The 68,635-nt window shown below is 42.8% G+C and overlaps 8 protein-coding genes across 13 annotated transcripts; 5 read left to right on the top strand and 3 right to left on the bottom strand.

Annotated features, from left to right (window-relative positions):
- The first annotated feature begins 30,814 nt into the window (after positions 1 to 30,814).
- Positions 30,815 to 34,602, top strand: LOC112346522. 2 transcript variants are annotated; one of them, XM_024675655.1, is made up of 7 exons: positions 30,815 to 32,311; positions 32,395 to 32,563; positions 32,627 to 32,717; positions 32,772 to 33,053; positions 33,101 to 33,199; positions 33,254 to 33,548; positions 33,597 to 34,602. In XM_024675655.1, exons 1-7 carry the CDS (start codon positions 30,841 to 30,843, stop codon positions 34,517 to 34,519), a joined length of 3,330 nt encoding a protein of 1,109 aa, XP_024531423.1. In that variant the 5' UTR covers positions 30,815 to 30,840; the 3' UTR covers positions 34,520 to 34,602. The 2 variants fall into 2 exon arrangements, with proteins under 2 accessions (XP_024531423.1, XP_024531422.1); XM_024675654.1 differs by having other exon boundaries at positions 33,254 to 34,602.
- Positions 34,603 to 35,036: 434 nt separating this feature from the next.
- Positions 35,037 to 35,667, bottom strand: LOC9632984 (50S ribosomal protein L31). Its single transcript, XM_002970666.2, has 2 exons — positions 35,553 to 35,667; positions 35,037 to 35,496 (listed from the first exon to the last, which is right to left on the bottom strand). Exons 1-2 carry the CDS (start codon positions 35,604 to 35,606, stop codon positions 35,173 to 35,175), a joined length of 378 nt encoding a protein of 125 aa, XP_002970712.2. The 5' UTR covers positions 35,607 to 35,667; the 3' UTR covers positions 35,037 to 35,172.
- A 16,221-nt stretch (positions 35,668 to 51,888) lies between these two features.
- On the bottom strand, positions 51,889 to 53,862 carry LOC9632982 (magnesium transporter MRS2-I). 3 transcript variants are annotated; one of them, XM_024675625.1, is made up of 11 exons: positions 53,559 to 53,861; positions 53,471 to 53,500; positions 53,227 to 53,404; positions 53,056 to 53,177; positions 52,878 to 52,952; positions 52,601 to 52,822; positions 52,487 to 52,531; positions 52,382 to 52,426; positions 52,297 to 52,326; positions 52,119 to 52,238; positions 51,889 to 52,042 (listed from the first exon to the last, which is right to left on the bottom strand). In XM_024675625.1, exons 1-11 carry the CDS (start codon positions 53,784 to 53,786, stop codon positions 51,956 to 51,958), a joined length of 1,182 nt encoding a protein of 393 aa, XP_024531393.1. In that variant the 5' UTR covers positions 53,787 to 53,861; the 3' UTR covers positions 51,889 to 51,955. The 3 variants fall into 3 exon arrangements, with proteins under 3 accessions (XP_024531393.1, XP_024531391.1, XP_024531392.1); XM_024675623.1 differs by having other exon boundaries at positions 51,889 to 52,238; XM_024675624.1 differs by lacking the exon at positions 52,297 to 52,326 and having other exon boundaries at positions 51,889 to 52,238; positions 53,559 to 53,862.
- A 144-nt stretch (positions 53,863 to 54,006) lies between these two features.
- LOC9633503 (phosphatidylinositol 4-kinase gamma 6) lies at positions 54,007 to 56,708 on the bottom strand. The gene is made up of 2 exons (XM_024675622.1): positions 56,361 to 56,708; positions 54,007 to 56,278 (listed from the first exon to the last, which is right to left on the bottom strand). The coding sequence occupies exon 2, from the start codon at positions 56,252 to 56,254 to the stop codon at positions 54,239 to 54,241; it is 2,016 nt and encodes a 671-aa protein (XP_024531390.1). The 5' UTR covers positions 56,255 to 56,278; positions 56,361 to 56,708; the 3' UTR covers positions 54,007 to 54,238.
- A 301-nt stretch (positions 56,709 to 57,009) lies between these two features.
- Positions 57,010 to 58,270, top strand: LOC112346527. 2 transcript variants are annotated; one of them, XM_024675679.1, is made up of 5 exons: positions 57,010 to 57,268; positions 57,374 to 57,474; positions 57,546 to 57,659; positions 57,791 to 57,890; positions 58,049 to 58,270. In XM_024675679.1, exons 1-5 carry the CDS (start codon positions 57,246 to 57,248, stop codon positions 58,098 to 58,100), a joined length of 390 nt encoding a protein of 129 aa, XP_024531447.1. In that variant the 5' UTR covers positions 57,010 to 57,245; the 3' UTR covers positions 58,101 to 58,270. The 2 variants fall into 2 exon arrangements, 1 of the variants encoding a protein (XP_024531447.1); XR_002992464.1 differs by having other exon boundaries at positions 57,010 to 57,474; positions 57,566 to 57,659.
- Positions 58,271 to 58,520: 250 nt separating this feature from the next.
- LOC9633502 (poly(A)-specific ribonuclease PARN) lies at positions 58,521 to 61,390 on the top strand. Its single transcript, XM_002970823.2, has 8 exons — positions 58,521 to 58,869; positions 58,936 to 59,057; positions 59,111 to 59,397; positions 59,451 to 59,564; positions 59,618 to 59,744; positions 59,807 to 60,056; positions 60,108 to 60,859; positions 60,920 to 61,390. The coding sequence occupies exons 1-7, from the start codon at positions 58,526 to 58,528 to the stop codon at positions 60,808 to 60,810; spliced, it is 1,947 nt and encodes a 648-aa protein (XP_002970869.1). The 5' UTR covers positions 58,521 to 58,525; the 3' UTR covers positions 60,811 to 60,859; positions 60,920 to 61,390.
- Positions 61,391 to 61,780: 390 nt separating this feature from the next.
- Positions 61,781 to 64,598, top strand: LOC9633501. 2 transcript variants are annotated; one of them, XM_024675713.1, is made up of 4 exons: positions 61,781 to 61,872; positions 61,992 to 63,488; positions 63,804 to 64,289; positions 64,419 to 64,598. In XM_024675713.1, the coding sequence occupies exons 2-4, from the start codon at positions 62,619 to 62,621 to the stop codon at positions 64,488 to 64,490; spliced, it is 1,428 nt and encodes a 475-aa protein (XP_024531481.1). In that variant the 5' UTR covers positions 61,781 to 61,872; positions 61,992 to 62,618; the 3' UTR covers positions 64,491 to 64,598. The 2 variants fall into 2 exon arrangements, with proteins under 2 accessions (XP_024531481.1, XP_024531482.1); XM_024675714.1 differs by having other exon boundaries at positions 61,814 to 61,876.
- On the top strand, positions 64,583 to 66,869 carry LOC9633500 (proline-rich protein 36). Its single transcript, XM_024675712.1, has 8 exons — positions 64,583 to 64,714; positions 64,792 to 64,821; positions 64,870 to 64,908; positions 64,963 to 65,058; positions 65,130 to 66,008; positions 66,064 to 66,215; positions 66,272 to 66,671; positions 66,739 to 66,869. The coding sequence occupies exons 1-8, from the start codon at positions 64,622 to 64,624 to the stop codon at positions 66,853 to 66,855; spliced, it is 1,806 nt and encodes a 601-aa protein (XP_024531480.1). The 5' UTR covers positions 64,583 to 64,621; the 3' UTR covers positions 66,856 to 66,869.
- Positions 66,870 to 68,635: the final 1,766 nt, after the last annotated feature.

Raw genomic sequence — 68,635 nt, 5'->3', positions numbered from 1 at the left:
CCATCGACTTTCGTTCAAAGCCCTCTCTTTGAACACTCGGGAACTACTTCCCTAACCTTGATAGCCTTGCCTCATGGCAAGCTTCAAGACCACGCTTCTGCTGCGCCACTCTGATTTCGCGCGTTCCATGAACCATTTACACTTGGTCTTTCTAGGTACTACGCTACCTAGAATCGTCTTTGGGAACCTTGAAGGAACTCTGTCCCTCAGCTTGCTAAGGCCTCCCCTTTCGCAAGCTTTATAGTTGCCATATAGTCTAACATGGACAATTCCATATTTTAGACTCTCCATGGCATCACGGTTGTTAGCAACAACATCCTCGAGCACCCTCTTGATTCTCCACTCCCAACTTTCATAACCACTGTTGGATATGCCCTTTGATTTCTATGGTTCAGTTCCATCCCAATACTACTTGCTTTTGGCTTCACACCTTTCCTTCGGTCATTCTCCTCCAGACCAGGAGGATAGCTTTGCACTTTCTATCATGCCTTAGCAAGTATTCTTAGGGATGAACCTACCCAATAGCCCAGGGAGTGGTTCCTCAATCTGGGTATGCTCAGCTTATAATCCCATACACTGGGATTACATTGTTGCTTATGGGCCTTTACATGCCCATCACTAGCCTTGCCAAAATTCCATTTTTGGCTTTGTCCAACTCGGGTAGACAGTCCTCTCTTGTCTCCGCAACCTTGGACATTTGGATAGCACCTTCTATCCATCATTCGCTAGGGACTTAGTCCCTTGGGCTTTATCCATTGCCCTCGCGACATCAAACACCACCTTCTAGTGTTCTAGAGTGTTCAGGTGTCCCAATGATGGCTTTCTTGACAATGAGTATTTCCTTTTATGACATTGACTTACTATATCGCAACATAAGCAACTTATCTCCTGTAAGGGTATATTCGACTTCCCTATACTAGAAGTCTTGGGTAGCTACCTTCTACCCGTTTAACCAGTTATTTTGCACCTCTTGCTTAGTTGCCTCATAGTTGTCAAGTCCTACAACTCATTGCTTGGTGCTTGCACACCTCCATCATTATCTGGTTCACCGCACTCCAACTGCATGCTCTGCCGCTTAGGCTATGCCATTCCCATTTCCATTGGGATTCCTTTGGCAAGGGGTTCTCATGAACCCACCAACATAGCCTCAAGGTATCTGATTCACACCTTGGCACATTTGGTGTCTCCACACCATCAGCTCCACAAGCCTAAGTCTTTGCCAAGACCAACACCGCTCTTTCTCATGCCAACCATCCGTTAGCACTACACCATAGAGGTCACACACAACTTTGTGTCAAAGTTGTTTTCTTCTGGGAACACCTTTCCTATAACTTTAGCATGGCACATTTTGCCATCGATGAGATACTCTCTGTTCTCATCCTTGGATCCTATGATCCCCCCCCCCATCCTTTGTGGGGTACAACGCACCTCAGTCCAAATGCTTCTATCAGTCCTTTTAGGACCATCCCTTGACTCTACTTGAGTCGTCTAGCAGTTTTGGACTTGGTTAATCCATCGACCCGTAAGGTCGTACTTGTGAGGCACTAGCTCACTGGAATACACTTCTTGCATTCCGGTCCTACTCAAAAGGACTATTTTCACAAGTGTTACTCTGACACTTGATTTTGTTCTCTGGGGGCAACCTTTGCCCCTTAGGACTACTTGTCCATGTGATGAGAATACCAACTCATCCACTTAATACACCCCCAACTCCTTGGGTTGTTCCAGCATTTATTAAAGGTAGCCCCGGCTACCATTTCAAGGACTTGAGTCCTCTTCCGTATTTGACCTTCCACGGTCATTACCTTTGGTCTCACATTCATAAGCACCAACCTCAACTATATGAGGATAATCTTGTGACTCCTTTATTGTTTTGGAGTCTCTATCTTTCCCGTGATCCCAACTTTAGTTGTTTACCACAACAACCTAAGCCAATTTGCTGAGACAAATGCTCATCCGGATCACATCCTCAACTCAATGAGGAAAACCTTGCACTGTTCCCAAGATCCCAAAGTCGTTCCATTATTGGCCCTTTTCTATTCACCACCTCGTCTACAAGTTCACACATGAACTGTAATGGAGAGCCATGTCTTCCCGACTTGCTACTCCTCAAGGATAGGCCCACTCCTCGGACCTTCCGATGCCAACACTAGTGGTGATATACTTGAGCACCAATAAAAGTCGGACTAAGGAACAGCTCCGATACCAAATTGTAAGCGACTAAATTTTCCATTTTACTTTAGTCACTTAACCACATGTCTGACCACTTGGAGGAGTCTCATTGACAACTTCCATAAGTCCAACTCAGGACTTGGGGCTTGCTAGCCCCGAGAATGTCATCCATGCCACTCAACCTTAGCACTTGGTCCAAGTTCTCCATGTGTCCGATCCCATGATCGACACCCCAAGGTATCACCGACGTACCGGCCCGTTACACTAAGGCCATGCCCATTTACCTTGGTCACACTGGTGGTCCAACACCACTTGCATCACCGTCTTGGCCCTCCAAGACTAGGCAAACCATCCGTGAGTGGTCATCTCAGATCCACTCCTTAGCATCCTTAGGATGCCCACCGACAAGGGGAATAACCTTCCCCAATATCCCTCTGTTAGTCCCCACTAAGTCCCTTTCTGCCCCTGGCCGTGTTTGCCAACACTGCCACTGGATCGAGACCCACAGGCCCGACCACTACATCCCACGGTCCTCTGGGACTTCCTCACCACACGACTGTGTCCTTGGTCACTACCCCAGAGGACTGCTCCTCTTCCTTTCCACAGTCTGGGCTTTTGGGACAACATTTCGGAACACCGTGGCCTTACGCGAGCCACCTGGGTACTCTCCTCGCCTTCTGCCCTTGGGTGCTCTAGCCATGGGCTTAGAGCGGGTTCCGTTGAGCCACACCAGGTATCCAAGTAGGTAGTGCCACCCACACTTGGACTGGGAGCATCGGCCAGTCGATCTCCTGGGGGAACTAGAGCCGGCTCTTGAACACTTCACCAAGCTACCCCGCTTGTCGGTCTGTGTTCACTCTAGTCTTGGACTTCCCAGTGGGCAGCTCATCACCCAACACTGGGTCTGGCCTTCCTGGGCCAAACTGGCCTTTCCTGGCCAAACTGGCTCCACTGCAGTCCTCCCCCTACTATACTTTTGGAGCTCACCAAACCCCCCAGGGTCTGGGAGACGAACGCTTTGGGCTTTCACCCTCTCAGGCTCCGGACTCGGACTCGGACTCGGACTCGGACTCGGACTCGGACTCGGATTCGGACTCGGACCCGGGCTCGGGCCCGGTCTCGGCCTCGGCCTCGGTCTCGGTCTCGGTCCCGATCTCAGTCTCGGTCTCGGTCCCGGTCCCGGTCTCGGTCTCGACTTCGAACTCCATCTCGGACTCCATCTCGGACTCCATCTCGGACTCCATCTCGGAATCCATCTCGGGTCCATCTCGGGTCCATCTCGGACTCCATCTCGGACTCCATCTCGGGTCCATCTCGGACTCCATCTCGGACTCCATTTCGGGTCCATCTCGGGTCCACCTCGGACTCCATCTCGAACTCCATCTCGGACTCCATCTCGGGTCCATCTCGGACTCCACTTCGGACTCCAACTCGGGTCCATCTCGGGTCCACCTCGGACTCCATCTCGGACTCCATCTCGGACTCCATCTCGGGTCCATCTCGGACTCCACTTCGGACTCCAACTCGGGTCCATCTCGGGTCCACCTCGGACTCCACTTTGGACTCCATCTCGGACTCCATCTCGGGTCCATCTCGGACTGCACTTCGGACTCCAACTCGAGTCCATCTCGGACACTCCCACGTGTCATGTGTTGGTCCTTTTGGGTCCCTTTTTGGAGCCTCGCCTTTTGCTCGCTTTGTGCTCGTTCCTCGAGCACTTCGTTGGGAGTTCCACTCCCGCTCTTGACTTTTCAAGTCGGAGCTTTTGGTCCAAACGTGTTACGCTCGTTTGGCTCTCGCTTCGTCCACTACTCTGTGGCACCCTTCCAGCTCCACTTTGGGGCCTGGGGATTTTGTGTCTCACAGCAGTGACATTCGAGGACGAGCCACGCTCATGGGAGAAAAGGACACCGTTCAGATCAAAAACGATACAGTACCTTCGCCGTGACTCTGAAATGAAATGCATCAGCATAAAAAATGTTACAAGTCAATTTTACCATCTACAATATTAGCGAATGGTGCTCCCGATGGTCGTTGAGAGGGTTTTAGTCGAGGAAACGTGAAGGGCGGAAATACTCTCCTCTGCAATGTGGGGTCAATCGCATCCAATGGCGTGTGGGCACATGCCATTTCAGCTGTAGACTCTGGTACAACTGGCTCAACAGTGGCATGGGGTGGTTCCGATGGCGTGTGATCACACGCCATTTCAGCTGGTGCCTCCGTTGTCAAAGTGGACATGACCGAACAGGCAGCAGGGGCGGTGTAGGGAGGTTCCAACGGCGCGTAGTCAGACGATTGGGCACATGTTGAGTCCGTTGGAAATGAGGATACGACCGGCTCGGCCGCTGGGGCGGCCTCATGTGGGTCCAATGGCGCCTGGTCACCATCAGTTGGATACGTGGACAAGATTGACTCAGTGGTATGGGCAGCATCAAGTGGAGTGTGGTCAGCTTGCTTGGCGTTGATATGGATAGTAGCCTCCACCAGCTCTGATGACTCTTGCAAGCAAGTAGAGTCCACTGGCGGATCCATATGCATGTCCAAATATCTCCCTTCGATTGAGATGGTATCCTCCCGTGCTACTAAAAACAAACTCATTAGCACATTGAATCGACTATACTGTATTTACCATCAACTGCTATTGAGGAACTAGGACCGATATCACTTGGGTGCACTGCTGATTCTGAAGGATTGGACATACGTTTCGACCCTTGCTTGGCACTATCCTTCCTCGACACTAAAGGCTAGAGTTTGTAAATTCAACTGAATAATCTCTACTTACCATTTGCTCTGCGACCTACATGGACAATGTTAGAAATGGTAAAAGGTTAGGAATGGATGTACTATTATTTACTTGATGGTTTGTCTTGTATGACCTTCCTCCGCTGCTCTTTGGCCACCTCAGGCTGGCCATCGTCGTCATCATCGTCGTTGTCGTTATTGTGATCGTCACCATTGTGAGGACCATCCAAGTCCTCTTCGTCCTCCTCTTCTTTGTCCTCCTCTTCTTTGTCCTCCTCTTCGTCCTTCTGCTCTTCCTGCTCATTATCTTTCTCTGGCTCCTCATCCCCCTCCTGCATTTCTTCCATAGGCTGCTCAAGCTGGATGGCTTGTTCTTCCAAGACCATCTTGGGAAAATCATCTGGCCGAGTCTCCATCTCAAAATACAAGACATCCATAGCTTGTTTTAGTGCGTGACCTAGGACCGTATCCTCACCCGACTGTCTTAACATGGTTTCTGCACGTTCTTGCACCCTTCGAAGACGACGAGATGAGAAAAATGTGGCCCTGACTTGAAAAGCATCCCTCATCCATTATACCTCTCCATTTAGATTGGGGAAGGGGAGTCTGCCATAGGAATCTGAGTCAGGAGGTGGTGATTGCCTGCTTTCACTCAGCCCTTGATCTGCAATGAATGGCATGAGCACACACGCCATAACCACGAGGCATTACCTATCATCTTTTCGTTGCCCTTCTTCCTTTTCGAATCAAACGCCTCTGATCCCGACAACTGTCCAACGTGCTTTCGCTTTTTATTACTACTGTCAGTTTGAGCTTGGCTGGTGCTTGCCTGTTTTGCCTTTGAAGAAGTGTCTCCTGCAAGGAATGGCATGAGACCACACGCCATTGCAAATATAATTTGTACCTCCTTTTTTCCTATTGCTTGTCTGTTTGTCCTTCTTCGACGGGCCACCAGTGCGCTTTTCAGTCCTCGTGTCTGAATATTCACAACGATCTATAATCAAAATGGCGTGAGGCCTCACGTGACCTTACCTTGTGCAGGTTGTGAGCTCGGCCCAACATGGGTATCTTCAATAGTAGCTGTTAACGCCGTTTCAGCATCTGGGGGTGGCCACGCTCCTGCATACAGAGCTTGTGAGATAACATTTAAACTTAAAGTGCGTACTCACCAGGTTTGTAGAGAAGATACTGTTTTTCTTTGGCAACTGTAATTATATGCTCCATTGAAGTCACCTCTTCAATGGAGTTTGTCACCGCAACACACGGGACACCCTTGAGTAGTGCGGCTCGAAAGAATAGTCTGCCGCAGTTGTACTCGACAACGCATTTGCCCTTGGAGTCGAAAGCAGGTGACCCACCCGCTATTGCGTTGAAGACCCAGCTGAGCATTTCCCATGCTGCACCTGGAGCTTTCTTTGGATTCGAAAGCTCCATAGCCGTCTTCAGTTCCTCAGGCACGGGTAAATTGACCTCCCTCAGATCAATTCGATCGGCCTTGTCGAACGAAGCTGGGAAGTCACTCCAGTCCCACTCTGCTGCAGGACCAATAACAAGGGCGAGTGTGAAGATGCGGACATTCGTCGGTATCTTCTTCTTAGCCATTATCCCATGGATCTCCCGCATCTCCTTGCCTTTCAACCGAGCCTTCACCTCGTTCAAGGCCTTCTAGAACTTGTGATAGGATTCGGAGTCGTAGATCATATAGTGGACTGAAGATTCCACCTCCGCAAGTCCCACCATTAAGTCAATGATGGAGCTGACTTCGTCTGCATGAGTGATCTCCTCGTTTGTGAAGTCCATCACACAAAAGATGTTCTTGACCTGCTCATCTCCGCGGGAAATGATGCTCCTCCACCTTTGATCCTCATCCGAATTCACGTATACCCGGTAAGGTTCTCGATAGGCCTCTGCTGCAGGGTCGAGCTGTTTCTGAAGCCGGCGGTCGACATCCCTCTTAATGAAATTTGGATACTGATCCAACTTCTCAGCTTTACTTTACATGGCATCCCGCAGCAGATCGATGAACTTGGGGGCCCCCTTCACGTACTCGTCGATGTCTTCATTTGACAAATCCAGCGCTTCCATCATCTCTTGCGTGGTGTCGATGCTCACCCTCTCCACGGCCACTTGCTCAAAGATCCAATCCTTCAATAGCGCACGAGCTCTCAGAGTCGTGCACAAGTCCTCGTATGTCACAATATGGCCGGGAGTCATTTTGGTCTTGTTGAAGACTACCTCACCACGTAGAAGAGCATTAGCCACTGTCAGAAAGTTATCGTCGTCTAGAGACCGCGAGAAACGCAAGGCGTTGAGCTTCAAATCATTGGGCTTCCGGCCGTCCTCCACACCTATTGAGTTTAGTAACTCCCCGTCATGGTACCTCCTCAGCACATCTACCCATTTGTCAAAAACAACTTTTGTCGCGAGTAGAATGTTATGGATGCTGAGTGTGTCATTGACCCCCAGTGTTTTCGAGAGAAGACTCGAGAATTCCTACAATGGAAATGGCATGAGGCCACATGCTATGCCACATGCAACGAGGCTTACCTGCCAGGCACTAGTTGCTAGTGCACGTCCTTGTCCTGGTTTTTGTGGCTTCTTCAGTTGAACCCAGAGCTTCCGTGTTCGTGCCAATGTCTCGTGCAAACCCGATTTGTAGCATGTTTCTTGCTTGACATTCTGCACGTGGGAGATGTATATGATAGATCGGAGGGGCGAGTTGCCTTTTATCAGGCGGACAACTCTTGTCTTGAAGACTTTCTTCACCTCCTCGCCCACCATAATATCCACAACTATCTCTTGCATCGCCAAGCTAGAATGCTGCCCGGAGACGGCATAGAACCGGATGTTCTGATCGTCCAACACCTTCCTATTGATCAAGTCTGGAAACCTTGTCTCGCCCTTCATTGTTCGGTAGTAGGGGATCACGTCTGCGATGTCGGGTGTTACTGGACTTGCCAGCATCTTCTGCTTCAGTTTCTCCACCCACTCATCAGATACTAGCCTGTGGTTGTATTTGCTTTGGATGTCGATACGGCTCACGTCGATTGTATATACTTTGTTGGAATAGTAACAAGTACTATTATCTGCGACGATTTTTGCTGCCTCTTCTTGCTCTTTCTGCTCTTTGCGGCTCTTCTTTTTGGTGGGTGTAGTGTTCGAACCTGAGGCAATGGCATCACCGAGTAGCTTCTTTTTTGGAGCAGGAGAGTCGGACGTCGGCTTGAGCTTGACCACCCTTTTCTGCTTCGGGGTAGTTTCCAGATCGACCCCCTTCCCCTTCGCTTCGCAAACTGGAGGCACTCTCAACGACTCAATGTTGGAATATAGTTTTTGAACATCGCCGTAGGTGAGGTCCGTGGATTCCATGTGATCTTCATAGACCCGCAGCGTCTTTGAAATTGTGGGCCTCCTGGACAACCTCTCCCTAGCTCCCTCTAATAATTCCTCATAGCCGCTGCCCCCTTCCGAGAAGCCACTAGGATGTGCAAGGTGGATCTTGAAGGCAAACGCTGTCTCTACCACAAGTGCCAGTCCATATTCTTGCATGGAACTGCATGGAGTGTCTGTCACTTGGATGAGGATCCCCATGCATTCTTTTCTCCCACCATCTGTGTTGTACAGCCTCAGATCCTCGCCTTCCATCCCGAAAGTCCAACTGGTGAGCTCCTCCCCCTTCTCTGCATCCACATTGACAGTGGCTGGAAGAAGAACGCAATTCCTCGCCTGTTCAAAAATGCACAACAATTAGAGCTGACAGATGAAAAGCTAGCAGCTGGAAATAACGTGAGGCCACACGCCATTCACCACTGCATCAGATGTCTTGAGGCTGCATCCTAAGATGGCATGAGGTTACACGCCATCTGTAACCAGACTGCACTTGAGAGCCCAATCGGTGCATGCCAATGTTGCTACTGAATGGCATGTGGCCTCATGCCATTTTCTACTTGGCCTAAAAGACTTACCATTTGAAGCCGAATGGAGGCGTGACAATCGAGGCCGGACTTGCTGGCGAATGTGCACTGTGTGTGCAGCGGATCTTAGCAGCAAGGCTACTCTGCCACTTACAGTTGGACAGTGGCGCTGAAATCTCCCGGGACGCCAAGTGGGCTGCGTGTGGGTGGCGGAGTGGGCAGCGGAGTTGGCGGCGAAGTTACAAACTGGGTGTGTCTTGAAGTGGACGCCGATGCACACGAGCGCGATGCGAGCGCGAGTGTGATGCAAGCGCGAGTGGATGCCGATGCACACGAGAAACCTGTAGAGAAGGTAGATGAGCGCGAATGTGAGCGTGATCGTGAGTGGGAGCGCAATGCGAGCGCGAGTACGAAGCAAAATGCAAAACCTAACCTCACACGTGCGAAATGTCACAATGGTTGGTAATCCCGCCATGTCATCATTCCTCGGACTTGGGCGCCACCACTAATTTCTGGATCGCCGCGCGCATGCATGCACGTGAAATCCAAAAGAAATCCTCAACGTCATCATTCCTTGGATTGCATGCACGCGAAATCCAAAAGAAAGATCATGATTGGGATATCATTTAATACCCTCGCTATATTTATACCATTCATGATTGGATATTCCAAAGCATCTTGTATTTCCAAAAATGCCAGATGTTCAGCTAAATAAAGAATGGTATACAAATCCCAAAAAATGCACCAAAAAATGCTCGGTGTCATCTAGTGTTATCTCTTGAATAGCGTGGGGCCGCATGCCATTTTCAGGGGCACATAGGAGTATATTCCTAGAATATTCTAACACGCACGAGAGTTTTTTGAGTTTTTTGGAGATCCAACCGTTAGATCGCAACTAGATTTTACAGAATGGTATACAATGTCTTTCTTGATGACTCTGCAAAGAAGCATCTTGATTGGAAACCACATGAGACCACACGAGCCTTACAATGTTTCAGGGGCATTTGCCATAGATCCGACCGTTATTTTGCTCCAAGATTTTACAGTTTGGTGTGCATTGACCTTTCCATCGACACTGCAAAGGGACATCACAATCAGATGCGGGATCACAAGAAACTAACTTCACTAACTCTGGTTTCACCAAGATCTACATAAGGAGTTTTGAAATGAAAGGACCCTCTCTATTGAAATGTGTTTATGGTCCTAGGGGCATTGTGACATATCAAAGGATTTTTCATCAAGTTCTATATTTGCATGTTTATCAAGCTACTGAATTGCTAAACCCTAAACCCTAAACCCTAAATATGTGGTAAAAGAAAGATGCCCTTTCTGGGCAAATGCTGTAAGAGGCAGATGCCGAGCAGATGTATCTCAGACTAGCGAAGGGGACAAACGAAAGCTAGTTATAAATATGACGGGATGCAAATAGATTACTAGGCTGGTCCTGCGAAAATCAAAAACCATAATTGAAAACATTGAAAATGCAAAAAGAAAGGTTTATAATATTTTTGAATTTTAAGCAACCAAAGGAATGTAAGTAGGGCATGTTTTTGTAAGTTTAAAAATGCCTCAACCACTTAAATTCCCAAGTAAATAAAGCTGTTTCTATTTTTGGTACAGGTAAACTTTATAGCGTGTGGGCTCATGCAATTTTGAACCCAAAAATGCACCAAAAAATGCTCGACTAGCATTATTCTTTGAATGGCGTGTGGCCTTATATTACCATAAATGGACGTACACACACAGCATAATTATTCCTTTACATGGCGAATAATCTTGGCGCGGATCGCTCACACGGCATGGCAAAGTTCGAATCACTGACATGGCACAGCTGGATCGAGGCAAGGACATGATGTGACAAAGTTCAACCTCCGACAGCAAAGTCTAGAAGCTACTCAGTTTGAAATTTGTCAAAGGAATCATAAGATCTGGTTTGTCAGAGGATTTGATGTGAAGTTCAAGCGTGTGTTATTTTTGAATTCTCGAACTCATTCCTAGGTCTATCATTTTTGTGCGCCATGTTCTTGGTTCCGCTGAGCGCAGTGAGCGCTGCTTGTGTAAGCGGCGTTGTGAGCTGTGGTTTATGCATCTACAAGCGGTTGCGGCATTGCGAGCGCCATTGCGAGCGGCAGTTTATGCGAGTGGCAGTTTGTGCGAGCGGCGCTACGAGCAGTTGCAGTGTTGCGAGCGGCGCTACAAGTAGTTGTGGTGTTGCGAGCGGCACTGTCTTTGGTGTGGCTACCGCTTATTCAGCACTTGTGCTTCCTGGTATGTTCACCATGGAATGGCTTAGGACCACATTTAGAAATGGCATGAGGCCACATGCCATCTTGGGCTCTTGCAATTTCATGGCTAGCGTATTGTCATGTATGTTTTTACTTGCCTGCAACTGTGTGTATATCAAGATGGCATGAGGCCTCATGCCAATTTTGTGAATGCGAAATTTCACGTGGGTGTCAATAGCATATTTGAATAATGGCATGTGGCCTCATGCTATTGAGGTTGTTTGGTATGTTATGATTTAGGCCATTCTCCAATCATTTTTTGTATGGTCTTAACTTCTTTTCTGCACTTTCAGAATGGCCTTCAGGGTTGGGGAAAAGGTTTACATTTTGAATGGTGGGAAGAGAGTTGCAAAAGGGACCCTTGTGTCTATGGATCGGAACTTTGTTATACACTGTCAAAGGCTTGGGGAAGGCAATGCTACTGTATTAGTAGAGACTGTCTTCGATGGGAATGTGGTCGCTATTGAACGAGGAGAGATGGTCGTCGGGGTAAATGTTGTTGCCTTGAAAAATCTTCAGAAGAAAGCAGATGTTGGGGACAGCGCAAGTGTGACACATGTTCCCTTTGTGGATCTTAAGAACCGTGCTACATGGATTCAGGCAAAGGTGTTTCTAAACAACCCCGAAGGGGAGGTGGTAGCTGAGGGCTTAGCCACAGTTGTCGATCCAAGAGATGCGGTTGCTAATCAAGAATTGGGCTTGGATGATATTGGAGTTGCGATTTTAGAGGTTGTTGACACAGAAGAAAACAATCTAACTATTGGAAGCATTGTGTGGTGGAAAATGAGGCACTTAGTGTTTGAGAATGTGAAGGATTCACAATCAAACACCACTACAACTGATGACAGAACATCTCTTCATGGGAAAAGAAAGTACACCTTCCTAAAGCGCAGCCAAAAGGATCTGAGCAACGAACCGAAAAGGCAGAAAATGGCGATGGAGGTTCGAATGGTCTCGACAGTTGCTTGTTGCAAGAGGAGGTGCTGTCAACATGCTGATTGGGATGCTATTGAAGAGGAGAGAGCAAGATACAAGACATTGTCCTGGAAGGCAGCTCGCAATTTTGTGTATGAGGCATTACGGTCATCTGTTGATGCTTCAGAACATCAGGTGGGGGGCATGGTCTTCCAGAGGGGTTTGGTCTGCATGAAGGCATGGAGAATCATTTATGGAGTCCCTCGAAGCACATTCTACAGAATCAAAACTGAGTTCGAGGAACAAAGGGTTCAACAGGCAGTCCATGGGAACGACGGTACGCACAAAACCAGAGGTCATGTTGTATATGGAGAGGCAATCTTCAAGAGGTTTGTCAAGACATGTAGCGAGCAGCAACCACATAAAACCCGCCTCTTGGAAGATGGAACACGAGACACCCAACGAGTTCTCCCTTCCATGTATACCAAGGGGGCCATATTGGAAGATGTGAATCGGGAACTCCAGAGTAATGGCTACAGGAAGCTGAGCCAATCTAGATTTAGTAGATTGTGGAGCAACAGGTTCAGGGATGTGAGTATAGGAAAGTACTCCAGCTTTTCAAAGTGTGACGAGTGCACTGCTATCAAAATGGCTTTGTCGAAGAATTCTTGCAGTGCTCAAGAGCGAGAGACGTTGGTTAGAAGGCGTCTCGACCACAACATCGAGCAGAGAAGCTGCAGGACTGCATATTATCATAACAGGATTCTCTCCATGGAGAGACCTGACTCTTACCTCTGCATCATCCACGACAAAATGGACCAGAAAAAGACGTGCTTACCTCGACTCAATCCTGCCCCCAAGGCAATCTCTTCATCCATGCAGCTGCCTGTGTCTCTGTTTGGCATAATCGCTCATGGGCATGGTGCCCAGAACTATGGGAACTTCTTTGTACCTCTATGGGGTGGCGGGGGTGCAAACATGATGATTGCGTCCCTAGCAAAACACTTAAGGTCTCTGCAAAGTGCACAGACTGAGCTGAACGGCCAACCCTTGCATAAGGCCCTTGTCGATCGAACCCCATACAGGGTTCAGCTGAAGGAGGAGCAAAGGCTTGCAGTATCGCGTGGGGCCCCATGCCATCCTAGTGAATATGTTGGCCGTCAGATTGTAGGGTTATCACGTGAGGCCTCATGCCATTCCGACGAGGTTGGTCGCCCGGTGAATGCACAGCCTCATCCAAACAAAGCAGAATCTCAAGGAAGTTCTTGCGGCCGATGTGGCCTTCCACCCCATCTTCTGCTCCAAATAGACAATGCTGGCAGTGAGAACAAAAACATGTACGTCTTCGCGTACTTGGCGATGCTTGTTGTCAAAGGCATATTTGAAACGGTTACACTTGGCTTTCTCATGGTTGGGCACACTCATGAAGACGTCGATGCCATGTTCAGTCACCTGGCAGAGTCCCTCTGGCGATCCAATGTCCTCACCCTCCCACAACTCTACGATGAATTCCAAAATTGCATCAAAGGCACTGTTGAAGCTGCACTTGTGACAGAGGTTCCAGACTTTAAGGGGTTTGTAAAAGGCTACATTAGGGATGGATCCGAAACACTGATTGGCCACTCCAAGCCTCTTCAGTTTCATTTCAGCATGCGTGATGGTGCTCTAGTGATGAGGTACAAGATGAGAGAATGGGACACAGTGTGGCTGCCAATGGACGGCATTGAACTCTTCAAGAGAGATCCCATAACTGGGGAACCTATGATTCCTCAGGGTTCCCCACGGCCGATGCACCCGGATGGACTCAAAGACCAAGAAAGTATAGTGGCTGGGATTAGACAGCATATTGCCTTCTGGAAGAGGGGGTTGGTGTTTGGTGGAGAATCCTATTTTAAGAGGTGTAAGCCTTTGCTCGAATACTGGGAGAAGATTATATCTGCTATCCAAAATGGGCCGGTTGTATATGAAGAATTGGAAGAGTCCTTTTGGCCAGAACCCAGAGCACCAGATAGTAGCGGAACAATGTCCTCTGAAAATGCAGTGATAGATAACGATGTTGAGGATCACTATTGTGGGCCGAGGAACAACAAGCCGGATTCAGCATTCAATCCAGTACAGGTCTGCAAAGGAATGGTCGTGCTTGTTAGACCCAGTAATAAAAAACAAATGATATGGGTGGGGCGCTACATCACTGATGCAGAGGAGGACACGGAAACTAACTCCTTCAATGTAGTTGTGGAGTGGTTCAAGCCAAGTTCCGGATATACGAAGGATTGCCTAGAAAAGAGATGGGTGCTGAATCCAAGGGATCCCAGCATGAGCATATCGGTGGATAATGTTGTGCATGGTTGGATGCGGAAGCAGAGTGCCACCATCACCTTGCCAGACCATGCAAAAGATGTAGCAAGAGCATTTATAACTCGGGTTCAAGGTGAGATTCATTAATATTCCTTTACTAAGTTTCTAATGTATTTTATTTCAAGGTGAACAATCCGAATCTGAATCAGAGGAGGCGTGATGGCATGTGGCCTTACGCCATTCCTAGGTGAGATGATACAAATAACAAGTATAAATTCTTAGTTGTTCTAGCAAATCTTACTTAAAGTTCAAGGTGAACAAGCTGAATATGAATTCATCGGATTGTTATAACAAATTGCGATTTGATGGCATGAGGCGATACGCCATTTGAGAGTGGTAGCCATTCCTATATGAGGTGAGTGAAATATTTATTAGAAATACCTCATTCAATTGTGCACTTCTAAGTCTTGGTCCACTCAGTACTATTTGCATGTTTCTATTTTAATTCTTTCTCTAAAATGTTATTTAGCATGTGGCTTCATGCCATTGCTCTCCACAATCATGCATTGAATTTTTCTATCCTTGCATAATACTTCTCCATATATATAGCATGTGCGCACATGTGATATGGTTCATTAGGCCTGATATAGTGTGTGAGGTAAAACAAAGATGATGTGACATATGCATTTACCAATCACACGTGCATAAATCTAATAATATGGCATGTGGCCCATATTAATGGCACATAAACCCATATTGTGGGCTTACGTGCTTTATGTACCATCATTCCCTTGCAGCGTGTGTGTTGGTTTCCTTTTATAACACAACGAACTCCATATTTTAGGGTGAAGAGCGTTCTCATGGCAAGCACAAAATCTGTAAGTGAGGCAGAAAAGGAGACGGAGAAGGAGATAGGTGAAGATGTAAAATATATAAGTCTTCCAAACTCCCCATACTATACTCCAGGTGATCATTTTTCTGAACAAACGGCAACATTAACAACTATCGAGAACGCCCTAGTAACGTCAGAGACAACAATCCAAAGCAAAACAACTGACCCGGAGAAGGATGATAGTACCGCTGAGAGTACCAAAAAGGAGGTGTCCACTAGCGCTTAGGCTTATAATGGCGTGTGCCCTCATGCCATTTACTTGATCACCAAATGCCTTTTTCCCTTTGCACTAGTATATCTTAATACCGGTCTGAGAAATAGAATGGCATGTGCCCTCAGGCCTTTTACTAAATCACCTTTGAAAGAAATGCAAGCCTCTATGTCGTAAAAAAAAGGTACTAGAGAAATTCCTTAATAATATGAATGTTATTTAGTTTCATGAAAATACACTAAGGGTCAAATGAGTTAAATGACTTCTCCAGACTAGCAATGCCTCTTGCTACACCTTCACAATTAGATTCATTAGAAAAAGATAACATTGAATAATATCTAAATGTTCTCACCATTAAGTTATATGTCTGGCTAATAGGAATGACGTTCATCTTGGAAAGCTCACCACACGCTCAATGAACAAACAAATAGTGTGTGCGCGCATGCCATCCCTCTTCTTTAGCTTCAGATTCGGCTTGTTCACCTTGACAATGAGATTTATTATACAACCAGATGGACTCAGTCTGGACACAAAGTCACCGCGCTAGTCACCATGCCCCAGATATGTCTAGCCCCTGGACAAAAAACATATAATTTCACGTCATTTTCAAATACTTGAAAATTTGTACCTAGTCCCATTTTACTGAATAAATCCCACTTTAACGAAATAGAGCTTTTTTGGAATCTCTATCTTTTTTGTGATTCTAACTATAGTTGTTTACCATAATTATATTAGCCAGTTTGCTAAGTCAAATGCTCATTTGGATCACATCCTTAACTCTATGAGAAAAACCTTATATTGTTCCCAAGATCCCAAAGTCATTCCCTAATTGGTCTCTTTTCTATCCACCACATTGTCAACATGTTCACTTATGAACTAAGGTGAAGAGTCATGCCATTTTGTCATGCTACTCCTTGAGGATAAGCCCACTTTTGGGACGTTTCAATGCCAAAACAAGTGGTGATATATTTTACTACTAATAAAAGTTGAACTAAGGAACAACTTCGATACCAAATTGTAAGAAACTAAATTTTCCATTCTACTTTAATCACTTAACCACACATTCAACCACTTGGAGGAGTTTTACTCACAACCTCCATAAGTTCTATTCTAGATTTGGGGACTTGCTAGCCCCGAGAATAACATCCATGCCACTCAACCATTGCACTTGGTCTAAATGCTCCATGTGTTTGATCCTATGACCGACACTCAAATGTACCACCGACATATCATCCTATTACGTTTAGGCCATACCCAATCACCTTTGTCACATTAGTGATCCAATACCACTTACATCACAATCCCATCTCTCAAAGACTAGGCCATCTGTCTATGAGTGATCATCCCATATCCACTCCTTAGCATCTTCAGGATGCCTATAGACATAGGGAATAACCTTCCCCAATATCCCTTTTTCGATCCCTACCACATCCCTTTTTGTCCACGGTCGTGTTCGCCAATATTGCTATTGGGTCAAGGCCCATAGGCCTGACCACTATGCCTCATTAGCCTCTAGGACTCCCTTGTCATATGACTACATCTTTGGTCACCACACAAGAGGACTGCTCCTTTTCCTTTCCTTAGTCTGGGACTCTGGAACAACATTTTGAAACACCACGGCCCTGCACGAGTCTCGTGGGTACTCTCCCCACCATCTGCCTTTGGGTGCCCTAGCCAAGTGGTAAGAGCGAGGTTCTGATGAGTCACACTAGATATCCGAGTAGGTAGTGCCACCCACACTTGGATTAGGAGCATCGACAATTTGATCTCCCGGGGGAGTTAGAGCTGGCTCTTAAACACTTCACCAAGCTGCCCTGCTTGTCTGTCTGTATTCACTCTAGCTTTGGTTTCCAGTAGTTATATCATCACCCAACACGTGGGTATAACCTTCTTGGTGGGCACCACACTAGCATTTCCTAGCGAAATTAGTTCCATTGGAGTACCCCCACACTCTCCCTACTATACTTTTGGAACCCCCTGCAAGCCCCTCCTCCCCCGAGGGAAGATCGCTTTGGGCTTTCACCCAACAACCTGTATTAGTATTCAGACTCGGATTTGGACTTGAACTCAAACTCAAACTCAAACTTGAACTCGCACTCAAACTCGAACTCAGACTTAGTCTTGGTCTCGGTCTTAGACTCAGACTCGGTCTTTGTCTCAGTCTCAGTTTTACTCTCGGTCTCGGTCTTGGTTCCATCTCATACTCCATCTTGGGTCCATCTCAGACTTCATATCGGGTCCATCTTGGGTCCATTTTAGACTCCATCGTAGACTCCATCTCAGGTCCATCTCAAACTTCATCTTGGGTCCATCTCGGGCTTCATCTCAGGTCTATCTTGGACTCCATCTTAGGTCCATCTTAGACTCTATCTTGGACTCTATCTCGGGTCCATTTTGGACTCTAACTCAGACTCTATCTTGGGTCCATCTTGAACTCCATCTCGGACTCCATCTCGGGTCCATTTTAACACTTCTATGTGTCATGTGTTAGTCCTCTTATATCCTTTTCCTAGAGACTCACTTATTGCTCACTTCAAGCTCACTCCTCGTGCCCTTTGTTTAGGAGTTTCACTCCCGCTCTCAACATTTTAAGTTGGAGCTTTTAGTCCAAACGTATTACGCTCGTTTGGCTTTCACTTTAGCCACTACCACATAACACCCTTTCGGCTCCACTTTGGGTTTTAGGGATTTGTGTCTCACACTTTTCTTTTTGTTCTTTTGGTTTCTTAAATTTCATAACTTTCAAATTCTCCATTTCCTTGTGAGAATTAGAATTGTTTTGGATTCACAGTCTTAATTTTGAGCTAGGAATGCTTGTAAGATAACTTAGCACAATGATTGGTAATTTTACTTTTTAGTGTAGCTTGTTTTTTTGTAGTGTCCTTGTGTGCTCATGCTACTCACTTACCTTTTGCTGTGATACACTAATCATGTTCATGTACTCTTTGATTCAAGATTGTGGTAGATTTTGTTTGCTATGATAATGCTTAAGTGAGCATTTGTAAGTCAAGTTGTCATCAAGGTTTCTTGTCAAGATGCTCTTGGAAAGTGCATTGTGATTGCTTACCTTTTCATTTCATTTATTTATGACTTGGCATGGGCATCTAGATCTTGTGAGCTCATGAGCTGTTACTATTCACTACTAGTATGAAGTTGAGGAGTTAGAGTGGATAGTTCTCTACCATTTTAAAAGAGTCTTATGGGTGGATTAGTTGGTTTCATAGCATCTGTTAATAAATTTGGCCAATAATAGCCAGCTACATTACCTGTTTTGCTGCAAGCATGCTTGAGAAGTGTTCAAAGCAGCTGTGGCATACAGGAAGGATCTCAGCAACCTTAGTATCATTGACACATCAAAAATCACCATCAAAATATTGCTGGAAAAGAATCCCACCCAAGATGACATACTTTGTTGTTGTTTGGAAAACCTTGTGTTTTTCATGTATAGAGAAATGAGAAAAGTGATTGGCCTTGAAAAACCTAGATGATGTTGGCATACTAGGGATGACCCACATCAGTATAATAGCTGAAAGTGTCTCCAAGGTATTATAAAAAATTATGAGTGTTATCCTCATCTAAAAATGAAAAGCCAAGGCTCTTGGGATCGAACACTCAAGACTTCTCCAGCTTGATCTTGAAATCAAATTTGGATAGCTGGAGAATTCAATAAGCATGATGGACTTGTAATATGGGCTTGCCTAGAAAGTACATTAAAGGATTCACTGGAATATGAATCATTATCCTCTTCAGCATAAAATAATGGCAAAGGTGATGAAAAGCATATACAATAGTTGCTATAGAATGATTAAGTTGAGCCAAGAGAGATGAGAAGTCCTTGCTTAAGAAAATAGACACATGCATCATAATCTTATTGTCAGCTTAATAGATAGCAATTGAATATATTGTATCCAAGAGCTAAGTGAAGAAGTGGAATTCTTGGGTAAAATCTAGGGGCTATAGAACTAGTGTTCCTTCACTCTTTGGGCTGTATGCTTGAGAGTTGTTCCATGCTTTAGTTTTTTTCGCTTCTTGGTTATATATTCAAAAGTTTGGCTTCATACCTTCATTCAGTGGCCCAAGGCCTTGAACTTAGGTTCCACTTCATTGCCTTTGGCCCATGTGTTTAAGGGTTTAAGTTTTACTCCATAGTTATCTTATAGTAAATCACAATAGGGTAAAAGACATGCATTATAATGACCCCTCCATATTTATTTCAAGAGTACTATCAAAGGGTTCACTTAGCACTAATTCATCTAGTGCTTACTTTCTAATCTCGTTTTAGAATAAAAGGTCTCATATTATTCTCTTTATATTAGTTGATATAAGGTTGATTTTATCTTCTATTGCTTGGCCTATTGCTACATGCTGCCATTTACATTTGGATCATGCAATAAAGTCAATTTACATTTTTTATGGCAATGGGTATACACATGCATGTGCATGGGGTAAGGCAGACTTAGTTGTGCGTAGGGGCACTCTCAAGCTTGAGTTGCACTTGTTGTAGATAGTGTTGAGTCAAGTTTTTGACCTCATCTTTGGTATAAATTGATTGCAGCGTAATCATGCTAAATGTGACTTTGAGGTTTCTCTTTTTGTCTCATATTTATATTTATTTAATTCCTCTCATTTTTATTCTTTTTTGTCTTTCTATTTCCATCACTTTTGTCTCTCTATTACTTCCTTCTATATTTCTATTTTGTTCCTCTATTCCTTCTTCAAATCCCTCCAATGGTCTTTATGTTGTAACGATTGACTAACTCATGAAGAAGTATGTTAATTTTTTTGAATTTGACTTGTCATTTGGGGCCAAGATTGCAACATATCATCTTATTCCAACTAAAGATGTTTATCCAATCAAGGTTCCTATTCCTTGTTAGTCACTAAAAGATTTATATACAAACATCAATGAGATGTTGGAAAATGGTGTTATCTGAAAATTGCGAAGTCCTTAGGTGTGTAAACCTCATCTTGTGACAAAGTTTGATGGGAGTATTTATTTCTACATCAACTATCATCTATTAAATGAAGTGACATTCCTAAATATATACCCTCTTTCTTATATTGATGATCTCTTAAATCATCTAAGGAGAAGCCATTGGTTCACTAAGTTATATTTTGGTTTTGGGTACTAGCAAGTGCCGATGGCTAATGAAAATATTCCCAAGATTGCTTTTTATATATCATTTTGTTTATATGAGTTTTTAGTAATACTATTTGGTTTAAATAATGCTTTAGTAACTTTTTAGTGGATGATGGACAAAGTTTTTTGCAATATATTAAAAGTGATTATTGATTTTTTTGATGATGTCTTGATCCACTTGGAGTGGATGTGGGAGGAACATATCCATGATGTTTATAAGGTGCTATAGGAAGTTGGTTTAGAACTGAAGTGGTTAAAGTGTGTGTTTGGGTTCAAAAACATGACTTATTTAAGGTATAGTATTTCTTATGAAAGTTTGCAAGTTAATCTTGACAAACTTGTTATTATTCTCAAGTTCCTTACTCTCAAGTGTGTGAATGATGTGTAGTGCTTCTTAGGTAATGTGCAATATCTTGGCCATTTCGTTGATTTTTTTTTTATTGTATTGCACTATTGTGAGAATTGTTAAAGTTGTCAACATTATCTTTCATTTGGTCCCTGGACTGTGAGCAAGCGCTTACAGATCTCAAAGTGTTATTGATGACTCCTCTAATTTTTATGTATCTTGACTACACTCAACCTTTCATTTTGCGTGTAAATGCTTTTGATATTGGTTTTGGAGGTGTGTTGATGCAAAAGAGCCCGAGTGTTGCGAATGTGACTTTGGGTATCGAAAGTTACTTGTTGGCTAGTCCTTACGGACACTCTTTTCTTATTGCCACAACAGTAGAAGGTCAGTATTGTTAGACCCTTTATCAGTCCTTCTTGTGCTAATGGAGTTAACTGGGCATTTTGAGTGTACTTAGACCAAATGAGCATAAGAACGGAATTCCTACGTGTTATTAGCTAAGTATACTTAGCCCGATAAGGAGTTCCTATCTCATTTTGTCTTGCACTTGCTAATGACAAGAACCTTGCGTATTGAGATTGGTCCCTCAATATCGCTGGATGATAGCTTATTGTGTCTGCCAAACACCCTCACTATCATGCCCTTTGTGTTAGTTTCAATTTGGTCCCAAATGCTATTTATGGAAAGCATCTAGATTTTCTCATTTGGCATATTTACGGAATGTAGAGATCGTTCTGAACACAATAGTGTTCGTCCTGTATCCAAATTCGCTATCTAAGGACATTCCATATTTAATAAGTTTTAAACTTGTCCTAAAGACTAACTCTTGATACTAAGGGACGCTTGGGGTGAAAGCCCAAAGCATGTGTTCCTCAAAGGGGGGGGGGGTTATGGGGGGTTCCAAATGTATAGTAGGGATAGTGGGTAGGTCGGACATGGCCGACCAACCTGAGGCATAATCTAGCTCCTGTTTGCGTGCCTATCCTTGTTTTGCGTCTGACTTGGGTTTAAGCCCAAGCTCCACACCATGCTAGCTGGTGAAGTACCCATGTCCTCACATTAGACCACCGATATACTGAAATAGCGCTAAACTCCATTTGGCTCCATTTTGCATATTGGTCCTAGCATTGGGATGCTAGATACTCTAAGACTGTTCCAAGTCGCTCCGTGCCCCTGTCCCTTCGCTCTTTGGGCTATACACTCAGAAGTTGCTTTGTGGTCCGACTCCTTTGCTCCTTGGCTTCATGCTTGGGAGTTTGGCATCATTCCTTCGTTCAGTGCCCAAGGCCCTAAAACTCGGGTTTTGCACCACTGTCTTTTGGACATGTGGCATATGACATATGACATGTGTCACGTGGCATAAAGAGGGTTTAAGTTTCGCTTCATGGTGTTATCCTATGGTAAATCACCATAGGATAAAGGGTCAAAACCACATGCGCTACACTGAGTGTGCCTGGTCAGCACCATCCTATTGCATATATTAACCGTACATTACAACCAGTGGAGGCAAACTATTCCATAACAAATAATGAGTGCTTAGCAGTAGTTAGGGTTTCAAAAACCTTCATACATATTTACATGATTCTTGAACACTACTAGAAGGTGATCATGTTGCAATTACTTTATTATTAAAGTGGAAGAATTTGGTTAGTTGTACTGCTTGGTGGGGTTTAAAGTTCAAATATATGATTTTTAGGTTGTTCATCGTTCAGGGAGTTTTATGGCTGATGTTAATGCCCTTTCTTGAGCTCCTTTTCTTTCTTCACTCTCTTCTTATATTTCTGATGAGTTTATTATTCCACCATTTATGGAATTTTAGACAAGGATTCTATGCTCTCGATTGTTGCTATACTTAATATTTAATCTTCACAAGATGCAAAGCAAGATTGACCTTTTTTTTATGAGGTTCATCAGGCTCAAAAGGTTGATCCAAAGGCTTTGTGATAGGTTTGAGAATTCTACATCACTTGCTAATAATTTGCTATTTTAGCATTTACATTCTCAATATTGATTTGAGGACAACCTTTTGTATTTTGTGGGGATAGATATTGATGATCATTTATAGTTGGTGGTGTCTTTGATCTTTATTCCATGCTTTCTCCATGCCTACCATGATTCTATTATTTTAGATAAGTATATAGGACATTATCATATGGCTAAGAAGCTGCACAAGTCTTTCTATTGACTACAAATGTGACATAATATTATTTGGTATATGCATAATTATATTTGGTGCCAAGCTCGTAATACTCCCCTTTGTGTTACAAAAGGATGATTGGAGTTAATTGCAATTTCCTATTTGTTTGAGTTTGTGGCATGTGATCTAATGGGGTCTTTTTCATAGTTGACTACTAGCAATGAATATCTCATTATTGATTCTGACTACTTGACTTGTTAGGTGGAAGTCAGTGCTCTTGCTAGTGCATTTGCAACTGTTATTGAACACTTCTTTCTCAATCAAATAATGTTTCAACATTCCTATCTAGAGTAAACTTTTTCCGATAATAATCCCACATTTATAGTTGAGGCATTTCACATTTTAACATTTTGGCTAGGGATATGCCATACTTTTATGAAGTCCCTATCATCCACAAATAGATGGTTTAATGGAATAGCTCATTCGGACTTTCAAAGGGATGATCATGAAGTATGTGAACTTTCAGTATTTTGATTGAGATGGTTATTTATTGTCTATTCGGTATGTGTATCTCACAGAGGTGTAGAGTTTTGTTGATGCTTCATTATATAAACTTTTATATGGTCATGATCCGATACTAGTAATGGAGTTGAGTTTATTATTATGATTGCCACAAACTACCGATGCTAGGTCTTGGGATCAATATTTAACGAGCATTTTTCCACTTGTCCTAGTAGAGTTTACCGAACACTTGGGTTGTATACAAGTGGGACAATAATGGTGTTACAACTCCTATCATTATTCACCTACAGAGTACAAAATGAATGACTTAGTGTTAAATCTATTTTCCAAATCTTACAATACATAGTTTATGTAATGGGCTCTTTGCACAGTGGAAGGGACTATATCGGATGTTATAGCAAATTGGACCACAAATTTATGAGATTTATCATGATGTTTAAGAAGCTGATCCTCTAGAAATCATACATGTATAATGACTAAAATGCTTCATACAAAAGGATCAAGAACAATTAATACCACCTATAAATCCACCAATGCCTCCTCCTAATATTTCTCTAAATCCCAACCCATTAACTAAAAAATCCTAATTGCCTTCTATCCTTTAGAGAGGAGGGGATGATGTGAAGTCTAAGTGTATGGTTACAATATTACATACTAATATTAACAATAGTACATTAATATTAGCATAGTGGGATTTTGACAGCTGTCAGGTTGGTTTCAATCCAGACCACTTGATTATGTATATAAGATAGGGTTTTTAGGCTAATTGATATGCATTTCTGTATTCCATTTTCATATTCCATGCACTTACACAACTAAAAGTATATATTTATAATAAAGTTAACCTTGGCAATTTATTTTAAATATATCCTATCTTTATATGGTTATAGTATAAGTTAAAAATAACACACCGCTGATTTAAAGTGTTATGTTTAGAAGATGATATTTAGTTTCATAAATATTTTAGATTATTTTATTCTAAGTAAAGAATAATATTGATTAATAAAACCATAGCCAACTACTTCACTATCTAATCTTAAGGAGAAGTATAGATATATTGTATAAAGTTATATGACTCTTTTTTTAAGAAAGTTAGTGATATTTATAACATTTTAGAGTATTATATACAGCATTATATTTTTTTGAAACTGAACACAATTATGTTTACAATATTATTATATTTAATTTTTTCTATAGTTATTACTATAATTGTACATAATAGTGCTTCCAGTTTCACTCAAATAATTATATCTATTTAATTATAAAATTGTAGAATCTTGGGAGATACTTGGAGTTATACAATAGATAATGTTCTTAATATTGTTATAAATTTCACACATCTAAAGAGTCTAATGGTGAGCCTAATACTTTTGTTCAAGTATCTCCAATCACAGCTTATTGATAGATTTGAGACATTATTTGGATGTATGCTTGTTTTAGGGCTTTTGGAGTTTCAGAAAAATATGAATTTAAATATATCAATATAGGTCCTGCTAATCAATTGATTTGTTAGTATAAATAACTTCCTCAGGTTTTAGATTTTGATAATTGTTGGATTTATGAGTATGGTACTTATCTTCTTATTGGAAATATTTTGGTATCACAAAATAGAATGTATTGTCTTATAATGCAAATTTAGTTTTGAATTTATATGGTCATCCAACAAAAATGCATATTGTTATCTTCATGTTGAACTAAAAGGGAGCTTAGTGATAATAGGAAGTAAAAGAATCTATAATAATAAGAATGAAGGGCCCAGACCCCTGCAGCTGTCCAGTCCTGGACCCAAGGCAGCCTCAGAAGCCATGGTTCTCGAAAAGGGGAGGCCACCCCAGGCCCAGGCCAATACCAATGGCCATGGTTAGCAGGAACATCAGCTCAATGTTGTGGTGGCCAATGGGTGGGATGCATGTGTGGCCGGGAAGGGAAGAGGGTGTGGTGACAGGTGTTACACCATACACTCCTAGGGCTCCATGGCTACTCTACTCAAACGTGGTTGTGTGGGCATTCCCGTGAGAGTTTGTGTGTCTGTAAGCTCCTAGAGGAGGTGCTCATGGGGATAACAATCTCTTGAAAGAGAAGGAGAAGGAGAAGGCAACATTGCAGCACCAACTGGTTTAGCTTCGATTTTAGATTGAGGTAAGTTGTAAGTTTAAATATCTTTGTATTCTATGATGAGATTTTTTTTCTGTCTGATACTGCTTCCGTCGAATCTAAAATTTAGTTCCAGTTTCCGAGATTCTAAGGTGGGAAGCACTCCCTGCCACTTTGAAGTCCCACCTTTCCAGCTTGTATGATTCCTTCCCTATTCTATCCGGGGATGATTGGATGTTCAGCCAAAACCATAGTCACAGGATTGAATGGAACTTGCATCTCACACGCCCCAGTAAGAACATCAGTTTGTGGAGAAGATCTGGCTTGGCTCACATTATCTCTCTTGTGCAGGCTGATCTCACAAGTGGACCATAAACATCACAATCTTGAAGGGCCAGTTTCAATGATGTGTGCTTATGGGCTTTCTGAGGTGTCTTGGATGCTGTGCCAGGTAACCTGATGCTGGTGTAGGAGCAGCACTTGGGGCTGCAGCTCAAAATTGTAAAGCTATGGATTATGAGGCAGAGATTGGTAAACACAACATTGGAGCTATTTTGTTGTTCTTGAGTGTGCTTTGCAAAATTCTAATGTTTTCCTTTCAGATCATTACATAGTCATGAAATTTGTATATATCCAACTGTAAGCAATTCTATAATATTTAGATTACATATAATTATCCAATTATATGTATATATATTCTATTCTATTCTGCATAAACTTCTATACAAACTCAATTAATATATATATATATATATATATATATATATATATATATATATAAGATTTAAATATATAATCAAAATGACTGAAAATGCCTCGCCTCTGCCATCTTTTGAGAGCCATACGACATAGTAAACAATCTAATGGAGATTTAGATGCCTCTAAAACTATGATTGATCATGATACACATACTATAGCTGTTCAAAATAATCATGATGATGATTACAAACACCAAAATATTAATCATGATAATGATTATATACACCAATCAATTGGACAGTTAGAAGCATCTGGAACCTTACATGAATGTCATTATGATGATTGCATATATCAAGCAATATTAAATTAACCACTCCCACTCATGAATACCACACTAGCAAGCCATAGCATTTATAATGACTTTAACATAATAAATTTTAGTATTGGTAGTTTATCATTTTTTTGTACTTTTTGTAATGCATTGTAGTTTAAAGATGAAAACTCTTCAATGTGTTGCTAGAATAACCAAGTTATATTACCTACAATATCACCTTTACCATTTAATTTACTTTCACTTTACAAGCAAAATAAGAACTCTAATTTTAGAATAAATATTATACCCTACAATAGTGCTCTTGCTTTTGCATCTATGTCTTCTAATATTGATATTGTAAAAGGTCATGGTCCTTATTGCTTTAAAATCCATTGTCAAATATATCATAATATTGAGTCAACATATCCTTCTGAAGGTCAATATCAAATTTTATATGCTTGACACTCTGGAAGCTACAGATATAAGAAAGCAAAACCCTTTTAATTCAAGTTGTGAGACAAACTTACTTAAACATTTTGATGCTCTCCTTCATTATGTTAACCCATATGCTCATGCTTTCAAAATGATGTATGCAATAGAACAAGAAGAAATTCGTTCTGCTACACTTTCAAGTTATCCCATACAAAATGATGTTGCTGTTGTGTTTGTTAGTGATGATGGAGAGCCACCACATAATTGTGAAATTTGTATATATCCAATTGTAAGCAATTCTAAATGTATCTCAACACTTGATTATAATTGTGATCCAATAGTTTACCCATTAATATTTCCTTTTGGTGACAAAGGTTGGCGTAAAAATATTTTTAATTCTAGACATCAAATTACATTACTCCAATATTATACATACCATTTATCTATAAAAAAAACACAATACACCTTGGTTTTGATCAAATTTTACATATAGGAAACTCACACAACAATATATAGTCAATGCTTATGTAAAAGTTGAAAGCAATAATTTGAATTACTATTGCACTCATTAGAAAAAACTGTGAATTGAAATGTATATTGGTCTTATGGATTATGTTGTAAACCATGCTACTAATGAAAATATAAATCCAAGCAAGATTGTTATTTGAGCTTCAAGTTTTGGGGGTGGCCCTAGAGCAATGCAACAAAATTATCAAGATGCAATGACTATAATTACTCATTTTTCAAAGCTAGATATTTTTTATTACTTTTATATACAATCCCAAATGGCCAGAAATTTCTAAAAATTTACATCCAAATGAAGGCCCTAAGGATCATCCAAACTTGGTTTCTAAAGTATTTTTGAATGATATTACTAAAAAAGATATTTTCGGAAACTATATTGCTTTTCTATATGTAATTGAATTTCATAAAAGAGGCCTTCCACATTTTCACTTTTTAGGGATTTTATCTCATGAAAACAATATTAAAGACTATGATGCTATTGATTAGTATATAATGGCACAATTGCTTAATCCTCAAGATGAATTAAAAATTTCTAAAATAATTACATCTCATATGATACATGGTCAATGTGGGCCTCTTTACCCTAATAGTCCTTGTATGAAAAATGGCACTACTCAAAAGCTTATTCAAAACAATTTAACTATGAAACTACTTTTAGTGTTGATGGATATCTAGATTATTATAGACTTTATAATAGCTGCACATTTCTAAAAAATGGGTGCTATATTGATAATCTTTGGGTAGTACCTTATAATAAATACCTTTGTAAAAAATATAATTCTCATATTAATATTGAAATTTGTGCTACTATAAAAAGTATTAAATATTTATTTCAATATGTTTATAAAGGTTATGATTGTACTACAATTCAAATCCATTCAACAACCCAACAACCTAATAATATTTTAAATTGGGATGAAATCTCAACTTTTTTAAATACATATTACATATTTGCTCCAAAGGCAATATGAAGGTTTTTTAAATTTAAAATACATAGTTGTTCGACCCCTATAATCTACCTTCCTATCCATCTTCCAAATTTTTAAGATGTCTATTTTATAAAAGCTTCTAAACAAATGGCACTTCAAAGAGCTACTCAAAATGGTATTGTGTTGACAAAATGGTTTAAATTAAATATAAATGCCCATATGCTAGACAATATATATATCTTGAAATCCCTTTATATTATATATTTAACCCTCATACTTATAATTAGAAAATTTGATATATAAGAAATGTCATTCCCCGAATGTATTCTATGTCACCATCCAATATTGAATTATATCATTTACATCTTATTTTACTCTATAAAAAAAGTGCTATGTCTTTCAAAAATCTCAAGATAATTAACAATATTTATTATAACATATTTCAACAAGTTACAAATGCAATAGGACTTATAACTGATGATACTGAATGGGAAAAATGTTTAAAAAATGCTAACTTTTTTAGAATGCCATCACAATTAAGACAATTATTTGTATTACTTTGTATCTTTTGCACTCTAAAAGATTTTTACTTCTTATGGGATAAATTTAAAAACTTCCTCGCTGAGGATTTTATGCAAACAAATCTAATTTTTCATTACGAACATGCTTTACATGATATAAATATTAAAATAAAAATGCATAGTAAAACTAATCAAAACTACCACCTACTTTTACAGTCTGAAAATTTTAATGATGAAAATATTGTTAACTCAACATAAATATATCAAAATGTTAAAAAAAATATTCCTCAATTTATTCAAGAACAATTAAATATTTTTAATGATATTCTTAATGTTATTGATCACCCAACTGAGCATAATCAATACATTTTCATTAATGGCCCCGGTGGTACTGGTAAAACATTTCTTCTTAGCACTCTTATAAATATTTACAACTGAAAAAAATAAATGTTGTTAGTATGGCTTGGACAAGAATTGCAAGTAATTTACTCTATAATGGCTAAACTTCACATACTACTTTTAAACTTCTTATTCCAATAAATGAAACATCAACTTCTGCTACAATTGCTAATAGTGAAGTAGGTATAAGAATCAAAACTACTAACATATTATTATAGGATGAAATAAATATGGTTCACACTCATGCATTCACTACTGTTAATTGAATGTTGTGAGACCTAAAAAAAATGTCATTACCTTTTGGTGGCATAATTGTTGTCACTAGTAGGGACTTTAGACAGATACTTTCGGTCATTCCATATCAATATAGGGCATAAATTATTTCAAGTTCTATAAGAATGAACAAATTATAGAGATTCTTTAGAAAATTATCTTTGAAAACAAATATACAACTTATTGAAATTGATAAATCATGGGTTGAATAGCTTCTTAAAGTTAGAAATGGTGAAAAGTTTCAAAATTTACCATCTTTACCTTCTAACTCCATTTTATTAGCTCATACACAACTAATTTATTCATCTATTATTGATTTTATCTACCCTTCAGTATTTGATATTTCAAACCCTTATATTGTAGCCAATCGAATCATACTTAACCCACTTAAGGATAACACATTTGCAATCAACAACATTATTGTCTCTAAATTACAAAGTGATACATATATCTATGAAAGTGTTGATTTTGTTGAAAACTTTCGAATAAAATTCCTAAATTCTATCACACCTTTTGGTCTCCTACCATATAATCTCTCTCTCAAATAAAGTATTATTTTTATCCTTCTAAAGGAATATATCTCTATTAGTAGGATTATGCAATAGCACACGTCTCATTTTGAAAAATGCACTCCCAAATGTTTTAGATTGTGAAATTGTGATAGAGCAATTTAAAAGGATAAGATTTATCCCACATATCACATTAATACCATCAAATACAAAAATTCCATTCAAAATGTCTAAAAGACAATTTCCAATCCGTTTGGGTTATTATTTAACAATCTCTAAATGCCAAGGATAGATATTTGACTGAGTTGAAGTTTAACCCAATTTTCACTCATGGACAACTTCACATTACCACATGGACTTGGAATTAAAATTCAAAACACCATTCCTTAAGATCCTTTTGTTTTTACAATTAACACAAGGTTTTATATTAACCCTCTTTCTGAACCATTTAACATTTGCTCAAGTATTAATTGTACAACCATTAATATTAGAAAAGAACAATTGTTCTTTTAATCTTATCAATTGATTTTTAGGGTTCTAGGAGTGATTTGTAGCTATGCTTTCCAGCGATGCTAGCGATGAGTGCTTACGAATCCAGTTGGGGTCAGGGCTGGGACGCAGCAGCAGGTGCGGCGGCCAGGGAAGGTGATGTAGATTTTGAGGGTTTTGGAGTCTCTGAGCCAGCAGCCGAGCTCAATGTGATAGAATTTCTAGACAGCCTCGAGGATGTAGAGAGGGTTTCTTCTTGTGTAGCGACAGCGGCAGCGGCAGCGGCGCCTTCAGAGAATCATCCCCAGGCGCCACGAGATAATTCTGGATCGCTGGAATCCTACGCTTTCAATGCTGCCGCTTACGATCTGACCATCAAGTGCTTGGATTCTGGCTCCAAGCCAAGCGAGGGGCAGATCAAGAAGGCCGATCCAAGCTTCCCGGAGAAGCGGAGGAACAACCGCGCTGTGGCCGACGCTCTCTTGAGCCGATGGAAATCCCTGTCCAGCGCTCTGGTGGTGATGGACGTGGAAAGCGATGGGATCAAGCGCCGGCGCTTGAGCTCCAAGTGGGATAAGTTTAGAAGGATCATAGCTTACAGAGAGGAGTGGCCTTTCGTCGTCGATAAGTTCCATGTCGAGGCTGGCAGTGGATCGTGTCTAAACCTCCGCGACACTGTCAAGAACTTGGGGCTGTTCTACGTCACTGGGAACAAGAAACATGGCATCCCAGAGGATTTCATCAAGGCCAGGATTGGAGAGTGCCCGAAATGCGATGACCAGCTTCACGAGTCCCCGGCTAGCAAGCGTCTCCGAAAGAACTTGCCTGAAAGGTGGCCGGAAGTTCACACTGTTCCTTGGCAGCATCTGGATGATTTCATCGAGGGCCTTTGCATCCGGCACAGGGTATCACTGCGAAAGGAGAGCACGTACATGATCGCCAGTCCTGAGCCTTCGATCGTCACCACCTGGGTTTGTGCCCGTGGTTTTCGAAAGCAGGAAGGAGCCGATTCCTCAAGCAAAAATGTTGGTGCTACTCATCAAGGATTACCATGCACTTTTCGAGTACGTACACTCATTCCGGTGAGGATCTCTCAGTTGCCCGAACTCAACCCGGAGTTTCCAGAGCCAGTAAACTTGCCGGAGAGAACAGCTTCCGTGGATCCGTCGGAGGACCTTCTTGGCTCCAAAAGCTCGAGCCAACTTCCAGATTTCCAGGACGGCCATGGGAGTTACTTTGAGCAAATGCAGGCAAACAGCCATTTTCTAGATTCGAGCAATATCTTGGTGACAGTACTTCTCAACAGGGCACACAGGGGGCATAATCCCAACGACAAAGAAGATTACGTTAACTTTCCCGTCCATTCGTCCGCGAAAGAAGCTGCTTTGTACGAGTTTGACTTGTCCTGGGACGTGATTTCGGTTGCAAGAGCGTCGTTGCGGATGGATATGCTACTCAAGTCCAGAGCTACGGACCTTGACAAAGCTACCTTTCGCTTTCGTCTGATCCCGAAAGAGGTGGCGCAGTTAACCATGGAGCTGAACTCTCAAGGTTTGTCGGTTTTTTCGTTATTTTATGGTCCAATGTTTATCTTCCTGCCTGATACAGCTGGGTTTTGTACCGCTTTCTTTTAGGCAAGATCTCAAGCAGCGATTGGGTCCGGTTGCTCAAGGAGGTTGACGCACACAGGAAAAAGAAGACTGTGATTTTTTATCAGCAGTATGACGTTTTTAATCCCGTGGAAGAGAAGCAGCCGTTCGTGTGTGTCATCATGACTCCATGGATGCGAGAAATGGCTGAAAGGTCTTGTTTTCATTTCTTATGTTCTTCATTCTTCTTATAACGACGTTTGTTTTTCTTGTAAAGGTTTTCTGCGGGTAATGTTTGGGCCCTCGACTCGACTTTCACAACCTGTATACGGGGTCTTCCATTGCATGCGGCAGCCGTTCCTAATCAGGTGCCTTACTGTCTCTATCTCTATTTTGTTATGGTTTTTGATCACGTCTTCCAGGACGGCATTGGAATGCCAGTGTTTTTCATGATGTGCTCGGCTGACACGGGGTCAAGGCACGAGAGCATTGCCTTGAAGCTGGCATTGACAGCAGTCTTCAAGCAGCTGTCTGTGAGGCCAGCTGCAATTTTGATTGATAAGTCGCGGCTGAGCTTTGACGCTTTGTTCAGTGTTGTCTCTCGGGACGAGAAATGCTGGAGGGATGGTAAGCAGATCGCTTGTCGGCTACTGCTGTGCTGGTTTTGCGTGAAAAGAGCTTGGGTTGAGAATCTTCTCCCGCAGGTGAAAACTTTTTTTCGTTGTAACTATTTCCTGATTGCTTGCAGCAGGTCGCATCGGAAATGAGAAAAGATGTGTATCGCCAACTGGATGGAATGATGATGGCCCCTTCTGAAGCCGATTTCGATAATCTTTGGAACAAATTTAAGGTAGTTCTGTCATGTTTCTGTCTTGAGTGGCCTGTTTTTGTTTTTGATGCACAGGAGGACTATGGTGGTTTTAAGGAGATTGTGGATTATCTGGAAATGGGATGGTTGGGCTCTCATTGTGCTTGGCGGAGAATTTGGCCGACTTTTGGCAGGTTGTTTGAGCATGGAAACGTAGAGACAATCAACATAGTGAGTTACTTGTGGCTCTTCATCAAGTATTCCTTGTTTGGAGGGCGTATGAACCAGAGCAATTGCGATCTTCTTCTGGCTTTGGTAGGAAGCGCCCTGACAAGCAGTAAGCCAGAGGGTGGTACGCTGGAGGAGTTTTTTCGGCAGAGACAAGTCCTTTGTATCCACCAGTCTTTTCCTTTCTTTCGAGTCCTTAACACTTTCTCAGGTGATTCGAGGCGCTATCACAGTCAATCGAGCACTTCGGCGGAGCGCAAGCGCTTGGCTGCTGCAGAACGCTTTTTGGCTCAATACAACAATAACCGAGCATGTTTCGAGGTACTCAGCGAGCCGGGTTTTCTTTTCAGAGTCCACAGCTGCAACGGTGACACGGCCAAGTCTCACGTCGTCAACCTCCTCACAAACTTCTGCGACTGCCTCGAGACGATGTTCACTTGCGAGCACCTCCTCGCTGCAAGGCTGGTTGTCCGCCACAACTTCGTCAGTATGTACGGGCTGCTGGAAAGGAGAAGCAAGGAGCGTGACGAGCCATTGACTCAAGTGGAGGACATCGACTTGGCATATCTGGACGAGAGCTGCGAGGATCACCCAAGAGCCACAGGTCTTAGCTGCGAGCTCGATGGAGAACGAACAGGAGGATCGAGCGAGTGGGACAGTCTGGTCCAGGAGATTGCTCACGTTCAGATGCAGCTCAGTAACTTACAGGCTTACTGCGAAGACCAACTTATCGAGCCGCCGGCCGAGCTCTCGTTGCTCCTCTCCTCGCAACTGAAGTCGCTCAGAGCCTTCACCGGGGCCGAAGGCAGCAGTAAAACAGAAATCACTGGTGACAGCCGCGTTGGGATCATCCAGGAACACCTCAAGGCGTGCAAGCTCCAGCCTGTCAAGTGCTGCGTTCAGCTGAAGAAGGCCCCATCTCTCCCGGCGCAGAATCCGCAGCAGAGAGGAGCAAGCTACGCTCACGCGCAGACGCTCGTCCATCCGCGGCTGGGCTACGTTCACTATTACAAGCAGCTCAAGCCCGCAAAGATCAACAGGCTCAAGTGCGTGTCCTGCGGAGTCTACAACGTTGTGGGAGGATCCTTTGAGGTGACGGAGTGTAAGAACTGTAGCAGGTATTTTATATTATGAACAGCGCTAACGAACGTATTTAACAAATTTACATTAGAAATGATGTCTCTTTAACTTCAAATCTTTGCAATCTTCTCAGCTTTGATAACTGGGTTAGCTTTGGAAATATCCTTGCTGCCTTTCTCACGGTAGTCATAGTGGCACGAATGATCTTCAGGATGGCGATGTTTCACACAAAATACTAACTCACATCTACATTTGAATACCATGGAAAGAGTAATTTTCCTATTGCACGATGTGCAACGATTAGGATCAGCTTTTGCCTCAGGACCAATTTCTGTTTCTGCAACACTTATTTCTACTTCTTCACCACCATCACCACCAGTACTTACTTTTACATTTGTTATGTCTGGATGCAAAATCTGTTTACCACCACCTTCAATTTTCTTGGCCTTGGATGCTTTGATCGACTCCTTAAAGCACTTGGAGCACAAATTACCCGTGCCTGGGTTGGCGTAGTATCCACAATTGTTTGCGCATCTTGCATGATCAAGGGACGCGTCAATGTCAGCCATGATTTATGATTATAGGGCTTGCGGGCCACACCTGCTTTATATACGCGCAAGGGCAACTAAAAATGGAAGGAGCATATTCCGTCAGCCGGATTCAGAATATGCCGCCAGGGGCACGGAACATTCCGTTGCGCATCTCCTCTAGCGCTTCTTCTTCTTGTCGGGCTTCTTGCCCTTCTTGTCGAACTTGGGCACGCTGTTGGTGATGACGGGGATGTTGTTCATGGAGCCGAGGCTGCCGTACTTGCGGCGGAACTTCTCGAGCTGGTCCGTGGTCATGACGACGCCGGACTTGCCGCCCTGGTAGAAGGGGTGGTTCCCGGACCAAATGTCCACCACGTACTCCGCCTGGGTGCCGCCCGTCGTCATCACGTGCTCGCCCTTGCAGAATACCTTGGCCTCGCTGAAAAACGCGGGGTGGATGTCGGGCTTCCGGCACACAATCCGGGCATCCCCGCGCTCCACCTTGGATTGCAAGCTGCGGTGAATGGTCCTGGAGAAATGGAGAGGGGAGAGTGTACCTGCAGTGGCAGGGAGCCAGTGGCGAAGCTCGATGGAACAGCACGAGCAAACATGGTCGCGGACTGATGACCTAAAACCCCGCAGATAAGGTATATTTTGTTATGGCTTATGGATATTCTAGGCATGGTAAACATACTACTAATTTGCCCAAGTGCTTAATGTATGCACACCTCCTTGATTTATGAATGCTCAAACTTTGACATTATGATTCATTCTTGAGAAGCTTCAGCAAAAATTACCCAAAGCTTGTGAGGCATAGATGGTCTCCACTCCCACCCCTCTATTGGCAGTAACACCATTATGTACACTGAGACTTCATAAAAGGAAGCCGGACAGAGATACATGGGGATGATTTTTAACTGGATCAATTGTTAAAAAAGGTCTCAACTGACCCTTCGTTTCAACTCTGAGCTCTTAAAAAGTGGTACGTCTTGAAGGCCATAGCCATTTGTATCCTCTCCCCAGAAAAAAGGTCATCAGCCTGTAAACAATATGATCTCCCCAGACATAAACCACAGGGCAAGTTCAAATGAACACGGCCACTGGGAAGGTGAGTATGAGGATAAGGAGAACTATGCGGGTACATGCATTTCATAGCTACTTTGGTGAAGCCTTGTCACCAGATCTGTCAACTCTCACAATCCCAGCCTTTGGACCAGTGCCCCAAATATCCCAAGGAAATTCCTCAAAGGTCGACTTTACGTTGCATTGCTTTGCTGGATAAGAATTCCAACGAACCCAGCCAATGACGCAAATGAGGCGATGCTCTCAAGCTGCCCTAGCTAATAAATTCTATAATTTGAAAAAATGAACATTAGAGAATGCAGCTTGGATTTGAGAAGCTGCTGAACACTCATGTTTCCAGCTGCTGCCTCCTCACGCCCTGTGGAGGACACGCCTTCAACCTTTCTTGAGTCTCTGCGGCAAATACTTCGCCTTTTCTGAAACCAAGTGAACTGTAAGAGCGTAAAACTAGTTGAAGAAAATGGTTTCAACATTTTTGGTTGTTGTTCGCTCTTAAGCAACAAGCCGTTTTTAGAAGAAAAACAGGAGAATTCTCTACGCTCTCAACTCCAGTCCCGATTGTGAGCAATCACGTCTCCTACAGCCATCACGACTGAGAGAATTCTTCACTAACCTGTGAGGAAAGTAAAAAGTCCAAAATGCTGGCTTGGGAAATTGGATCGGACAAAGATAAGATAGAATTTCACAATGCGATTAGGGCACCACAGATGGGAGCGAAGCAAAATGTGCACTATAATGTGTGTTTTGCAAATTGTGGTTCACAGGCAGCGGCAGTGCTCCTGGGAGCTTGGGAGCTCCATTGCTCAAGCCGTCTCTGTGTCAACACACAGCATAGGTGGGGCTCCAACCAATAGTAAACCAAGCCATGCCAATTTTCCATTAAAAATCCACAAAACTTTTACTAAAACAATGCATCCTGAGGCTGCCCCAGGCCTAAGACCAGATGGCTTTGTGGGAGGTTAAGCTCTTCGTTTTTATATATGTAGATAATGAAAGAAGTAGAGAATGTTTTCAATATGTAACTTGAGCAAAATAACACATCTTTAAAAAATAAAATAATAAAACAGAGAGACCCATGTCTAAAGGAGTTTATTTCAATAGTCATTTACAGCTTTTGATGCTACAAGTAAGTTGGTCATAGTAATTTTGCAAGTGCAAGATATAAATGCTTGTCCACTCCAGCTATGTAGAAGGGAAGAAATTATTAGACTAGAATTGTCCTTTTCTAGCCCATATAAAAGAAAACAATGTTATAAATAATTCTTTTTTGCATCCTCATCATTGCCAGCAAGTGATGAACTCTTCATGAATCTTTATGACTAAGTTGATTAAGCATACCTTCAAACCAAAAGAAAAAGTATAATTGCATCCATGGTAATAGAAGTTTAATTGCTAGATTTTGGCAACTAGCTAGTAGATTTATTGAAAATATAATATAAATGTATTTGAATGTATGTATATTGCTTGCATTTGGATTATGAATATTGAACTCGAACCACTTTGTTAGCATTGTTCCATTATGTGTTGCTCTTTGCAAGGCATTGTGCTCCAAACCTTATGTAAAATATATATTTTGGAAGTCAAGAAGATATATAGGTAAATGTATTTATAAAATTTGTGATTTCATCCCAATTTAGTACATTTTCATGCTGAGTAGTTGTTTGGATTTTAATGGTTGCACAATCATATCCTTTACAAACATATTGAAATAGATACTTAATACTTTTAATTGGTGCACATATTTCTAAATTTATATAGGTTTTGTATTTTTTACATAAATATTTATTATATAGGACAATCCATCTGTTATCAATTGGAACATCATTTTTAGGGAATGTGCAACCATTGTTTGGCATAAAATAGTCTAAGTACCCATCCACACAATTCATCATTGAAGTTTTTGGAATAGTTTTTGGAGCATTTTTTGTTTTCCATGCATGGACTTTAAGGATTTAGTAGTCCATATGAACCATGTATCATGATTAGTTCAAATAGTTTGGGCTCTAATAAAGGGTCAGATGCACTCGCGAGAGAAATCCATGCAAGTGTTTTGCCGATCGGTCTGCGGCATGAAACTTGCCTATGTAATCAGATGATTCAGATGTTTGGGAGCTGTGGGAGTTTGGATGATGCGAGGTTGGTGTTTGATGGAATCGCCAGCCCCAATCTATTCTCTTGGAACAATCTCCTGGCCGTGATTGCCAAGAACTCCAGCACCTATGAGGCAGCAGATTTCTTCGAGAAAATGCCAACAAGAGATGTTGTATTGTGGAATTCTCTCCTTGGAGCTTTTGCTGCCGTCAGGGATTTCGGGGCTTTCGAAGGGATTCTTGATAGAATGCCACAGTGGGATTCTTTCTCTTGTAATCTCCGGTTGAAAGCTTTGTTAGATCGATAGGATTTCAAGGCCGCAACAAAATTCTACAATTCGATGCCTTGCAGGGATGAAATCTCACTCAACACAATGATTGCTGCTTACACTCGAATCGTGGATGCGATCTTTGGAAGATGTATTGCATTTATATATATCATTAAATTCCATAAAAGAGGATTGCCACATTATCATTTCCTAAGCATATTAGACAATGAAAGTAAAATTAAAGACCGTGACACTATTGATTAATATGTATCTGCTCAATAATTTTTTTGTAATATCATAAAGAAAATATTTTAGCTTTATGTTAAAAACCCTAGTAATTAAATCAGGTCCTTCATTAGGGTGCAAATTTTGTAATATCTCAAGCTATTTAGGGTTGCAAGTGAAAGTTATAAGTTTTCAATATTTTGTTACAATGATCATAGCATCTTAGTAATTTTGTTGCATAGCTCTTGGGCTTCTTGTAAATGTAAAAGGTAAAATAATAGTTTTTCCTGGTTGAGCATTTGCATCAATAGCTTTGCAAGCAACATAATCCATCAAACTTGTGTAAAAATCAACTCTCAGATTTTTTTGATTAGATCTATAATATTATAAATTGTTGCTTTCAATTTTAACATAGGCATCTACAATATATTGTTGGGTGAGTTTGTCAGCATGTAAAATTTGGTCATATGTAACTATAGAAGTTGGTAATGTTGAATCTCTTTTAGACAAACGATAAGCATAATATTGAAGGAGTGTTATATGTTTGTTAAAAGAAAGTTTGGCATGCTATGCTCTATCTCCATGTGGAAAATGGAAAAAGAAATAGGTAAACTATAAGATCACAATTAGTATTTAAAATAGATATATGTTGTGGTTTTGATGATTTTGGACGAATGCACATTTCATAGTCAAAAGGTAGCACCCCATCTTCACTTTGGAAAACTGTTACAACATCATTAATTTATGGAGTAGTATATCGACGATGTTCTGTGCCTTCATTTTTAATGAGCATATATACTCTACATAAAATGCTACTAGAAATAATAGTTCTTGAAATATTTTCTTGTTCCAATTCATACACCATTCTAGAAGCTTGTGCATATGGATTAATATGTCAAAGTATTATATCTAGTTGAAGCAATAAATTATAATCACAGTTAATGTTAAAAGGGATTTGTTTTCTGATATCAATAGCCTCATTAGAGTCTAGCATGTACTATTGACTGTAACTTGGATTTTGATGTATTGAAGGATGTTATGGCATAATTTTGTGATAGATTTATCCATGAATTCAATAGTAATATGGACCATGACCTGTAAAAGTATCAATATTAGCTCCTGTAGATGTGAAAACAAGTGCACTATTATATTGTCTTATATTGCTTTTGAAATTAGAGTGTTTATGTGAGAATACAGAAAAGGTGGCAATGGAAGTATTGGAGGCATGTAGACCTATCCACTCTAACAACAAATAGACTTGTTCTCATTGGCAAAGTGTGAGGCATGACAATACTTACAAATATATGATAGAGGACCTATATTCATTGTCAAAATAGATGTATCCTTATATAGGTAATTGCTAGCAAGTGTGCTGCAAATCTGAGGTGAAGGGGGCAAATGGGAATTGGAAATTGACTGCTGTTCAATGTGATTAATACTCAATGAGGAATTATTAAGATTTGTTTGATGTCGATACTCCATAGCCTCTTGAATATTACTGTTGTAAAGTCTATCTGTATGTTGGTGCTGGTTAGTGTTTTCAATGTTATTATTGTAGGTGGAATGTGTATGTCTGTGTTGAATAGCATTCAATACATGTCGAAGGTGTGACATTAATTTCAACAGTTTCTTTTGGAAATGGAGATGATCAATTATTAGGGCAGATAGAAAACAAAAGATTTTTACTGAGGGATACAGATGGGCATAAAGACTGACCTTTTGAATGCAATCGAGTGTTGCCAAAAGAGCCAATTGATGTATCCCATCGCATGCCAGCCTAAGAGAAGAAAACCCTAGCCCTGGTATAAATGGTGGGAATGCGGAGCCTCGCTGGCCATTGGATCCAGCTCATCATTGCTCCCACATTACATTATAATAAGGACTTTTTCAGTGCATTTCAGCCAGTGGAATCTTTCCCAAAGATCAAAAGCTTTGCTGGTCAAACTGTAAAAATAGAGAGTTCTTGGTTGATCAAATCATCCAGCAGCAAAAAGGAAACTTCAAAGCTCTTGTGATCTTTGGAAAACTTCCAAACTCTCATGATCATCTCCAACCATCGGAAATCTTCCAAGCTCTTGTGAACATGGAGTAGCGGATTTCCACTCTTCTAGCTTCATGGACCCCAAGACATAACGAAGTCGTGAGGACTGTAAATTTTGGTATCCAGCCAGGAATCCTCGACGATAAAACCCCTGCTCATCTCACTCCAAATCCAGTGACACTCATCGCTTTGAAGACAAATCTCCATCACCATATGAGTCTCATCCTGTCCCTGTCCATCCTGCTTGCTTCCTCAGCAACTTTGGCAGCCATATCCACCAGTCCATCACCACTGAGTGTGCCGTGAAGAAAGCTCTCCTCGTCTTCATGGATCACCACCGGAGAAAGCCACTCCATCTTTGGAGTGATATACCACTTGCTCGTCACACGCTCTGGAGTGGACGCAAAAGTTTGGAATCCTTCCACGTCCATCCACCAGCCTTTCCAGTGCCTAGAGTTCATGGTTGAGTCTCTATATGCGCTGCCTTGAAAGTCACTGCTCATTGTGCATAGGAACTTCCACAGCGCAGGCTCATAGAAGAGGTAGCCATGCAGCAAAGCTCTTGAGCTCACTTGGATGTCACCACTTCCAAAAAGTGACTCTAGTGTCCTGAGAGCTGCAGCTTTCGTCAGCAGAGTGAGCTGGTTCTTGAGTCAATTCTTCCTGTCCGCCAGAGTTTCTTTGATGTGAGGCCCCAGAAAAAACCTGAGAAACTGCTTGTTTCTTGAAGTAGTGGTGGTGGTGGTGATCTTCTCAACCTGCTGTTCTGACCTGAGTTGCTTCCACTTGGCGGCTTCTGGAGTTTGTAGACCAAAGGCTTCCCAAGGCCCAACGTAGAGCAAAAAGTTCATGTAGAGTGCTCAAGCCAAAGATGGTGGTGATGATGGAGTGGTCTTGATGTAACTTATAGGGATTGCTAGATTTCCTGGCTTGTAAATACAATCTTCATATATATATGGGTCTCTCTGCAACCTCTTGTTTCTAGAAGGGCTTGTGTTTTAAATGCCATAGGTGGTGCATGGGTCTCTCTCCCAAAAATGCCATGTCTTCTTCCTCCAGCAGCATCAAGGAACACGCAGTAGAGGAGCTGGTGAGGTCTGAGCAATCCATCTACCAAAAAAAATAATGGAGTAAAGTTATATCCACCTTACTCAAAAAGCTGGAAAATAGAATAGATAGGACAGCATATGCAGCACAATAGACTCAACATGCAAACCCTATTGCTCTTAGGCCTCCATCTCTAGCATTGGGTGGCAACTGATCACCACTCTCGTGCCAATGCATGCCTTGAGCACTGCCATAAAGGCCCCTGTTGCTGCCTCTCTCTCAACAATTGCCTCTTCTTGTTGAGGAAGACAAACTTGTCTGAAGAAACTCCCACGAGCACAAGTGCCCAGCACTACTCTTAGGCCGTCCACTTCCCAAGTGATGAAACTTGAAGCCACCTGCTACGCTCCATGACATATGAGACTTGCCATGGAGCACTCCACCACTAACATGCTTCTGATGCTAAAATAGTGTCTAATTGCGACGAATCTCCAATTCGTAGCTCTATGCAAGGTGTGAACATCCTCCAATGCAAAGCTAGAGTGTGCTACCTTGCCTCCCACACAAGACATGTGCATTAACTCATCTTTGAATGAGTCTTAGCCCTATAATAAGGACTAGAGAAAGGGCATGAACCTCCTCTTAAGGAAGTAAACTCCAAAATAAGCATTGGAGAAAAGACGTATAGATCCCCTACATGTGTAATACTAAATTAACCATATTGGCTGATAGCCCCAATTGTGGTAGCAATTCCTACCACTAGATCCAAAAATTGTCCTTTCCCAATCATCTTCCAAGTGAGACACTGTGTGTGGTCTTCTAGAGAGAATCTAGAAAGTTGGGAACTTTTTCAAGTCTTGGTTGCTCCAAATCACCTCTAAGGTGATTACTTATTATGACATAAATATGATATAAGTATCACAATAACTTGATTATCAATCAAACAACACTATGAGCAACACCCATGTCATTACTTCAAAGGTTTATGTGAGTATCAAATGCTAATTCTATTCGACAAAATGCAACATAAATGCCATACCCCACTAATAAAGATTTATAACACTTAACACCACTAACTTTTATTCACAACATAGATAAACTCATGTCACTCTCTTTTCAATTAAACTCAAAACTAATCCAACACCAAGCTACTCAAGGAGTAATAGCAAAGTTCCCCGGAAAAGAATTAAGCATTGCAACCCAAGTTTTCAATAACAAGCTTAGACAAAATGGCTTAGTGCTTCACCATTATCCATCCCATAACTCACTATTTGTAAGACTATCATTTTCAACATGCATCAAGGTAGAGACTCTTGATTGCATATTGTGAACACGAGCAATGAGTCACACCTCGTTACAAATCATCTCTTCAAGAAGAAAAGATGATTTACGTGTTTGATCATTCATCCTTGACAACTCTTTTTTCGGTCTCATCTTTGACAAAACCTCAAACTTGCATTCGCACTACCATCAGTCCAATCCAAGAAAAGTTTATGAGAGAACATGGCAATGACTACTTGAACCAATAGACTAACCCCTACAGTCTTAATTGATCCACTTATAATCATGCCTAGGAAAGATCCACTAGTACCGTGCTAAACAGCTACAAACTAGCCTATTTGTCAGTCATAGCAAACCCAGGGAAGATTTATTTTTTCTCATGGTATAAAGAACTACTCATGGAACCATCAATAGGCTAATATTAATCCTGCCAACTCAAAGTGTAACCTTGAGTTGTTAATGTGCCTCTCTCACAAGCCCAAGTGTAAAATTGTGCAAAATGGAACAACTCAATCCCTCTTATGAGCCCAAGAGCAAGCTCACATTATTACAGTACAAAATGGTAACCAAAATCCATACCTAGGGAACGAATGTGAAGCCTTTGCACCTAAACATGTAACCACTCAGATCATCATTTTCATCTTTATGTATGCAACGAGACTAGTTGCCCAATCTCATTGGATAGTACTCGCCAAAACTCATCCTCTGATACCAAATGTAGCATATGTGGTTTTTACCCTTTATCCTATAGTGATTTACCATAGGATAACTATAGAAGTGGAACCTAAACCTTCCATGTGCCATGTGTCACATGCTATGTGCCACATGCCACATGTTTGAGGGACAATGGTGTGGAACCTAAATTTCAGGGCCTTGGGCCACTGATTGAAGGAACGGTGCTAAACTTCCAAGTATCCAGCCAAGAAGCAATGACACTAGAGCACGGAATGACTCCCGAGCCCAAGAAGTGAAGGGACATGAGCACAGAATGACTTGGAATAATCCTAGAGTATCTAGCATCCTAATGCCAGGACTAGCATGCAAAATGGAGCCAAACAAAATCTGGCGTTATTTCGGCATACCGGTGGCCTAACGCAAGGATATAGGTATTCCACCAGCTAGCATGGAATGGAACTTGAGCTTAAACCCAAGCCGGACACAGAACAAGAACAAGCACGTAAGGACCTACCCACTATCCCTACTATACATTTGGAATGAAACCCCCCACATCCCCCCCACCCTCACCCCCTTGAGGAACACACGTTTTGGGCTTTCACCCCAAGCTTCCTTTAGTATCAGGAGTTAGTCTCTGGGACAAGTTCGAATAGCGAGGGTATTTGGCAGATACGGTAAACTACCATCTAGTGATATTAAGGGAGTAGTCTCAATATGCAAGGGTTCTTGTCAAGCTAGTGTAAGACAAAGCAAAAGAGAACTAAGAGCCAGGCCAAATATGCTTAGTTAGAAATACATAGGAGTTCTTACTTTATATCCATCTAGCTAAGTATAGGTGCTAAGCCTAGTAAACTAACACTTGAACAAGAGGGGTTGATAAAGGGAACTAGCAATACCAACTTCCTACCGTCGTAGCAGTAAGCAAAGAGTGTTTGTAAAAACTAGTCGACAGGTAGCTTTCAATACCTGAAGTCACATTCATAACATAGAAGTAAGTGAAATTTTTTTCTAGATTCTTGAGTTTATAACTATGATTTCTCATTATCAAAATTTGTGTTCTTCAATAACTTAAAGTGAATTCTTAATGTTTCACAAATGTATGGCAATATCAGAAAAAGAAAAAGGTTATTCCTCGACTATACTTAATATCTCCTTTAAATACCGAGTTGTACCACTTACGTGTTATTCTTCTTCATAAAAAAAGTATCACATCCTTCGACAATATTAAAACAATTAATGATATAACTTACCAAAGCTTTCAACAAGTTGTTATTGCTATTGGTCTTCTTGATGATGATAATGAGTGGTATAACTATTTACAAGAAGCATGCAATTTCCAATTACCTACAAAATTGTGTTAACTCTTTACTTTCATATGTATTTTTGCAATCCATAAGACCCACCATATCTTTGGGATGTTTTTAAGGATCAGCTCTCTCAAGATTTTGGTAGAATAAATATTGTATGCCAATATAAACTTGCTCTAATAGACATTAACTCAAAAATAAAAATATATGATAAAAAAAACTAATCATATAACTTACTTATCCCAACTTTAGATACCTCTATTCAATCAATACCAAATTACAACCATTCATATATAGAAATTTACTATGATATTAAAAACTTGAATGCTAATCAATTAACTATATTTAATGAAATTGTTAACATTGTAGAGTGTCCGACTGATACCAACCATTTATTTTTATTGATGGCCCTAGTGGCACTAGCAAAACATATTTATTAAATGCAATGGTAAAATATTTTGAGTTCTACAATAAAAAAAGTGGTTTGTATAGCATGGATAGGCATTGCAAGCACTACACAATGGACAAATATCCTATACAACTTTTAAGTTACTAGTTCTTATTAATAATACATTTATTTCTAATTTAACACCTAATAGCAATGCTGGTAGATCTATGAAAGCAATATAAATGCTTATTTGGGATGAAATTAGTATAGTTCATACATTTGCCTTTTCAATTGTTGATTGTTACCTAAAAGACTTAAAATAGAATAATTTTCCATTTGGTAGCATTGTTATTGTTACAAGTGGTGACTTCCATTAAACATTACTAGTTGCCCCACATAGTCATTAAGCACAAATTGTTTTCACATTTGTAAGAATGAATAGTCCATAGAATCTATTTAAAAAGTTTTAATTGCAAACAAACATGTGGTTTAGCCCCAAGTTCCCAAATTAGGCAGAATGGCTATTAAAAGTTAGTGATGGAAATAATTACTCACAAAACCCTATTTTATTACTTGAGTCTATCCTTCTTCCTTCAGAACTAATTAGAACTACCTCTATTACTAATTTTGTATTCCCATGCATTGAAGACATTTCAAATTTTCAAATTGCAACAAATAGAGCTATTTTAACACCTCTTAATGATGATACATTTCCAATTAACAACAACATCATCTCTCAATTACTAGGTCCATCTCAAATTTACATGGTGGTAGCTTAGAGGGAGTGATAGAGTTCAGAAATTCAATTGGGAAATCTTCAAGATGTTCAAAATCAATAAAGTCACACAAATTGATACTAAAAGAAGGTTGTATAGTCATCTTCTGAGAAACATGTCTCCAACAATTGGATTATGTAATGGGACTTGACTAATGGTCAAAAGAACTTCACCTAAAATTTTGGACTGTAAAATAATTACAAGTGAATTTAAAGGTACTAGAATATTTATCCCATGCATTAACTTAACACCCTTTGATTCAGATATTCCATTTCATATGTCTCGAAAACAATTTCCTCTTCTTCTTGGATATTGCTTGACAATTTCAAAATGCCAAAGTCAAACATTTGATCATGTGGGCATCTACTTACCCTAGCCAATCTTTACCCATGGGCAGCTTTATATTGCACTCTTAAGATGCACATCATCACAACAACTTGTAATTTAAGTTGACACAACTTATACACAAGGCTGCTTAATTCCATTCAATTCATCAACATTCACCATCAATATTGTATACAAAGAAACTTTATATTAACTAACTCCTCTCCTACTAATAAACTTTGTCTATTTTTTAACTTTCCCTATGGCCCAATGGATAACAATGGACCAGCACTGCCTGGTGCTAGAGATGGAGGCCTAGGAGCTTGCACCACTTGAGCATAGGGATGTTCATGGTGCACAATGTATGTGCTAAGCATGATAGCTTAGACCATTGAAGAATGATCTACTTCCTTGCACACTAAATTGATCCTAGATTCTCTGACTCAGCACAAATGCATGTGCCCATATTGGGTATATAAATGGTTGGGAGACGAAGGACCTCTCCCCCTGGATACCCTGGCAGAAGTCAACATCTCTCTGGCCCAAATGATCTCACACAACAGCAGATCCTATGTCTAGGGTCTTATCCATTTGCTTTTGCACGTGTCTTATCCTATTTGATGGTTTTCCAAGATGGTTTGACTGACCAGGGATAAGTCCATTGTCATTGTCCTTATGATTCTATCTAGCAACTCTTACTAGCTGGGTCATATTTACTACCATAAAATTGTATAAAATCAATTTTTATATTCACCCAAGTACTAGTATAGATTTAAGAACGAAGGGCCTAGGCCCCCGCAGCAGTTTGATCCCAGGCCTGGGACAGCCTTGGGAGCCATGGTTCTCAGGAAGGGGAGGCCACCCCAGGCCTGGGCCAGGACTGGTAGCCACATTGACCTTGATCATTTGGATGAGACAAAAAATGACTCTAGTAATTTCTAGAATATGATATGTATATAGCCTCCATCAATAAGACCTTAGTATAACCAGCTAATTTAGGGCAGTGATAATGAATATTCTTTGAGCACAATACCTGGCAGTGATCAGACACTTGGCAAGTTTAGGGTTAGGTTTGCTGTGTTGTTAACACAGCAAGCAAATGTGTTGTTTAACTCATTATTATATTTGACTGATTATTTTCAAATAGCTCTGCTTGAATGCAATCACAATGAAGAATGTGTGAGTCAACATCAAATCTTGGGTCAGTGTGAATAATAAAGCTACAGAAGAAAGAAATAATAAGGGCTGCAAAGAGTCACGGATGAAAGCAATAAATTCTTTCATCCAAGTATATCTAGCAGTCCGGTTTTTTTGTCATTTAGAAAGAACTTATCTCAAAGTGTTATATTTGTGCATTAAAATTTAAATATATTACTTTCATTTTATTACAAATTCTTGGTGATATATATGCTCTACTTTTCTACCAATGCTTATTTCTATTTTTTCTGTATGTTTGGTTGCCTTGTTACTTCTGTCATTTTTGTTATAATGGAATTTATGTTTCTGCTTTAAGCTGATAATTAGTTGCAAAATTGATTGTAGAACCTTTAGTTTTCTTGTAGATTTTTTTTCATTATTTTTGGTAAGAAACTTATAGAGTAAAATTTCATTAACCACCATATAAATTTTAGTTCCACATGATGATTTACTAAATTTTGAGTAAAGACCCAAGTCCATGCAACCAATTAATTGATCATTGATATGAAGGAAATTACATTCAAAAAAAGAAATCATAAGCAGTTGTACTCATACTTGGAGAAACTCAGGCATGTCATAAATAGTTTCTACGTAGTATAAATATTAAAATTTCTAGTTAGTATAAATATTAAATTTCTTATATATAACATTAAAATGAAAAGGTGATATCGCAAGCAAACAAAACAAATTATCATTTGTATTACATAAACTTGACGGACTTTTTAAACACAACATTGTTGGACAGTATTGCAACAGGAAATGTAACAGCCAAGCAAGATGTAGGTAGCATCGTTGGAAAGCATAGCTAAAAATCACTTGTAGATAAAAAGAAAATCTATTAAAAACACCATTGTTCTTTCCTAATATCAGTGTCATACATGCAAACATGGCCTGTGTTGCAAATAAAGAGTGTTGCTCCTGCCATCATAATACAATTGACACAATATATATTTACAATATAAATAGTTTTTTTACTTCCTATTATTACTAACCTCCCTTTTAATTCAACTTGAAGATAGCAATTTGTATCTTTGTCCTTAGTTTTTGATGACCATATAAATGTTTTAGGTGATATAAGAAATAACACTAAATTGCAATCATCTTGCATGGTGAGGCGATACATCCTATTTTGTGATATCAAACTATTTCCAGCAAGAAGATAGCTACCAAAAGATTTGGCTGGACCACTAATGAGTTTATACTCATAAGGCCAACAATTATTAAAATCTAAATCCTGATGAAGTTTTATATTATTAACTGATGGAAATGGTTCATTAGGATCTCTATTAGCAGGACCCGTACTAATATATTCAAGTTCATAATTTTCTGAAACTACTGTAAGACGGCCATAAGCCCCAAGGCGGGCATACATTTTCAACATGCCAAATAATGTTTCAAACCTATTAATAAGCTGTGATGCAGACACTTCAACAAAAGTATTAGGTTCAATAGCACAAGATTGGAACTCAGCATTAGACTCTTCAGATGTACGAAATCTTATAACAGTATTAGGAACATTATCTACTGTATAACTCCAAGTATCTCCCAAGATTCTATTGCTATTAATGTCCTCAATACAAATTTTAATAAATCCTAGAATTGAACGGATATAGCTATTTGAGTGAAACTTATAAAGAGCACTATTACGTACATTTTGAGTAGTAATCAATGGAATTACTAGTAATAAAATAAATAGTAAAAGCTTCATAGACATAATTATTAATTTTTTTTTCCAAATTAAAGTCTAAATTGATGTTATTTTATCAGCATCAAGAGATTACCAAAATTTTTCCTTAGTCAAAAATAATATAACATCATTACCTTAAAAATAACAAAGCTATAAAGAGCTATATTATTATAATAATGCCATTTGTACTAGGTCTGCTTATATGCTCCACATGTCCCCAACTAAAGAAGAATGGGACCCATGTCATTTTTAACATGACTAAAATTAATTATCTATTTTATAACATAAGAAGAAATCTTTCTCAGGAAGACTTTAAGTAACATACCCTTGTGAGGTTGATATTATAGGTAGGAAATAAAGTATTTCTAAAAGCTAATAATAAGCTGAGCTCTTCTAAGTTTTTTTTAAAACAGCTGAAGATAACTAATTATCTTGCAAAACACAGCTTTAGATGTGAAAATTAATATAAATACAATATGTTTCATCTGTACTTGCAATATATGTTAACAGATTAAAATGCCTTAACATCTTATATTTGGTCTTTTACAACCACTTTCTTTTGATCCAAGGTCTTTAAAATTTATTTCTATAGATTTCTTCATTGTTCTTTCACTTTCTTAAGGATTTGAGTTGTGGTTTACTAGTTTTTAAAATGGGACATTTCTAACTGCATGTTAGAAAATGATTAATGGAGAACATCAACTAAGCTTATCTACAAGGAGATCTTCCACTTTCATGATAATGTCAATTATCAAAATCCTTAATTTATATTCACGTTTTGACTAGTTTCTTTCCTTCAACATTTCACCATCCTCAAATTAACTTGTAATCAAAGTATACTATTCAAAATTTTGAACAATAAATTCAATTTTTTATTTCTCATGAATAAAATAATTGAGTTCATTTACTTCCTTCTGCTTATAACACTAGGAGCACATTTGTCTAATTTTGTAGTTTGTCTTTAAACTATATAGGCTAACTATATACTACAAAGTGACATCCCTGCAACAAACCACACTCAATTTTATTAATGTGTTAGACTAGTTAAAATGGTTGATATTTTACTCAAGAACTATGATAATAGTATGCTACTAATTATGTTGTTACTCATGTTACTATTTTGGATTCTATTTATAAAGAAGTTTCTAATTTAGCCTTCTTTTTCAATTTGATCAAAGGTTTGGCCTATAGGAAGACCACACACTCTTGCAATATCTTTAGTTCATTTACTAGCTTGATCTTCCTTCATCCATGGTTTTACAACAGCTCTTGGACCAAGCAGTGTCTTACAGTAGACACCAGTCTTGAAGGCATGAAATTTAAGGAGTTGAGACTGAATTTATGGCAACCCACTGAGGCAATGAAATACTGCGGGAGTGTATACCGATGCCTTCCACCTCAAAAGGCATAAAGCAGTGTTTTCTTCAGCAGCTCTTGAAAGACATTTGAGGTGGAAGGCATTGGTATACACTCCCGCAGTATTTCATTAGTGGGCTGCCACAAACTCAGTCTTAACTCCTTAGATTTCATGCCTCAAGGAAAATGTCATATTCTTTACAAAGTGAGCAACATGGCTTGGCTTCAAAGCGGGGCTGCAACAGGATGTTCTGGTATGGTGATGGAAGGTGGTATGCTAGAATGATGGATTTTATGCATATTGAAGATCTTGGGTGGTCTAGGCCTGTGCAATTAATGAAGGATTGCTCTAAGTTCTAGGATTGTAGGCATGGCCACATGCTAGAGGATTTGCTTTGGACATGCTCCATGGGCATGCCTTTCCTGGACAATGGCTGTATCATAGATCTTCCTTGTATTCCACCACCTCCTCCTCTTTAGATCACTACTCTTACGGTTGCTTGATTCTAAATATTGGTATGGTAGTGATTAACTTAAAGTGGAAACCTGCTTCTCATTTTGCTCATGCTTCTAACATAATTACAAAATTCTATTAACAATATCCACTTTAATCAAGTCTTTAGTTACTGCTCAGTGCTAAATGTTAATGGGGGATGATATTATATATTTGCTATATCTTTGTATTAACTGAAAATGTATTTCATCATCATATAGAGATAATACTTAGCTACACAAATATATTATTATGAAATGTTTTGTATTATCTAGAATTTAATTTTAGTTGAAAGTCATCATGAGCCTAGCTGGTAGTCCCTGAGCAATGTACAATGCAACTAAGTAGTCCTTCAGCACCTTCTGAACGACAACCTCATATGAAACTGCAGCATTATAAAGGAGGCATGTGGTAGTCAATAGCATGACACTTCAGAATTGTAATGGCAAGAGACCATGGGCGGTGCTTGAACTCTCATAAAACTTAGTTGCGTGCAACAAGATTTAAAGCATCTAGCAAATTCTTTCATTTGCAGACATATTTTGTCAACACTAGCGGCTAAAACAAAGGCCTCTTGCAACGCCATTTGCATATGGTTTTTGGTGTTGTTCCCGTCAGACTTCACCATCTTCGTACATAGTCACGCAAGAGAACTAGAGCCAAGCTCTCGGTCAGAAGATTTTTGATTCTATGAATTATTTACAGCCGGAAAATCTTTTCTTCACGTCCCAACGAGGCCTTTATGGCGAGCGTAGGCCATGACGATGGAGAACAAACCAACGCAAAGCATACACCCCGCAACCACGACCTGCGGTCAGGATAAAACCAAAAACACAATGTTGTGAATGAACGAACCATGGAGAGCAACGCAAGAGATTGCAAACCCATTTAAAAAGGTAGGCGTGGTCGTCGTTCCAGGGATAAGGTATGTTCATCCCAAAAATTCCAGCCACCAGCGAATACAACGCCATTGCCAGCGTAGCCGCGTTGAGAACTAGCTCCAACTGGAATCGACACATCGGATAAAGTCAGCGAGAAGGAGGAATCAGCACCACTTTCAACCTGTATAAGTTGATTGCGGTGGTTGTCAAGCTGCAACATTGACATACTAAGTTTCATTAAGGGAAACGCGAAAGAGGAAATAAACCTGGATATTTATGTAGTCTTCCGTGTCATCTATGTATTCACGAAGCTGGAAGGATGTGAAACGCAGCTAGTTAGCTCAGTCACTGGGGCGAATGGACGAACTCACCGTGTTAAGCTTGTTCAGAGTACCATCCACTTGCATGAAGTAGCACTGAATAAAAGAAACCATGTCTAAGTGTAAGCAAAAGCAAATAAACCGTGTTGTACGCAAGCTGAGTACCTCGAGCAGCATTTCCACTTCTTCAACATCGTCGTCACTGCCGTGAGTAGAGGCAAGAGACTTTGTTCTGCTCACTGCCGAAAGCTTTGAGCCAAGCACTGGCGACGCAGGAAAATTACTCAGCAAGGCTGGAGTTAGTGTCGAGGAGCCTGCCTTTCTCGTGAGGAATAGCTCGGCCATATCGTCATCGTCATCTAAGAGTTGCTCAAGCTCGTCTCTTACCTGTGATATCAACAACGAAATAATGGGAAGGACAAGGCACGAAAAGCATGACTACCTTTTGGACACGAGAAATGAGCCGAGTCATTCCACTCTTCAACTTCCTGACACGATCCAAGTTCCGGCTGCTGATCTGCATTCCAGATACAATGAGCGAGGAAGATGCAAGCCAGCGCTCATGAATGTCTGGAAAACTCGTAGCTCTAGTATGCTGTTCGACGAGAAAGAGGCTTTACCTTTGACGTGAGCTCGTCTAGAGCCGGGTATGCCGAAGTTTCCAGCTCGGTTGTTCGTGCGTCCAAAAAGCTGCAAATCGCTTCCAGTGCTACTTCCAAAGCCCGAAACTCGAAAGGGGTGACTGAAATATGGAAAATGAGAGGAAGGAAACTCTGTTTCTAGCAACTCACCTTCACCCCGTTCGGGGTCACTTTGCACGCTTGACTTTCTTCCGGATTTTTTGCTGTCTGTTCTCTCCAAAAGCGCGAGACCCTCGGCTCCATTTTCCAGAGTCTGGAGAGGCAAGCGTCGACGTAGTTCCTCCACAATTGGAATGACATGCTCGTTGGTTGGATTGCGGAGTAGCACCTGGGAAATATTCACACAAAAAGAGAGAAGGAAGGATCACAGGAGGAAGAACTGGATGGAGCTCACCTCCTCGGCAGTGATGATCGCTTTGATATGCTGCGCATTGATTCAAGCCACGGCGTGAGCCAAATAGCGATGTCGCTGAGCTACATACCTCCAAATTGAGCACAATCGCCCTCTCCCGACCTAGAATCGTGGATGGATACGACAGAAGCGGGTCCAGAATGCGCAAATCCCGAGCATGGATCCCCGCCCGGTGCATCACCGCCGCCTTGTCCATGTCCAGCGTCACCGGCTCCCCATTCGAGTCCAGCACGCACCAGATTCGGGAAGCCATCCCCTTCTTCCCCAAATCCGCCCCCGGCGACGCGGCCTTCGCCATGGATCGAGCGCTCTCGCGGCCAGCTCCAGCTACATTGCACCTCAGCCCTAAAAAAACTTTTAAACCCTTAACGCCGAGTTTTTAAAAACCCTCTGCCCCCATAACGGCCTCCCATGATCTACCGTACAAAGAATGTCCTGCCGTACTCAGTACGAACACCTAAAGTTATACCGTATAAAGAAAATTGTACGGACAGCTAGCGTTCTACCGTAGGACACGCTTACAAAAACTCTTTTTTTCTTCGTTTATCCAAACAAAAGCTGCTCCTGCTTGCTGGCTATGGCTTCTCGTCGCTCGGCTCTGTAGCTAGCTAGCGAGCTCGCAAGGGAAAAAGAAAGAACACTCACTCACTAACACTACTAGAAAAAAAAAAATATCCATCTCCCTCCCTCTCTCTCTTTTCTCTCTCACGCTATCTACATTATACATTGAAGGGAAACTACTCACCACACTTAAAACTGGCAAGATGTTCCCAGCCTCTGTACAAAATTGAGGTTGTCAGTCTTGCGCCGGACGAACGCATCCTCAAGCAGCTCCTCAAACTGTCCCAGGAACGCCTCCCACTCCTCGTCGCTCATCGCAGAGAACACCAAGTTCTCCGGAGTGTCCCCCGCTGGGATTGCCACTGCTGCTGCTCCCGGTGCCGACGATGTTACTGGTGTTGATGGCGCCGCTGCTGCCGCTGACCCAGTCGACGAAGATGAGGAGCGGCGGCGGCGATGGTGGTGGTGGTGGTGGTGGTGGTGGCGCTGATGTGAAAGCGAGCAAGTGTTGCGCGCACTGAAATACCTCCGCAGCTTGTTGGTGTCTTGTCTGTTCTTGTAGTAGCTGCTGTACTTGGGACTTCCAAACGGACGAAGGCGGAGTAGAACGTTCCGTCCGGCGTAGTAGCCGTTTCCGGGATTGTTCTTCCCGAGCTCGCCCAGGATGGCGTCGTGCAGCATCTCCCCCTCCTCCTCTTCCTCCGCTGCTTTATCCGCTTCATCAGCAACCACTTCACCACCCGATTCCTCGTCAATCTCGATCGAGAAGTTGCCCAGGATGTCGTCTTCCAGCTCCAGGTCCTCCTCATCGATCTGATCCTCCTCCTCCTCCTCCTCAGCTTCCTCGGCCAAAGCCTTGTCCGCCTGAAGCTTGGCCACCATACAGACCTTTTCCAGCTCACTGAGTTCCTCGTTGTCACCACAAAGCTCACGGCTCATCATGGCGCCTATCTCCGCGAGAGTCAGCCCCGAGCGAGCCGCGTTCTTCAAAAAGATGGTGCAGAGGACCAGCATCCGAAGGCAGCCTTCCCTCAGCATCGGCAGCTCCCTCCGGAGCATTTCCGCGTCCTCGTAAGGATCCAGTGCCTGTATGTATTCCAGCTCCTCCTCTGAAAACGGCATCGAGGCTTGTGGCCAGTGGAGCCACTCGAAGTAAGGGTCGTCCAGAGTCTCGGGCAAGCAGAGCCCGTGATCGATGGGAACCAGCTCGAAAGAACCACCTCTCCACCCCGCATTCTCCACCTTGCGCACAAGAATGTTACCACCGTGTCGATCAGTGTTAAAGATCCGGACATCCAGAATGCCAATGCGATGAACTGCCGAGACCGGAAAACTGGACGTCCCAATGTCACTTGCGTCACTGTCGTGCTTCACGAACTGCTGGAAAGAGGCAATCTTTGCAACGGGCGACCCCTCCCCCTGGTAGCTCACACTGATCTCCCTGTTAACGTTGAAGACCGAGTGACGAACTTTCACCAGAGATGTCGCAGGGACTCGCGCAAAGTTCCCGTAGTCCAGCAAGTAAGCTGCTACTTCCCGAACGCCCGTCTCGCCAACACGAATCGACCTCTTGAGCCCCGGCTCCCCCAGCACCCTGCCCACGAACCCCTTGGGATTGTTGGGCGCAAAGGGCTCCTCGTCAGTCGGCTTGACGATGGCAATGCTCTGTCCGCTCGAGTCCTTGAAGTAGTAGGCTCCGCCCAGACCACCAGTGGCCAGCACCGGCACCACGCCGCCATGGATCGCCTCCACCGAGTCTTGAATCAGCTGCTTCATGGCCGGAGAGCACTCGGACGAGCCTCCCACAAGCTCCACTGGCTGGCTCCAGTCCTTGGGCGGGGAGACATCTAGCGTTGGCGACAGGCACGGCGTGGAAGAGCTCCTGTGCAGTCCCCGCGTCAACAAGAGTGGAGTGTCGCTCCGGACCTCACTGAGATCGTCCTCGATGACATGGTCGCCGAAAACCAGCGCGCTCTGCTCAGTCGGGACGGACAGCGCTGCCTGGACCTTCTTCTTCACGGACTGGACTTTCTCGGACCTGTCCAGCTCCAAGCCAAGCACATTGCCGGTGTCGATTTGCACGATTATGCGCCGTCGCCCCACTTCGCGAAGCTGAGCCGCATGGATGCCAGACAATCCGCCATAGCAGACCTCGGGCAAGGCCATGGGCTTCTGAATCTGGACAGGTCCCTGGAAGCTCCTCATCTTGGCGAGATGGAGAGATCTGGCCTGAAAGAGAGAGGGCAGCCGCGCAGAGCCCGTTAAGCACAATATTTCTAGGATGGAATGGAGATTCCGAGCTTCCGCATACCTCTCAGACGGAAGACTCTTCGCGGCGAGGAACTCTCCACAACCGAGCCAGAGAGGGGGGCCAAAATTTCGATCCGGACGAATCACATCGGGATCCCTGGGAGCGTCCTCAATGCAAATGCCAGATCTGGATCATCCTCTACTCCAGAAACAAAAGAGAGCGCCTCGGCGAGGAGAGGCGACGGGTGCGTCGAGGAGATCACTGTTACTCCTGGCAGAAATGTGAGGGGAAACCACTGGTTGCCGATCGAGGCGAGCAAATCGACAAGAAATCCTGTAGCCGCGCTCCCTCACAGATCGCGACGCTCTTCCACCTCCTGGCTCGTCAAACCCTAGGCCGACAGACGCATACAAAATGTAGCCCTATTGAGCACACGCATTAGTGACGGCGTTCTTGACCGTGTGATGGACCGCATCGACGGCCACCCCGCCGCCACGTGCTGGCCGCACAGGCCGAGCATTAGCGCTAATGACGCGTTTGAGATAGGATTAGCGGGCGAAGGCTCTGGAGACTGGATCTGGGCCGTCCGTGCTGGAGGCCAACGGCTAAGAAGTCTCCAATAGCGACGCGTGGCGAAACTACCGGCCGGCTGCCTTGCTTGGCCGTCAGGCCGCCGTTCACAGCCGCATTATATTCGCGCTTGGAAAATTTTGGTAGAGGCCCCACGGATTCGATCGTGCGTCAGTGGGATCATCGTTATCGCCACGTGGGCAGGGATTAGGGTTCTTGGGCACGGAGATTAGGGTTTAAGGGGGTTTTGTGTCAGTCGGGCCACCGGCGCCATCATCCATTTCGTCGCTACGCATCGCGCTCGGCTGTGGCAGGATTTGGATGGATCGCTGCCAGCAGCTGTGAGCCTGCGAGTGAGGAGAAAGAGGAAGTGAGATGCACGGCACGGGCACAATGAGGTAGGCTTGCAATTGGTTTCCTGGAAGCTTTTTTGTCCCGCCTCGGAATTCTTTCCTTGTCTTCGCTGGCGGAGATTATTTTAAAAAAAAAACCTATGTGAGCAGCATTAAGCTGTCACGAGGCTGGGATGCTGCGCGTCGTGAACACGAACGTGTTTTTAGGATTTCTTTGGCGATAAACCCGAAAGATTTCAGCACGAAACGAGGTAAATTTCCTGTTTTTTTCTCTCTTTTTTTTCCTTTCAGAACTTCGTTTTATTAAGTCTCTTGGTTAAAGTTTTCTGTCTTGTACTGCAGCCTTTGATTTCACGAAGTGTCGTGTACCATTTTCTGATTGCTTTGGAAGATAAGTTTGGATCCAGATGCTCGAAGAACAAAATAAAAACTACAGGTAAATATCTCTCGCATTCATTGACTTGCAGAGAAACACTGGCATGCTTCTGCTTAATTTTGCTTATTTTGTTTCTTTTCAAAACTACTTTTTAAGTCTCTTAGAGCTAATTCTTCTGTCTTGCATTGCAGCGTTTGATTTCACGACGCTTTCCTGTGTCGTATACCATCGTCCGCGTGCTTTGGAGAAACCAGATGCTCGAAAACCATTGAGCAACTATAGAAACCACAGGTAAATATCCCTTTCCCATTCATTGACTTGCATTGGGACACTTAACATCAACGATCATGTCTTTGATCCTTCGATTGCCAAAAAAAAAGCTTTCTTTCTCTTGTTTCGAGCTAATGCTTTTATCCACAAAACTAAAGAGATATTTTGCGCACTTGCAGTGTCGAAAGCGTCGATTCCTGGGGGAACCAAAGAAAAGGAAATCAAAGCTGATGCTGCCAGGCTCTCCGTGGCAATGCTCATCAAAATGAATTAAAAAGGACGCAATCGCAAGCAAGGAATTCGAGGGAGCATGTACCACCTCTCTGTGATCGTCCAACCACGAAGTGGCACGATAGCCACCCCCACGTCCGTTAAAAAATTTCTTTCCCTTTGTTTGGCCATTGTTTTCCCTTTCTCAAACGTCCTTGTTCTTGCGCTGTGAGAGCCACGAAGTACTGGAGGACGCGCAAAAAGCTTCAATCACAGGCTTTAACTTTGACTGTGGCGCGCTCTAATTGGATGAGAGTTTATTTATTACATCGTGGACTCTAAGCTTTGATTCCGTAGTCAAGACTTGGTCAATGAATGTTTAGACTCGTCAAGGTTTAGATTGGTTTGTTTTCCCGCTAGCTAGGGTTTAGGGTTTTTGGAGAAGAATGGCGCTCTGGAGAGCGCTACCTCGCCGCGCTCGCGTCGCTGGTAGCGGCATTAGGTTGTTTTGCAGCGCAGTCGTGCGCGATTCCTCTCACGCGATCACGCGCCAGAATTTCGGGGCTGCATTCCAGCGGCTCAAGGGCCTCCTCCGCGAGGCGGATTTCGTGGCGATGGACCTAGAGATGTCGGGGGTGCACAGCGCGCCCTGGCGCAAGAGCATGGAGCTCGACACGCTGGAGACGAGGTATCACAACGTGAGGGATTCGGCAGAGAAATTCTCGTTGCTGCAATGTGGCTTGTGCTTGTTTCGATACGATCAGGCTTCTTCCAAGTTCTTGGGACACCCGTAAGTAAACACTCTTCTCTCGAATTTTTTTTCTCCTCTCGTTTTCTTCATGCTTCATTGTAACAGGTTTAATTTTTTCTTGTTTCCTCGAAACGAGCTCGTTCTTGAGCGCGACTTCTTATGCCAGACATCGTCACTAGAGTTTCTGGCAAAGCACCATTTCGATTTCAATGCTTGCATATACAATGGTAATCTTGTGATGATTTTTGTTTTGATCTTATGCAAAAGCCGTTTAGTGCAGGAATCTCGTATCTATCAAGGAAAGAAGAAGGGAAACTTCGGGCATTGCTTGCAAAAAAAGGGGAGGACGAACTTCCTGAAGTTTCCATGCGTAAGACATCCGACTTGATTTTCAGCGAGAGAGTTAGACTCCAAGTTGGTTTATGGCGTGCGTCCAAAATCATGGCCAAGCACAAAGCCAAGCAGGAGGAGTCTTCTGGTCGTTCTTCCATGCCTGACGATGAAGCTCCACTTCCTTCTCTAGTCATCAACGTTTCTGACAAGCGCCAAGCAAAACTTGTTTTGAAGGTACCATTGTCTTCCTTTCTTCTTCTTTCTCTGATAGTGTGTCAAAATTTCAGGCCGTGAGTAGTAACTTCGACGATTTGGTGCCTATGATCGAAGATAATGAGAAAGAGGCGACACAGGTGAAAGTCATCTACACTGGGTCCTCGGAGCACAAAATTGCATTACAGGTACTATTTTGTAGCGACAAATGTCACTAGCGGTTTAAAATATGCTTGTCTAGGCCGACCTTGACAAGGCAAAGCTGGATCTCATGGAGTGTGATGTGATGGAGGCAGTGGGTTTTCGGCAAGTAATTGATGCAATCTCGGAGTCGAAAAAACCCATCGTGGGCCATAACTGCGTTCTAGGTTCGTTCTGTTTTTTTTTTTTTGTTTCCTCTTTACCTCACTTATTTTTTCTTCATGGTTAGATCTTGCTCACATCTACAACAAGTTTATTGGACCACTCCCGGATAATTATTCCGGTTTCTGCAACGTCATTCACGAACTCTTTCCCGCCGTCATAGATACGAAGTACATGCTCAAAGTTCTTCGGACGAGCATCAGTACCACGTCTTTGTACCCCGTGTATTCCTACTACTTTGGTGAGGATGCGAAGAAAAACACCAAAACGAAGGCACATTCAACAGTGAACGTGGAAATTGCTGATGGCTTTCACAAGTGAGTGACACACATTTCTCCTCTCAGATTTTTATAAGCTGGCCGTTTCAGGTACTCTGACGCGGAGTTAAAACATGAAGCAGGATTTGATGCTTATATGACGGGTGCAATCTTTGCCCAGCTGTGGCGGACAGTGGTCTCCAATCCTACCGAGTTTTATGCACTCTCGAAAAAAATCCTTCGTGGAACCCACGCTATCTCGGAGTTTTCCAACCTTCTCTACATGGGCTGGGCTGGTCATTTCGTGCTGGACTTGAAGACGGGGAAAGAAGCCAAAGGCTCTAAAGCATTGCCGGAACGAGAAAGCTACTCAGCCCGACGTCCTGCCAGTGATGCCGCGGTTATTGTCTGGTCACAGGACCCAGTTGGTTCATCCCGCCAGCTTCAGAAACTGGTAAAGAGCTGCTTCGAAGAGACTCAGTTCTCATCCGAGGTGGAAGTTATTCCGGTGTCCGAGAATGCAGCGTTCCTGGCTTTTAAGAGCTTGCGTTCCTCGGAGGAGTTTTCACAAGCTCTCGAAAGCATCAAGACAAAGAGGAAAAAGTTGAACACTATCGCCGCAAGGCTTTCATCGAGCGGTCTAGAGGGTGCGCGGTTTGGAACCTTCGAAAAGCTCTGCAAGTCTGAACTCTCAACTTTTAACATCGGGGATGCCATACAGTCGATAAACTGCTTCTCCGACGACGAACTCGCCGCCAGCATAGAAAATGCGGATGCTCCGGACGACTTGCAAGTAGCCACCGTACAAGGATAGTTCTCCGCCCTTGAAAAGCTTCACCGAACTTCAATCTTGACTTTCAAAGGTATGGCAATTTCCTTAAATCTTTCGCCGACAATCACTTCGCGCTCTTGGTTTTTGTCAGAGTGAATGCTGTTCACGGCATCCCTGCGCTTTCACGTGGTGGAAAAAAAAGGCCGTAAGTCAAAAGCTTGTGGGTACACCTCTTTTCACAAGCCCGCATTTGCTAAGGATGAAGAATCGCTATCAAAGTCTAGCGCTCACTCTTGTGATCGATCAAAACACCCGGCGGAGCTTCATATCAATCTAGAAGTTTACATCAGCGCAGTGGTGATTGGATCGAGGGGGTCGGTCGGGTGATAAATGCCTCTGTGCTCCATCCTGTGACTTGGATTCTCTGGCTGGCCGGTCGTCAAGTGAAAAGAGCACAGGCTTTTAAGCTTCATAGATGATTCAGCGATGATGGCGGTGGCGATATCAAAGGCCGGACGAGTTTCGTCAGGGACGGGTTTTAGTTGCCTAACTGTTTTTGAGGTGCTCGCCGCCGAGAGAGATTGGATGATTGACTCGGAAAATACTATTCTATTGTCATCGAGATCATCTTAGAGCTGAAAGAGTGTGACATCACACGAGAGACTGGACGTCCTCTCTCTCTCTACTGGAGCGCCCCCCGTGAGCTGCGATGATCTTCGCAGATCTGTATATCTCCTCTAACTTGTCGCTATTTCCTGGAACCAGCCATCAAAGAAAGCAGCACTGTTACAACTTATCGCAAAGGTATGCTCGAGCTTAATCGTGACTTAACGTCATTTCCATTCGATTGTTTTCGCTCACTCGGTGGTCCTTGTAGCAGGCCCAGCTTTTACCAACCGGAGGGACCACAGGCTCTCGCGCCCTCCATCGTTTTCTCGCCAGGAGGATCATCTTAAAGTTGGCGATGTGCGAGTAACTAACCAAATTTTGCACAGTCGCCCGGAGATAGAGACGGAGTTTTGCTGCAGTGCCGCGCAGCGGAATGCTGACAATACACCATCGGCTTGGAACAAAAACTTGCCGAGGCAGAGGAACACTGCAAAGGTCTGTAAGTCAATGCTTGCCTCTTTCACGCGCTTGTCCGTTGTTTCTTTCTTTCTTTTTCTCTTCTTTCGCTCGCTGGCTCGATCGCATCTAATGAGTTGCTTATGATCTGTTTGCAGGCGCCGTGGCCGGTCCCTGTAGAGAAAAAGCATAAACGGGAGAGAAAAAAGGAGACGAAAGAAGAAAAGGAGTGTCCTTTGTCGCTGAGTACGAAGGTCCGAACGAGCCAGCAGTTGTGTTACGAGTTACTTGCTGTCCCTCATTCTCTAGCTGGTGCCTCCTTGCTCCATAGCTCCGAGGACCTACAAACGCGGTATCATTCTTTCAATCAGTGAGGCCTACGTCGCAGATATATTTGGCTCGGTATTCGGTTGGATGACAGCACCTCCTCGGCTCACAGTGAAAAACTCAATTGCTCGAAAACAAGAGGTCCTTTCACTCGGCAACGACGAGGAATTCAACATTTTTCTATTCGGATTCCACGCGACGAGAGAGAAAAGAGACCCCGTCGTCTCGGCTGTGCTCGTGATGCTGCGTACGATTCACGGAGCCTGGCTGCTGGTAAACAAAACAACCAAGACGAACAAAGTTTTCTACTAGGCCGGGTCTGCTTGGATCCACGAGCGAGCTTTTGTTCTTCCACTTCCTCGCGCGACTGTTCTCCTCCTCCACGCTCGAGTCGAGTTAACGCAACCACAGTGATTCCGACCGAAAGAAGTTCACGTGTGGTCTCGTCGCAGCAGCAGATGCCAGGAGTACAATCCAGTGCAGCTCCGGAGATAATGCAGCGACCACCGAGGCTGTCCTCGCCAGACGAGATCTCCCGGATTGATATTCTCGAGCACGAGAGTGTGAGTGGCGGCGCCGGCGGTGATGAAACTCCGATAAGCAGCACCTTGTTCGACATGTTCGCTTCGTCGCAATTCTCAAACAACGCCGCCAACAACAGCTCCAGTTCCTCGTCACTGCATGAAAAGGCGATTTTTCCAGAGATTTCAGCCTTTCCCGAGCAAGGAACTACTGCAGCGGCAGCAGCAGCAGGAGGAGGAGGAGCAGGAGATGGCGGGGGAGGAGGAATTCCAGCAGCAGGAGCTTCTTCCAGGACTCCGGAAGACGAGCATCCAGGCAACGGCGGTGGCGGCGGCTTCGGCTCCTTCCAGTTTCTAAGTCGATCCATGTTTGCGGAGCGCTCGGACAAAGCCGAGGAGCTCGAGCAGCAGGGATTGACGCTGCAGCAAGCCTCTCCCTCGAGCGTCGAGATTGAAGCTCCGGGAATAACCAAGCTCTGGACTGACTACGACGAAGATGGTGGGGAGCAGCACCACGCTTCTTTCCACTCCTTGGGCGACATCAATGGCAAGAAGAACACAACAACAGCATCGTTTCAGGCCAATTCTTCGTGGGGGGGAGCTTCCAGATCTAGCTCCGTCCTCGAGGCGACCACGACAAGAACCAGCAACAAGCCCAAGCGGAAGAGATCCAGGCCTTGCAAGAGCAGCGAGGAAGTGGAGAGCCAGCGAATGACGCACATCGCAGTGGAGCGCAATCGCCGACGCCAGATGAACGAGCATCTACGAGTTCTTCGCGCTCTCATGCCAGGATCTTACGTCCAGCGGGTACGTTCTTTTTCTGGTTCATCAATAGATAGCTAGATTGCTACTCTCTTTTTCCATTTTTTTTTCTCTTCGCTATTCGTTTTTTTCTTCTTCCATCAGATTGCTCAAAAACTGATTTTTTCGCTTTTTCCATGCTTTTCTCTTCGCTATATTTTCATGGCTAGATCGTCGTGAGCTCCAGATGAGCTCATCACGAGTTTTTGTGAGATAGAAAGGGACTGGCTGCCCACCTCTCAATCAGATTTTCATATTCGTGTGTGTGAGAGAGAGCAGTAGCGATTGTCACTGACTACGAAACACTCATTGTTCTTGCAGGGAGACCAGGCCTCGATCATCGGCGGCGCGATCGAGTTCGTCAAGGAGCTCCAGCAGCTGCTACAATGCCTCGAGGAGCAGAAGAAGCGCAAGATGAGCTTCGTGGAGGCACCGCCGAGAATGCTGGGATCGCCAACCACGATCATCCAAGCGGTGGCCGCCGGCTTTCCTGGCGGTGGTGGCGGGATGATCCGAGCGTCGCCGCCAGCGCCGCCGCCGCCGCCACCGCTGCCACTCGACGTCAAGTACTTCGACACGGGGCTGTACGAGCCGCTGCGCGAGCTGTACGGGGAGGCCAAGTCGGAGATCGCCCAGGTGGAGGTGAAGATCACGGGCAGCAACGCAAACATCAAGATCCTCTCGCAGAAGAAACCCGGGCAGCTGCTCAAGACGATGACCGCGCTGGAGAACAAGCTGCTGTTTAGCATCCTCCACACCAACGTGACAACGATCGATCACACGGTGCTCTACGCCTTCGAAGTCAAGGTACTAAGTTCCCTTCCTCCTCGTTCCAGTTCTTTCGTGATTGATCGATCTAAAAGATCGATCTTTTAGAGAGAATCATTCTCTTTCACGTCGATCACGAGTGACTGACGAGAGGAATTTCTCTTGCAGATTGGCCAGAACTGCGAACTGGCGAACGAGATCGCGGAATTCATCCACGAAACGCTCGCTTCCAGCCTATAGTCAAGAAAGGCGAACGAAGAAGAGAGACGTACGGAAAACGTGATTTCCCGTTTGACAGGGATTGTACGGAGGGTTTGCCCTTTTTAAAACACGTTAGATTTTTAATCTCCAGTTAGGGTTCTTCGACTAACATGGCGAAGCGCAAAGAGGAGAGCTGGGAATCGCGCATTCGAACGCTTCACACGGAGCTGGCGGCGATTCGCGAGCGGTTCTCGCTGCCAGAGGTAAGCCTCCGCGTCGTTTGATGTGTACATTGTGTCGTGATTCGTGGATTTCTCGTGGAAATCGCTACAATCGCCAGAAGAAACCGCGGATTGAGGCTGCTCCTGAGGTGAGATCTCGTTGCTTTCTAGAGATTGATGTCGTCTTCCCGTTTCAGGAGAAAGCAGCGATTCTGGATCAAGAGCCAGCGGCACCAGTGAGTTTTATCTTTTGCATTTCCTTCTTCTCGTTTGATTAACCGGAGTTATAGATCGAAGAACTGGCCCGTGGAGAGGAGGAAAGGCAAGAGGATTTACCCAGTTCCTCGAGAATCCCAGACGATGTGATTTTTCTTTCTCCGGGGAAAGTAAGTGGCATTCTCGTTTTCGCTTCTGTTCTTCCTCATCTGTGTACTAACAGCTTTCTTCCTTCCAAAAGCTTTACAGGGAAATAGTGGACCTCGATCCGGACAGTCCGTTATCGTCCCCAAGAACTTGTCCAGACGTTATAATCCTTCCAGCTCCTCCGGTGGTTGCAAAGAAAAGTTCTCCAGCGCCATCAGATCGTAGTGGAAGTTCCCGAGCTCCTCCAGACGTTATAATACTTCCAGCTCCTCCGGTGGTTGCGAAGAAAAGTTCTCCAGCGCCATCAGATCGTAGTGGAAGTTCCCGACCTCCTCCAGTTGCTGTTGATCATGGTTTTCGAGCTCCTCCAGCTGATCAAAGTTCTCCGGCTGCTCCGGAAGGTTCTCTAGCGGATCAAATTCCAACAGCTCCGCCGGTCCGTCGTCAAGCTCCTCCAGGTCAAAGTTCGCTAGACGGTATAGAAGCTATCCCAGGGGATCAAAGGTCTCCAGCTCCTCCCAAAGTTATAGTAGGGGACCAGAGTGCGGCAGCTCCTCGTAATCGAAGTCCTCGGGGTCTTCTCGCGAATCAAAGTCCTCGAACTGATCAAACTTCTCGCGATCCACAAAGTTCGCCAGCTCCTGCGGAAGCTACTCCAGTGGATTCCCCAGTTCGTCGGACGCGAAGTTTTCGGGCTCCTCCTCCACCTCCTGCGGTCGACCAAAGTTCTCGAGCTCGTCGGCGTTGTTCAGATAAGGATGTAAACCTTCTTCCAAGTTCTCCGCCTCCTCCACCACTAGCTCCTCCTGTTCTTCGCATTTCTTCAGCTGATCAAAGCTCCCGGGATCAAGGTCTCGAAGCTCTTCCTCGACCAAGACGCATAAAACAGCCACTTATGGAGGATCTAAGCTCTCTAGCCTCTTCAGCCAAGCCAGTTGATACTCCAGTGTCTTCTCCACATCCCAAGAACAAGGTAACTCGGTTTGTTCGTGCTTGTCAACTCTGACCAAGCTTTCTTTCGTCTCCAGTCGACGTTGCATGGATTTGTCAGCGTGTTCCTCCCGGTGCTAAAGGACGTGCCTGACTGGGTTTCCGGGCCTTACCAGGAATTCAAGGACGATTCAATACGCCTGTGCAACAAGTGTCTGTCACTCTGCGAGTGGATCTATTTCCTGACCAAGTAAGCTCCAGTTTCTTAAGAAGCTTGGGATCGAGTGCGAGGATGATATCTTGCAGGGAAGACAGGGAACTGTGCGCTGCCTGCGTGAAAGAAGAAGGCTGCTGTGAATCCTCCAAAACTTTTCTCCGGGAGGGCGTGGTCCAGTACTTGAGCGCGCTGGACTCGGCTGCCTCGGCGCTCATCACGGCACCGCCGTCTCTCGCGATCGAGGAGGAGAGCCAGAGCAAGTCCGATCTGGCGGATGAAGAGAGAAAGACGAGGACGCTCCGCCTGATGAGAAGGCTCATCAACAACGGTTACGAAGAGGACGCATCGTCCACTGTGACGCTCGGCAGCTTCGTCCAGTCCTACAATGCGCTCAATCACGCCAAGATCTCCGATAAGCTTGCGGCGCTGGCTCTTGATCTGTTGGGATTTGCCTGTGATCGCTCTACTGGGCTTGTACAAGGCCTGAAGGTGCGATAACATTACTAAATTTATTTCACCTTTTTCTGGTATAACATAATTTTGTTAATTCTTTCAGAGTTATGGATTATCTCATGGGAATATTCCAAGCACATTTAGGTGCTTGTACATGGAACTGGCTAATGCAATCACAGCCATACTCAAGGTAATTTTATATGTAATAGCAAATGCCTAGCTAATGTTGGGTAGTTGGCAAAGCCTCTCAAACTCACCAATATATCTTTGTGACAAAACTTGTTCACATCTCAAAATTTATTTGTTGATCTCTAACTACCTAAGAGTCACTCTTCTTCACTCTAAGCCATCTAAGAAACTTCCTGACCTTTCTGACCTCACATCACAACACTGACATCACATAAAAACCCAGAAGAGCTAACAATCCATTGTTTTATCTTGACAATCCAAAAATTGGAGAAGATACTCGGTGGTCACTACTACATAATTCAGCTTTAATAACCATTAGGCCTGTAATGCCACAACCTAGAGAGAGATATCCCTTTGATAGCCTTTTTGATAGACTTGAATTTATTACCATTGAACAAAGTTGAGAGAAAGCAAATTTCTCTTGTCTTGAGTGCAATGTGATTGTCTCAAATTCCTGGACTAATGTGTGTCTTCTCTAATCCATGGCTTTCACCCACAATGAACTTCTTCTCTTCCAGCTAGCATGCCCGTTATTGATTGGCCATCCAAACATCAATGTGATTTTTCCCATAACCATGGATACCAAGCCTGTCCCAGGCTTGGGATCCAATGGCTACCAGGCCTCCCCCCTTTTATCGCTTTATATATATAGAATATAGATTAGAATACTAAGATTTTAAGAAAATTAATACTTGACTCAGAAAAAAGTAAAATATGAATTTCTTAGAATAAATACTTTTCATAGATATTAGATGCAAAGTATAAGCTAACGATATGAATATATTTTTTATATCATATATATTAAATAATGTGTTTACTTGGAATATGAATAAATATATAACACTAAGATTTAAGAACTTTAATATTACTTAGAGCTAGACAAATGGCTCCCAAGTGTGCTAGAGGGTTTTGGAGTGGAATCAGTTCCACCAGATGAGGCCTTGGCCATCAATGGTGCCATTGTTTCTTGGAAAAATCAAATATTTTTCAATTGATCACTAAGTGTTTATAAATACTTGTGATTGCGACATCGGTGATCCTTAGCCCATGAAGCAAGCTCATGTATCTCTTCCTTGGAGGCTCTCTTCCTCACCCATATGATGGCAAGGGATCAAGCACAAGCCAATCTTAAGGATCCTAATGAAGAAATCCAGAAAAAAATCAGTTTTTATTGTTTGTGCTAGAACTCTTCTCTTACCTTAGAGTGAGGATTGTGGCATCCTATTCCAAGAAGAGAGTCATATGGCTTGTGAGATTGAAGCATCTGGTGAGCCAATCATCGTGCCTCCCAGCTTGCCAAAGCTGCCAATGTGATCAATTGCCTTATGGAACGCCTTGGTGTTAAGTATGATCCCATTGCTCACTCCCCCAAAATCGGCAATGGAGAAAACACGTGGATGCGCTCTCAATAGCCCTGGGCCAGCTTGCTCTCCACACTGTTGCATCCCTGGATAGCCAGCGAGCAATCACCCAGCAGGAACAGCAACGGTAATGCATTCTTCATGATGCTTTTTTCGCTCAATGGTCAACACTTTGTTGTGAGTGGAGAAGTTGTCTTTTTGATGGAATGTTGAGAAAGAACCTCCCATGCTCATCCGTGGCTTGCTGCACAGTAAAGAATGGCCTCTCATTGGCAGCTTTGCAGTGCAAATCAAAGTTCACACTAAAGTCGAATTGGTTTTTATATAAGAAAAACATACCTTCAAATTTAAAACTGCAGTGTTTTTATCATTGACCAAGTCAGAGTGTTCCTACATTTCAAAGAAGTCATGAACATGATTAAAATGCCTGTTTCAAACTATTGCTATGAG

This window comes from Selaginella moellendorffii, unplaced genomic scaffold, assembly GCF_000143415.4.
Source record: "Selaginella moellendorffii unplaced genomic scaffold, v1.0 SELMOscaffold_15, whole genome shotgun sequence".
Taxonomy (NCBI): Eukaryota; Viridiplantae; Streptophyta; class Lycopodiopsida; order Selaginellales; family Selaginellaceae; genus Selaginella; species Selaginella moellendorffii.
The sequence above is the reverse complement of the archived record's forward strand: the minus strand, read 5'-3'. Positions and strand labels throughout refer to the sequence as shown.

Bases quoted from the DNA above. Each gene is read 5' to 3' on its own strand.
- LOC9632984 (XM_002970666.2), bottom strand. From the start codon at position 35,606: ATGTTTGCTCGTGCTGTTCCATCGAGCTTCGCCACTGGCTCCCTGCCA. The intron at 35,497-35,552 runs GTACACTCTCCC...TTGCAATCCAAG, and splicing joins CTGGCTCCCTGCCACTGCAG to GTGGAGCGCGGGGATGCCCG.
- LOC9633503 (XM_024675622.1), bottom strand. From the start codon at position 56,254: ATGAGGAGCTTCCAGGGACCTGTCCAGATTCAGAAGCCCATGGCCTTG.
- LOC9633500 (XM_024675712.1), top strand. From the start codon at position 64,622: ATGGCGAAGCGCAAAGAGGAGAGCTGGGAATCGCGCATTCGAACGCTT. The intron at 64,909-64,962 runs GTGAGTTTTATC...CCGGAGTTATAG, and splicing joins ATCAAGAGCCAGCGGCACCA to ATCGAAGAACTGGCCCGTGG. The intron at 66,216-66,271 runs GTAAGCTCCAGT...GATATCTTGCAG, and splicing joins TGGATCTATTTCCTGACCAA to GGAAGACAGGGAACTGTGCG.
- LOC9633501 (XM_024675713.1), top strand. From the start codon at position 62,619: ATGCCAGGAGTACAATCCAGTGCAGCTCCGGAGATAATGCAGCGACCA. The intron at 63,489-63,803 runs GTACGTTCTTTT...TTGTTCTTGCAG, and splicing joins CAGGATCTTACGTCCAGCGG to GGAGACCAGGCCTCGATCAT. The intron at 64,290-64,418 runs GTACTAAGTTCC...TTTCTCTTGCAG, and splicing joins TCTACGCCTTCGAAGTCAAG to ATTGGCCAGAACTGCGAACT.
- LOC112346527 (XM_024675679.1), top strand. From the start codon at position 57,246: ATGCACGGCACGGGCACAATGAG. The intron at 57,660-57,790 runs GTAAATATCTCT...CTTGCATTGCAG, and splicing joins GAACAAAATAAAAACTACAG to CGTTTGATTTCACGACGCTT. The intron at 57,891-58,048 runs GTAAATATCCCT...GCGCACTTGCAG, and splicing joins AGCAACTATAGAAACCACAG to TGTCGAAAGCGTCGATTCCT.
- LOC9633502 (XM_002970823.2), top strand. From the start codon at position 58,526: ATGGCGCTCTGGAGAGCGCTACCTCGCCGCGCTCGCGTCGCTGGTAGC. The intron at 59,745-59,806 runs GTTCGTTCTGTT...CTTCATGGTTAG, and splicing joins GGGCCATAACTGCGTTCTAG to ATCTTGCTCACATCTACAAC. The intron at 60,057-60,107 runs GTGAGTGACACA...TGGCCGTTTCAG, and splicing joins ATTGCTGATGGCTTTCACAA to GTACTCTGACGCGGAGTTAA.
- LOC112346522 (XM_024675654.1), top strand. From the start codon at position 30,841: ATGCTAGCGATGAGTGCTTACGAATCCAGTTGGGGTCAGGGCTGGGAC. The intron at 33,054-33,100 runs GTGAAAACTTTT...TGCTTGCAGCAG, and splicing joins TTGAGAATCTTCTCCCGCAG to GTCGCATCGGAAATGAGAAA. The intron at 33,200-33,253 runs GTAGTTCTGTCA...TTTGATGCACAG, and splicing joins ATCTTTGGAACAAATTTAAG to GAGGACTATGGTGGTTTTAA.
- LOC9632982 (XM_024675623.1), bottom strand. From the start codon at position 53,786: ATGGCGAAGGCCGCGTCGCCGGGGGCGGATTTGGGGAAGAAGGGGATG. The intron at 52,427-52,486 runs GTGAGTTCGTCC...ACATCCTTCCAG, and splicing joins CTCTGAACAAGCTTAACACG to CTTCGTGAATACATAGATGA. The intron at 52,239-52,296 runs GTTGAAAGTGGT...TGTCGATTCCAG, and splicing joins ACCGCAATCAACTTATACAG to TTGGAGCTAGTTCTCAACGC.